General features: G+C 49.4%; 2 protein-coding genes and 1 pseudogene across 4 annotated transcripts; 2 read left to right on the top strand and 1 right to left on the bottom strand.

Moving 5' to 3' along the window:
• The first annotated feature begins 19,884 nt into the window (after positions 1-19,884).
• Positions 19,885-23,366, top strand: LOC125537417 (putative receptor-like protein kinase At1g30570). Its single transcript, XM_048700731.2, has 2 exons — positions 19,885-20,278; positions 20,434-23,366. The coding sequence occupies exon 2, from the start codon at positions 20,538-20,540 to the stop codon at positions 23,079-23,081; it is 2,544 nt and encodes an 847-aa protein (XP_048556688.1). The 5' UTR covers positions 19,885-20,278; positions 20,434-20,537; the 3' UTR covers positions 23,082-23,366.
• A 245-nt stretch (positions 23,367-23,611) lies between these two features.
• Positions 23,612-28,682, bottom strand: LOC125537419 (photosystem II 10 kDa polypeptide, chloroplastic-like). 3 transcript variants are annotated; one of them, XM_087543939.1, is made up of 7 exons: positions 28,547-28,635; positions 27,324-27,335; positions 24,620-24,666; positions 24,403-24,461; positions 24,183-24,238; positions 23,887-23,939; positions 23,612-23,784 (listed from the first exon to the last, which is right to left on the bottom strand). In XM_087543939.1, exons 1-7 carry the CDS (start codon positions 28,624-28,626, stop codon positions 23,690-23,692), a joined length of 402 nt encoding a protein of 133 aa, XP_087400065.1. In that variant the 5' UTR covers positions 28,627-28,635; the 3' UTR covers positions 23,612-23,689. The 3 variants fall into 3 exon arrangements, with proteins under 3 accessions (XP_087400065.1, XP_087400064.1, XP_048556690.2); XM_087543938.1 differs by having other exon boundaries at positions 27,321-27,335; XM_048700733.2 differs by lacking the exon at positions 27,324-27,335 and having other exon boundaries at positions 24,620-24,685; positions 28,542-28,682.
• A 31,106-nt stretch (positions 28,683-59,788) lies between these two features.
• On the top strand, positions 59,789-60,850 carry LOC147985200 (uncharacterized; annotated as a pseudogene).
• The last annotated feature ends 8,487 nt before the right edge of the window (positions 60,851-69,337 follow it).

A 69,337-nucleotide genomic window follows, 5' to 3' on the forward strand; every position in this document is an offset into this window, starting at 1 on the left:
GGAGTTCAACCAGTCGATCAATTCGGAGTCGTCCTCAAACCCCAAAGTACTGACGGAAGTTCATCAACCCAGGCGCCTGCTGCATGCTTGAGATCACGCATCAGTTGGGGTTTCAATCCTTTGAGGATCAACCCGTTTGCTCTTTCATCTTGTCCATTCGACTAGGGATGAGTGACTGAAGCATAGTCGACTCGAGTGCCTTGGGAAGCATAGAAGGCTCTGAACTCATCCGAATCGAAGTTCGAGCCATTGTCAGTGATGATGTTGTGCGGAACACCATATCTGAATGTTAACTCTCTGATGAAACTGACCGCGGTACTGGCTTCCAGACTTTGATAGGCTTGGCTTCAATCTATTTGGTGAATTTGTCGACTGCCACGAGTACATGAGTGAAGCCACTCCTACCCGTTCTCAGAGGTCCAACCATGTCCAAACCCCAAACAGCGAAGGGCCAGACGAGTGGGATGGTCTTTAGGGCTGACGTAGGCTTGTGAGACATGTTGGAGTAAAATTGGCAGCCTTCACATTTGTCGACTATTTCTTGTGCCATCTCATTTGCCCATGGCCAATAAAATCCTACCCAGTATGCTTTGGCCACAATGGTCCGCGAGGACGCATGGTGACCACAGGTCCCCGAGTGGATGTCGTTGAGGATCACTCGACCTTCCTCTAGTGTTATGCATTTCTGGCAGACTCCAGTTACACTTTCTTTGAACAGCTGCCCTCTTATCACAGTAAAAGCTTTCAATCGGCGGACGATCTATCGGGCCTCTTCTTCGTCCTCTGGGAGTTCCTTCCTGAGGATGTACGCAATGTATGGCACTGTCCAGTCGAGAGTGATGACCAAAACCTCCATGATCAAGTCGACCACGGCCGGGACTTTGACTTCAGTCGGATCAGTGGTGCTCTTTGGTTGCGGGGGTTCTTCAGTGAAAGGATCTTCCTGGACTGAAGGTGTATGAATGTGCTCCAAAAACACATTACTGGGAATGGCTTTCCTCTTAGAACCTATCTTCGCCAAATCATCCGCTGCTTGATTTTTCAGTCGGGGTATATGATGGAGTTCTAAACCCTCAAACTTCTTCTCTAACTTTCTCACCGCATTGCAGTATCCAGTCATAGCTGGGCTTCTGACATCCCACTCCTTCATCACTTGATTCACCACCAAATCTGAGTCGCCGTAGACCATGAGGCGACGGACGCCGAGTGAAATGGCCATACGCAACCCGTACAAAAGTGCCTCATATTCAGCTTCGTTGTTGGAGGAATCGAAATGAATTTGGAGAACATAGCGGAGCTTGTCGCCTCGGGAGGATACCAATACCACCCCAACACCAGAACCATTCAGCATCTTGGATCCATCAAAGAACATGGTCCAGTGGTCCGAGTGCATCTGAGTCGGCAGTTGCTGTTCGATCCACTCGGCGAGGAAATCCGCTATTGTCTGGGACTTGATAGCTTTCTTTGCCTCAAACTTGATATCTAAGGGAAGGAGTTCAATCGCCCATTTTTCCACTTGACCAGTTGCATCTCTGTTGTTCAGAATTTCTGACAATGGTGTGTCACTAACGACTGTAATGGAGTGATCAGAGAAATAATGAGCAACCTTCTTCGTGGTCATGTAAACCCCATAAACAAGCTTCTGATAATGTGGATATCTTTGCTTGGATGGAGCTAAAACTTCAGAAACATAGTATACTGGGCGCTGAACTTTATAAGCTTTTCCTTCTTCTTCCCGCTTGATCGTGAGTACTGTACTGACAACTTGTCCAGTGGCTGCAATGTAAAGCAGTAAAGGCTCTTTGCTGATTGGGGCAGCAAGCACCGGCTGGGTGGAAAGCAGGGCTTTGAGATCTACAAACGTTGCATCTGCTTCAAGAGTCCACTCGAACTTGTCAGATTTCTTCATCAGTCGGTAAAGAGGCAATGCCTTTTCATTGAGGCAAGAAATGAATCGACTCAAGGCGGCCAAACAACCAGTAAGCTTCTAGACATCATGCACGCGCACAGGGCGCTTCATCCGGTGTATGGCACCAACTTTCTCTGGGTTCGCGTCGATCCCTCGTTCGGAAATGAGGAAGCCGAGTAACTTTCCGCCAAGAACTCCGAAAGTACACCTTGATGGGTTAAGCTTGATATCGTACCTTCTCAGGTTGGCAAAGGTTTCAGCGAGGTTATTCAGCAGGTTGGAACCTTTACGCGACTTGACCACAATGTCATCCATGTACGCTTCCACATTCCGACTGATTTGAGTGAGCAGACACTTCTGAATCATTCTCATGAATGTGGCCCCAACGTTCTTGAGACCGAATGGCATGGTGACATAACAAAAGCACCCGAATGGAGTGATGAAAGTTGTTTTTATCTCATCGGGTCCATACAGTCGGATCTGATGGTACCCGAAATAGGCGTCTAGGAAAGACAAACACTCACACCCTGCAGTCGAATCGACAATTTGGTCGATGCGAGGGAGATGAAAATGATCTTTCGGGCAGGCCCGATTGATATGCTTGAAGTCAATGCACATGTGAAGTGAGTCGTCCTTCTTGGGGACCATAACAACATTGGCGAGCCACTCGGAGTGGTACATCTCGCGGATGAAGAGCTGAGCCACTTCCTCGCCAATTGATTTTCTCTTCTGTATGGCGGACCATCGAAGATGTTCTTTGGCTAGTTTACTTTCGGGTCGACTCGCAAACGATGCTCAGCCAGTCCCCTGGGTACACCCGGCATGTCAGAAGGTTTCCATGCAAAGATGTCCCAGTTCTCACGGAGGAACTGGATGAGCGCTTCTTCCTATTTGTTGTCGAGTGAAGTTGAAATATGAGTAGGAGCAGCATTAGGATCGGTCGGGTGAATATGAATCGGCTTGGTTTCACTGGACGACTAAAATGCAGAATCAGTGACAGGCTTCTTGGAGCGCAGCAAATCACTCGGATCTACATTCTTCTGGTATTCTTGCATTTCGACTGCCGCCATTTGTTCATCGGCAATTTTTTAGCCCTTCTGGAAGCACTCTTCTGCTTTCTGCCGATTGCCAGTGATAGTGATCACTCCTCTGGGACCAGGCCTTTTTAATTATAGGTACACGTAACATGGTCGAGCCATGAAACGTGCATAGGCAGGCCTACCCAGAATGGCATGATAAGCACTCTTGAAATCAACTACTTCAAATGTCAACTTTTCTTTGCGGTAATTGTTGGAATCACCAAAAACCACATCAAGGGCGATCTGGCCGAGTGATTCAGCCTTCTTGCCGGGTATAACGCCATGGAAACTTATATTACTTTCGCTGAGCTTGGACATTGGAATCCCCATTCCCTTCAAGGTTTCAGCATAAAGGATATTCAGGCCGCTACCACCATCCATCAGCACTTTAGTCAGTCGAGTGCCTTCAACAACTGGGTTGACCACCAACGCTTGCCTCCTAGGGGTGGCTATACATGCTGGATGGTCGGACTGGTCGAAAGTGATGGCATTCTGGGACCACTTCAAATAACTCGGTGTTGCCGGAGCAACCATGTTCACTTCTCTCTTGATAACTTTCAATCGACTTTTGCTCTCAACATCAGCAAAAATCATCAGAGTGGAGTTGACATTGGGAAAACCTTCATCACCCACTTCCTTGTCCTTATCCTTGTCTGAATCCTTTTCCTTCTCCTTGGGTTGCTTCTCTCGAAATTGTTGGATCAGGAGTCGACACTGCCGAGTGGTGTGCTTGGGATAAATCAAATTACCCTCTTCATCTTTCTTGGTGTGAATGTGACATGGCAAATCCAACACATCATTTCCGTCTTGATCTTTCACTTTCTTGGGATTCCAGGGCCCCTTGGGCTTCCCCTTGAACTTTCCTTGAGCCACAACTAAGGCCTCACCAGGAGCAACTGGCTCGGCCTTACGCTTTTGTTTCCGATTGGAAGTACCTTTACCGGTGTCCTGGGCGACTGTTTTGTGCTTGCCACTCCGGAGTCAGTCTTCCTCTTCGTCGTTAGCGTATTTGGTGGCGATCTCCATCATCCGAGTTAGAGTCATATCTCCTGTCCGATCGAATTTCAGATTCAACTCCCGATACTTAACGCCTTCCTTGAAGGCACAGATTGCTTGGTGATCTGATACATTCTCCACTGTATGGTGTAACTTGATCCATCTCTGGATATAGTCTCTCAAGGTTTCATTCGGTTTCTGTACACAACACTACAATTCTGTCAACCCTGCTAGTCGCTTGCAAGTACCCTCAAAAGTTCTAACAAACACTCTGGCGAGTTCCTCCCAACTGTATATGCTACCAGGCGCCAACTGGTTCAGCCACGCCCTGGCCGAGCCTTCCAACATGAGAGGGAGCTGCTTCATTGCCACTTCATCATTGCCACCACCAATTTGCACAGCCACTCGGTAATCTTCAAGCCAAGTGTCAGGCTTAGACTCATTGGTGAACTTGCTGACTCCAGTCACCAACCTGAAGTTGGGAGGAATCACTGCGGCCCTGATAGCTCTGCTGAAACACTCGGGACCCGAGACGTGCCCTCTGCTACCAGTCGGATAATCTCTGTCATGACCTTCTCTATGCGCTCTGTTCCTGTCGACTAGACCTTGAACGAGAATAGATCTCGGATCAAAGCCTGGCTCCCTTGGGTCGAGTGGTACTCTTCGCTCGCCGCTGTGGGGGCGCCTGTCATCCTGCCGCCGAGGCACGTATGAACCACTCCTCGGAGGAGGCGTGGGCACTCGATGACGGCCATCGTGGTCGAGTCGGTGATCATACTGCTTGCGGTTTCTGTACTGATCCTGCTGGTGCCCACGTCCTTCACGCTGCGGAGGCAATCTTGGGCTGTGAGCCGACTGGACTATGTCCGCCACCACAGACCTGCTATGAATCCTATTCCGCGACTGAGATACTGTTGTATTCTGTTCTCCAGTTGCTCGAAGCAAGGCCCGGATCTGCATCAAGCCCCTGCCTGCCTCCGACTGGGAAGGCTGGATTGACTCTGCTATTCGGGATGCGTCTGTGAGATTTTGGATCGGAGTGAGGTATACCTGAGTTTGAGACAGAAAAAACTGTCGTCGATTGGATTCAGGGATCCGCTGCCGAGCGCGCTCGTCGAGTGCATGCTGCTAGTTCTCCAGTCGAGTGCGCTCAGCCAAGTTGGCCAGTCGCGCTTCCTCCAAGGCCCGGGCTTCGGGGGTTTCTCCAACGATAGGAGTGTGAAGTGCATCCATGTTGCGGCGGTGAAGCTCTTCCCTCCGCTGCGAAGAAAGGGGCTCGGGGCGGTACTCCTCATGGACGCGCGACGGATCGCTGCCACCATCGCCACCGTCGTTGCGGGGGAAGCCAGGAGAACTGGGTGGTCTGTCGACCATCAAGACTTCTGCCGCGGGATCGCTGCTGTCGCATTCGGATGCGGTCTCGACGGAGCGAGTCGAACAGGCCGTAGAGAGTTTTGTCGGGCTCGATTACCGCGACGTGTGAGGTGGCCAACTGGTGGGACACCGCGTGCCTCACCCACCGCTGGAGCCGTGACCGATCGGAACGCTTGTGTCGGCGAGTGGCGGGGGATGAGGACACCATAGGAACCGACCGATACTGAGTCGACGGTTGCCGGAGAAGGACGCCGCGGACGCACATGCGAAAGTGCGTCGCCCGCGGACGGGGAGCGCATCGACGTCGAGTGGAGATTCTAGGAGCCAGGCGGAATCGTCGGCGATGGACACAAGCGCGCCGAGATGGATCTCGCGGCCCTCAACCAGTCCTCCGGTGGAAGCCATGATGATGTGAATCGGAAAACTTGCAACTCCACCAGAAAGTCGCTAAGACACCTGCCCCGCGGTGGGCGCCAACTGTCATGGATCTAAGACTGATAGTAGAATGGAGGTAGGTATGAGGAGGCAAGATCCTAGCTATGGCGAAGTTGTACACACGAGTTTTACGAGTTCAGGCCCTTCGCAGAGGAAGTAACAGCCCTATGTCTCGGTGCCCTGAGGTGGTCGACTGGATTATGTATGTGTGTGTTTACAGGGGGTGCGAACCCTTGTGCCAGTGGAGGGGGTGGCTTATATAGAGTGCGCCAGGACCCCAGCCAGCCCACGTTACAAAGGGTTTAAAGTACATTAAGAAGGGGGCGTTATTGGTAGCGCTAGTAATTAAGTGACATAAATGCCTATTAAGTCTATGAAGTAAATGTCCGACCGTTATCGTGCAGAGTGACTTTAGGTCTTCTGTTCGTCGAGTGATAATTGTTGCGGTCGAGTGACCTTGAATATTCCGAGTGGAACAACTTGTAGTCGAGTGGATGATGCTATCCCTTGAATGCTTCTGGTTTTAAGATGGCGTCCTAGGGGAGGGTGTCTAGGTCAGGCCTATGACCCTACCCTAGGTACATAGCTTCATCAGCGGCCGGATCGCACGGTGGGCCTCGTCGTGCCCGCGCGCCCTCGGGCGCATCAGGAAGTTTCGTCGGTGCCGGACACCCAACCACACCTGTGCCTACCCCGATGGGCACAGGCATAAGCATTGCCACCCACGGCCCCGGCAGGATGCTGCCCTACCATCCTCAGAGCGGCGTGCCGGGCGACGTGGAGCGCGGGGCACTTCAGCGAGGTTTCCGGAGCGCCGGAGGCCTATGTGCCCCGCATGATGGACCAGGAGTACACGCCGGAAGATGACCCCGACTCGTTCCTCGAGCTGGGATGGGAAGAGGAGACGCTGGAAGTTGAGGCCTTCCAAGAGCCACCCAGGAGCCTCGCCGACCACGCCGGTGACAACAGCTACAGGGTACCACTAATCTCTCAGGAGCAGGCTTACGCTAACCATGGGTCGCAAGTGAATCAGGTCACAGCGGTGGACGACGGCCCCAGCATGGCAGCCCCCCTTCCACCAGGGGAAGCACACTGGGGGCTGTGTGGTAGGAGCCGGGAGCAAGGCCCCTCCCCGCATCGCATGGAGAAAGGCGTCGCCCGGAGGTAGGTCCTCTGCCAGGGAGGCACTGGAGAGCCTTCCACCCGGCAGAGGGCCCGTGGTCGCTGAGGGCGCCGCTAGCGTCCCCTTTGCCCCTTGGCATCGTCCTGGTTTCCGGACGCCTCAACGGTGGTCGAGAGCGGCACAAGGCGGGGCCCTTGCCTGGCGATATGAAGCAAGGCTCACGCTTGTGAAGGTCTCCGCTCGTGACACTCTCACGTAATAATGAGTGGGGATGTACACGCCACGGAGTCTCCGGAGTGCCGCCCTCGGGCCTTGGGGGCTCCCGCCCACGTCCTAGTGGAAGAACCATGCTCCGCGTTGGCCGTCGACACTGTCCCCCAATGACTATGCTCACAGCCAGTGAAAGCACTTAGCTCCGCGCTGGTGGGAAGACAAGAAGACTAGCTAGGTGCCGGACGTGGCCATTTGCTTTTGACCTCTTTTCTGTAGCTCAGACTTGCAGCTTTTGATCTTGAATTTGAAGTTGCATTTCCATTGGCAATCGTGGGGTGCATCTTTTCTTGTTTGCATTAATTTTGTGAGTTTCTGGATTCGTGTTTTGTTTGAGATTTGCGTCCGCTATCTCCCCCCCCCCTTCCGAAAACCTTGCGAGTGGGGGCTGGCAGCGGCGTACACGCACTGCGCGTGCACCTTGCCATTGCTGGCACTTGCTTCTCGCGAGACCCTCTCGGGTGGACCGGCAGACCCCTCAGGAAACCAAAACCTCGCGAGCTCGTGAGGGGCTCCTCTCAGAAGGAATGCACATCCGCAGCTGCCAAATCAGTTTGAAGCCCGACTAAACCAAAGTAAGTTATGGCAGCAAGCCCGCAATGGGTGTCGCGAGCACCCAAAAGCACGCTTTAAGCCTAGCCTAAGGAATAAAGTGGTAGTCTATTTACATGAGGGGCTTCCCCTCCCCAAAATGCTCTTACATTGTGAGGGGTCGTACCCAAGCTTTTGCGTGCAGGTTCAAAATAAAGGAGCGCTGGCTCAGCCGGACATATCGCTCGCCTCATCTCCCAAATTGCTTCCGGACAGGTTGCTGGCGCTGTCGCTGTCGTTGTCTTCACCACCATCAACCACACCGCCATCAACCACGTCGCTCTCATCCGCCTTGACCACCACCGCATCGTCATCAGAACCAAAGGCCCTAACTAGAGCATCCACATTGTCGTCCACCCAGTGTGCTAGGTTGTCCCGGATGACCTCAGGTACTGGGGCAATGGTGGCGTCAAAGTCAAAGTCAGGATTGGTGTTCAGGAGATGGCTGAAGATGCGGGAGAATGCGCGCCCGAGGAGGCCCCGGCTCTTTTCGTCCACAAACTCGCGAGCCCTCTTAGCTTGGCTTTCTAGGCGCGTCACGATGTCGTCGAAGAAGCAAAGATGGCTGGCGTAGTCCTTGTCATGTGGATCGGGAGTGTGCTCATCACAGCTCGGGACGGGCAGAGGCCAGCTCAGCCTGCACCGAAATCAGGGCTCCCTAGTCCTGAGGTCCCGAAGCATGGGAACATGCTCGCGTAGTAGCGTCTGTCGGCGAAGCGCCTCCTCCCTGCTCTGCTATGTGAAGGACTCGGCGCTGGCAACCCGCTGCTGGAGAAAGAGTAGCTAGGCACGGGAGGAGGCCAGCTCAACCTGCACCGAAATCAGGGCGGCTGCGGCGGCTTTCTCGCGCTGTTCCGCCTCAGCCAGCCCTAACCCGAGGGTAGCAGTCCTGCCCACAGCTTCGGCTTGCATGAGCTTCAGCTTCAGATTGTACCTTCCAGCAAGATCCGCGCGATCCTCGGCCACCCTGCGGTCGACCTCCTCCTGGGCCCTGGCCTCATGCGCGCTGACAACATCCTCTGCTTGGGCAACTTGGCATTCCTTGTCTCCAACCGCTCAAGCTCAAAGTTGCGCTCCGTGGCCTCCAGCAACAGTGCTTCCTCGCGCCTCGAGATCTCCTCCTCGTCGGACGGTGCGCCCTTCATCGACGCCAAGGCAACTCTGCGCGCCTCCACCTGCTGCTCCAGGGAGGCGTTCAAGGCCTGGAGCTCCCGCATGCGCTCCTCGGCGGCCGCGCGGTGATTGCCCGCCTCCCTGGCCTCCTCCAAGGCCCGGGCGCTGGCCTCCCACGAGGTTGCCAGGGATGCCTCGGCCTTCGCATTGGCGTGCTCGCGCTGGAGGCGCCCGAGGTTGATAGCCACATTCAGTTGATGCCACTCCTCCACCAGCCGGAGACCCTCGGCTTCAAGGCAAGCATCAACATCCACGAGTTCCCCGCCGAGTCGGCTCAGCGCGCCCATTGCCTCCTGAAAGAGCTCGTGGCGGACGACACCCCGCTCATGCGCAAACTTGAGCGCATGACCAGGTCCATCCCCCGTAGCAGGGGCTGCCAAAGGAATCCAAAGCGGCTCGCTCCCTCCCAGCAGGGGGCTGGAAGCTGGCGCTTCCCTAGTCGCCGTCTGGGCCTCGGCGGGGGCCCGGATGGGTGAGGGGCCGTTGCTTGAAGAAGAAGCCAGGATCGAGGTCATCCAGCCGCCGTCCACGACCAGGGGTGGAGCCCTTGGCACAACCCCCGCACCCCGAACCGGGCCGCAAAGGAAGGGCAGCAGGAGCACAGGATCAAGGCACCAGGCCGGCACGCCCATCTCCCCCACCGATCTTGCGCCGGGCACGGCGGGCTGGCGTGAGACACTCAGAGTCAACGGAGGGCCCGAGGTAGGAGGTTGCTCTTCTGGAGATTTCGTCACCCTAGAGAAAGGGGGCCTGAGAAACCACGATCAGAAGAGAAGATGGCACCTAAGAAATTACAAGGGTAAGGTACTCACTCGTCCATGGCAATATACTTCCTCTGCTTCAATGGCCAGAAGGCATCACCGCTGCAGCTTGGAGACCCCTTCCTCTTGCGGAGCGCATTAAAGTCCAGTCAGAGCCGGCCGAAGCCCTGGATGCGGCCACCAACGCTGGGTGCGGTTGGTGAGGCTCCTGAGGGGACGACCTCGTGAGCGCTAGGCTGAGGGAAGCCCTCGGGCCCTGCCTCAGGGTGGCCCGTCGGGCCTTCGTGGGCTTTGGCCTCAGGAGCAGTGGATCGTGTCGCCCCCTCAACCGTCACCTCAGAGCGAAGGTCATGAGCCCCGGGAGATAGCGCTTCGGGAGCCTCGAGCAGGGCCGGCACCGTAACAGTCGCATCTCCAGCCCTCGGCAGTGCTTCCCCCCTCCCCGCGCCCACTCTCGGGGCGAGCTCGGCACTGGCGGCAAGGAGGGGAAACACGCAGACAGGGTTCTCGCGAGGCCCTTCAAGGCCGACTGGACGCAGCCCCCACTCGTCGAAAGGGGGCATCTGCCTCACGAACTCCACCCTGTTCGAGCAGCAGTACAAAAGACAGCCCTCCTACGGCATGTCGGTTGGCGAAGGGTCGCCCGTCAGGACCTCGAGCACCATTCGTCGCGCCTCAGGCGGAAGCCCGGACTCGTGGAGCCTCATACGATCATTGCTGCTGGACAAGGCCCACATCGGTCGAGAATGGCGCTGGAGTGGAGCAACACGGCGTCGGAGGAACTCCTTCATCACCATGGGCACGGTCACGCCAAGATCTTTCAGCCTCTTCAACCAGAGCCGGATGAAGGTAAGGCGGGTCAGCGAGCCTCTCGTGGCCCCAGCAGGAGCTGGGGACGGCGGGCGCCGACGGAGGCGAGAGTAGGGGGCTGAGCACGCCGATATCCACAAACATCCACCGTGTCCAAAACCCGCTTGCAGTTGGTGGGAGCTCAAAGTCAATCCCCGAGCCGGTCGTCGCAGCCACGGCCTGGAAGCTCAGGCATCCCGAGAATTGCCGAGGATCATTCAGGTGCAGCGAGAAGAAATGGCGCAGTAGGGCCACGGAAGGAGCAATGCCCACCATGGCCTCACAGACGAAGGCAAAAACGGCAAGAAGGGAGACGGATTGGGGATCTAGGTGCAGCATATGGATCTGATAGTGGGAAAGCACGGCGTTGAAGAAGGTGGAAAAGGGAGGAACCAAGCCAGCCCACAGGGCGTCAATGAAGAATTGGACTTCGGTTGTTGTCCTATCAACAGAGGCGCGAGATGCAGGCCAGGCCACCATCTTCCCCCATTCGTTGAAGCCAGTGGGAAGCACTGGGCGGACCTTGTCCATGGCTTCCTGGTTGAGCACCAATGACCGACCAACGACGGGTTCAATGCCCGGAGGTGGCTCGGCTGAAGACTGGGACTTCTTCTTCCCCTTCTCTGTTCGGCTCGGTGCCATGGCGATGGGGAGGGCTGAGCTCAGATCAAGTTGGGAGAGGAGGTTGTTGTTTTGGAAGGCGGAAGAATTGGAGAAGTGCGTCGCCAGCAACGAGGGAATAACTGTATAGGTCACTGTGGCCTCCTAGCCAGGCGGATATCAAGGCAGCATGGGGAAGCGGAGATGCCCACGTCCCATCAATCGCCACGCGTCAGCCGAGGCCGCAGGCTGTTAGGGCCCGCGGCGCTCCGCACTTCCCCCTTGGCTTCGCCTCCATGCCAAGTCCAAGCGCGCCTTGGGCCCGGGGGCTATTGTTGGCGTCCTAGGAATGGGGGTCCCCAGACTTGCCTGCCTGCGGCCCACGGCCTGGCTCCACCAGCAGCCCTATACGGCCCATCCTCATCAGCGAACACTCAAGACCCTCGCGAGGGGCCATGCCTCACGAGACGGATGACACAAGACCTCCTCGGGGCGGTCTCACCAGGCTGGCTCGCGAGGGGCGGAGAGATCAAGGCGAGGGGCACCTCGCGAGGTCCCTGTGACGCAAGCCATGGCGACCAAGGCCAGGTGGGCGCCAGGTGGGCGCCAACGCGCGCAGTGTACTCGTTTCCTCTTTGGTGCTAAGGAGGCAAGCGCAGGCAAGGAGTCCCGAGGCATCACGCAAAGGTTTCCATATCGGTGCAACAAGACCAAGACCAGCAGGACGGCAGGATAAAGGTCACCATGGACCCCAGGACGGCGTCACCACCGGAGCCTTTGGCAGGCGAAGACCACCTTTTGTCAGGATAACTTGTACTAGTTGTATCCCTTCAAATTTGGTCGTTGTTGGATCCCTTCCCGCCTACATTTGGGAAGAGTACCAGGGCCTCTATAAATAGGACTAGCCACCACCGTGGGACAGATGGATGGAGGGAGAGAGAGAGACCATTCAGATCATCTTCGACCACACAAGCTCTCCGAGCTCAAGGACGCCTCTCCTCAGGAGGCTGTTCTGCCCTTGTACTTGTTCATCCTCAGCCCAAGAGGCAATCCACCACACCACACTGGAGTAGGGTATTACACCACATCGATGGCCCGAACCAGTATAAACCCTGTGTCCTTTGTTCTGCGAGTTCGACGTGCTGAGCTTTGAGATTGCGGTGATAGCGTGAGCTAGGGGGAGGAAAGATCTTCATGCGCACCCCAGAGTTCGAACCTCAAGGGTTTTGCCAGAACCCGAAATCCGATAGCATAGACTATGAGGACACCTTTAGCCCGGTTGTAAAAGCTGCTATCATCCGTCTTGTTTTGTCTATTGCTGTTTCAAGGGGATGGAGTCTTAGACAACTAGACGTGCAAAACGGGTTTCTTCATGATGTTTTGGAAGAGGAAGTATACATGAAACAACCTCTTAGGTTTGAGAACAAACATGCACTCTCTTATGTATCCAGTCTTGATAAAGCACTATATGGATTGAAGCAAGCTCCAAGGGCATGGTATTCCCGTCTTAGTAGAAAGATGCAAACACTTGCCTTTGTTCCTTTAAAATCTGACACCTCATTGTCCATTTACAATAAGTCCAACACATCCATATTTTTTCTCATATATGTTGATGATATTATTGTCACAAGTTCTTCTGATGAGGCAATAGCAGGACTTTTGAAGGATTTAAGTGCTGAATTTGCTCTTAAGGATCTTGGAGATTTGCATTATTTCCTAGGGACTGAAGTAAAAAGGCACAAGGATGGACTTCATCTCTCCCAAGAAAAATATGCAACTGATTTGGTAAGAAAGGCTGACTTGCAAGGTTGTAAACCCACATCTACTCCTTTGTCTAGTACAGAGAAGTTGTCTCTCACAGAAGGAACACTCTTAAGTCCCGAGGACAGTACCAAATACAGAAGTCTAGTAGGTGCACTCCAGTACTCGACACTTACATGACCTGATATTTCATTTGCTGTCAACAAAGTGTGTCAATTCCTTCATGCACCAACCTCAGTTCATTTGACTGGTGCCAAACGTATAGTTAGATATGTGAAGAATACTTTGAGCATTGGTCTTAACTTTGGCAGGTCATCTTCCACTCTTGTTAGTGCCTTTTCTGATTTAGATTGGGTACGTTGTTTGGATGATAAATGCTCAACTGGGGGCTTTGCAGTGTTTTTTGGACCCAATCTCATATCATGGTGTGCTAGAAAACAAGCTATAGTTTCCAAGTCTAGTATAGAGGCAGAATACAAGGCACTGGCCAATGCCACGGCAGAAATCATATGTGTACAGTCTATTCTTAAGGAACTTGGTGTGAAAAGTTTGTGTGGTGTGATAATTTGAGAGCCACTTATCTCTCAGCAAATCCAGTCTTTCATGCAAGAACAAAACATATTGAAATAGATTTTCATTTTTCAGAGAAAGCGTTGCTAATAAACTCTTAGACATTCGATTCATACACTCCAAGGATCAAGTTGTAGATAGCTTTACAAAAGTCTTGCCCATACGAAGTTTTGAAGACTTCAAGCACAATCTCAACTTGATGAAGTTGTGATTAAGGGAGGATGTCAAACACCCATAACCGTACAGGAGGTTGTCGTGATATATTTGCTAGGAGGTTTAGCTGTTAGATAGAAGATATCTTATCTCATGTAATTCTATCTCTATCTCTACCTAATTTCCTCTCCAAGTTGTAATCTCCTGTAATAAACTTGTATGCGATATCAGGGAGGTGCGTCCCTATTCTATAAACACGTACGACGTCCCCTCGAGAAGAGGTATGATGCTTTTCGCCTCCGCACATGTGACTGCACATACGTTCTAATTTAATGGGCCGCAGAGTTATTTGGAAAGTTCTTTTGGACGGCTTAAAAAAAGCTGCCATTCCGGTTTAAAAATAAGCAGCTCCCAAAATTTGTTGAGGCTACTAAATTAGTAATCCCATAACTAGTTCAGAAGTCCCGACGGATGAGGAAGGCGGCTTATTAAAAAAGCTGGAGAGGAGGCGGCTTATTTTTAAGCCGCCAAAAGAATTGGCTAACTAAAAACAGAAAAGAGAACCCTTAAAAAACAGGGGGGTGTAAAACATAATGTGTTGGGAACTGCTCGACACCCTAAACGGGGTGTGGATCTCTCATTATATAGAGGTACCCACGGGGTATAATACAATGTTACAATATATGTGTACAGAGGCTACGTATATACAGTCTAACACCCTCCCTCAATCTTAACTGTGGCCTGAAGTACAAAGCAAGTTAAGATTGTGCCTACAGCCTACAAACTATGGTTGTGGAAGAGGCTTCGTGAAGATGCCAGCAAGTTGATCCATTGATGAGATGAACTTGATACAAAGTAGCTTCTGTGCAACACATTCCCGAACAAAATGACAGTCAACCTCAATGTGTTTTGTTCGAGCATGAAACACCGGGTTAGATGACAGATAAGTAGCACCAATGTTGTCACATCACAAAACTGGAGGCTGAGCCAGAGAGACACGCAACTCTATCAATAGCTACTGTACCCATATGATCTTAGCAGTTGCATCAGCAACAGCTTTATACTCAGCTTCAGTACTACTGCGAGAGACTGTGGCCTGCTTATGAGCATTCCAGGCGATCAAGTTAGAACCAAGGAATACCGCATATCCCCCCGTGGATCGCCTGTCATCAGGACTACCAGCCCAGTCTGCATCAGAGAAAGCTGAGAGCTCACACGACGGTGCAGGCTGAAGAAGCAAACCATAGGAGGTAGTAAGACAGACATAACGCAAAATACGCTTCACAGCTGACCAATGAGATGTCCTGGGGGCATGTAGAAACTGACACACACGGTTGACTGCATAAGATATATCGGGCCTGGTAATAGTAAGGTATTGCATACCACCAACAAGACTGCGATACTCAGTAGCATCATCAGACGAGAGAGAGTCTCCATCAAGGGCAGACAACCGATCAGTGGCAGACATCAGAGTGACATCATGTTTGCACTGGAGCATTCCAGCATGCCGCAACAAGTCCAAGGAGTACTTTTTCCGAGTAAGAGTCAGCCCAGCAGAAGATCGGGAAACCTCCAGGCCAAGGAAGAAATTCAGAGCACCTAAATCCTTGACAGCAAAGTTATCACTGAGAGCAGTCACAAGGCGATCAGCAGCAACATCAAAGGAACTGATGAGAATGATGTCATCAACATAAACCAGGAGATACATCGTAACCTCAGGACGCTGTAGGAGAAACAATGACGTGTCGGCAGTGGAGGGAGTAAACCCAAGAGCCCGAAGAACAGATCCAAGGAGAGAATGCCATGCTCGAGGGGCCTGCTTGAGTCCATATAGCGCCTTAACCAGTCGACGGAGATGATGAGGACGTGTCGGATCAACGAAACCAGGCGGCTGATGCATATAAACCTCCTCCTCTAGAATGCCATGGAGAAAAGCGTTCTGCACATCAAGCTGACGAAGGAACCATCCACGAGTAACAGCAAGAGACAGTAATAATTGAATGGTAGTAGGCTTGATGACTGGACTGAGCGTGTCTTCATAATCAAGACCATACCTCTGTTTGAAACCCTTGGCGACTAGCCGTGCCTTGTATCGTTCGATGGAACCATTAGCATGTCTCTTGACTTTAAACACCCACTTAGAATCAATGACATTGACACCAGGTACTGGAGGAACAAGATGCTAGGTGTCATTCTTGTGCAGAGCCTGAACTTCCTGTTCCATGGAAGCACGCCAGTGAGGGATACTCAGTGCAGCCTGAAAGTGATGAGGCTCTGCAGTGGGATCGACAGTAGTATGGGCCATGCACGCAGCAAGCCATGCAACCGTACCATTTGTGCGTTCCTTCGGACGAAAAATGTCGTGCTGGCTTCGTGTTCGAGGACGAAGAGCGACCGCAGTCTGCGGCGACGAGGCCGGCATGGAACCAGGCGAGTCCGGCTCAGAGGAGGTCGAGACAGAGCTTGTCGGCGAACTGGAGACCGAAGCAGGGCTGGTCAGGGCAGGGGATAGCACTGCCGGGCCAGTCGAGGCAGCCGGTCCAGGCGACAGGCCCGTCAGGGCGGGCAAGGCTGACACCGGTCCAGGTGAGGCGGCGGCCGGCGAGCCCAGCACCAACCCAGGCGAGACAGAGGCCCTTGAGTCAGGCGAGGCCAGCGCCGGCCCAGGCAAGATGGCGACCCGCGAGCCAGGCGAGGCAGACACACATGGGTCGGGCGAGGCCAGCGCCGGCCCAGGCGAGTCGGCGACCCGCGAGCCAGGCGAGACGGGCGCACGTGTGTCGGGCGAGCCGGGCACCCGCGAGGCAGCCTCCACAGGTGAGGTGGTGGCGGGTTGGCGGGCTCCACCCGGCATGCATGGCGCATGCACGTCCGGATCGCGAGTCACGTCCATGACCTGTTCATCAAGAAGCTCGAGACGGGTGCCGCCTCCAATACCTGCAGCATGATTAGGAAGCAACGCAAGGGCATATGCAACATCCACAAATTGATCAGGCGAAGGTATAGACACAGGCACTGATGATATAGGAGTGGTAGAGTGAGTCGGAAGTGCACAAAAGGGGAACACATTTTCATCAAAAACAACGTCACGAGAGATGTAGACGTGATTTGTGGGAACATGTAGGCACTTGTACCCTTTGTGGAGGGAACTATACCCAAGAAAAACACACTTCTTAGACCGAAACTCTAGCTTACGCTTGTTATATGGACGTAGGTGAGGCCAACATGCACACCCAAACACTTTGAAGAACGTGTAGTCTGGAATTTCATTGAGCAAGAGTTCAAGCGGGGTTTGCATTTTCAGAAGTCGTGAGGGAAGCCTATTAATAAGATAACAGGCTGTGGAGAAAGCATCACTCCAGAACCGAAATGGAACGGATGCATGAGCTAGTAAGGTTAGGCCAGTTTCAACAAGGTGACGATGCTTACGTTCGGCAGTTCCATTCTGCTAATGTGTATGAGGACATGACACGCGATGCGAAATCCCGAGTTTGTTAAAAAACAAGTTGAGGTTGTAGTATTCACCACCTCAGTCGGATTGAACATGGATGATTTTCTGTTTAAGGAGACGCTCAACGTGTGCTTGAAACTAAATAAAAACATCGAACACATCAGACTTGCGCTTAATAAGTATAGCCAAGTAAACCGACTATAAGCATCAGTAAAACTGACATAATAATTGTGGCCACTAACGGAACACAAGCTCAAGAGGTTGTTTCACAACACGACTAGACTCTAAAAACGGAAGTTGGTACTCTTGCCCTGCTGACAGGCATCACAGATAGTTTCAGTAGTTTTATTGGAAACAACTGGTAGCTCATAATGATGCAACACATGATGAACTACGGGAGCTGCAGGATGACCAAGGCACCCATGCCAGTGAGTGGGCGACACACGAACACCACTAAACGCCTGAGGAGAAGACTGCATGGAGGGTGTGCGTGGCGCATCAAGTGCGTACAAGCCATGGCGAAGACGACCGCTAAGCAGAACGGCCCTCGTGTCCCGATCCTTGATAAAGAAACAAAAAGGGTGAAACTCAGCAAGGACATTATTATCACGTGTAAGTTGAGGAATAGACAACAAACTACGCGTAGCAGAGGGAACACGAAGGACATTGGAAAGATGTAGTTTGCAAAAATTTTGTGCAAGGAGAGAAGCCTGACCAACATGAGAGATGCGCATACCTGCTCCACTGGCGGTGTGCACCTGATCATGACCACGATATGGCTCCTGAGTAGAGAGCTTGCCCATCTCGCCGGTGAGGTGGTTGGTAGCTCCGGTGTCCATATACCATGTAGGATCAATGGAGTAGGACGGAGTGCGACCATGATCATGACTCGTCACGGCGGCGGCGGCCTGCTTGTCATTCCCTTTACCATCCTTGCCGAGGCCCAGAAAATCTTGTTTGTAGCGACGATGACAGCGAGAGGCGATGTGGCGCTCAAGGCCACACAACTGGCAGGCCTGCGGGGCACCGCAGGAGGAGCAGCAAGCAACCGGTCGGTTGCCACCCGTGATGGATGGCTCATTGCCACGTGAGGCCGGCTGTGAGGACGAGGCCGGCTTGCCACCTGAAGATGATGACCGCTGAGGTTTGCCACGAGTCGCGGCATTGGCGGAGGCGAAGCCCGGGGAGACATGGCGCGCCTTGATGCGCTGTTCACGGCCAAGGAGTCGGGCATAAAGCTCGCGAGGTGGAAGTGGATCATCACGGCCATGAACGTTCTCCACGAGATTGTCATAATCATCATCAAGCCTGTTAAGCACGAAGGTGGTGAACTCCTCGTCCTGCAGAGACTGGCCAATCGAGGCCAGTGTGTCGGCGAGACCCCTCATCTTGTTGAAGTAGTCCGTCATGCTGAGGTCACCAAGCTTGGTCTCACCTAGCTCGATGCGGATAGAGTGGGCACGTGCCTGAGACTGAGAGGCGAAGCTAGTGTGAAGAGCCGCCCACGCCTCCCGAGACGTAGCGGCGAAGATGACCAGTGACGAGACGCTCGGAGCGAGCGAGGACTGGATGGCGGAGAGGATGGCTTGATCCTGGGCCACCCATGCATGATACGCCGGGTGCTGAGGGGGCGGACACGGGATGGATCCGTCGACGTAGCCCTCCAGGTAGCGACTCCGCAGAAGAGGCAACACCTGGGCACGCTAGGACAAGTAGTTGTCTGGCGTGAGTTTCACCGGCAGCAGGTGTGAGAAGTAAAACAGCGACGGCACCGCGGCCTGATCACCGTGAGCATGTGACGGTGCATAGAAGCCCATTGACGGATGTGCAACCGGTCCCGAGTAGGACGGATAGGACCCGACAGAACCCTCCGCCGGGGCGCCGTAGGACGCCGCAGATGGCGCCCCATACTGTAGGGCAACCGCAGCCACATGGGACGGCTGCGACGGAGCAGGTAGGGTTGGGGCGGCGCAGGGTAGAGGTGCGTCGGGGGCACCGAGTAGGACTGCACAGCCGTAGCCCCATGAGACGACGGCGACGGCACCAGGTAGGTTTGGTGTGACGCCGGATAGGGTTGGTGTGGTGGCGCACCATAGTGATGGGACGATGAGATGCCGTAGTGGTGCGGGGCAGGAGGCACACCGGAAGGCGGCGCCATCCAGGACGGCGACGGCGGCCCACCATGAGCCGTTGCAGGGGCGCCGCACGGGAACAGATCGCCAGCCGCGACGTTCGGCGAGGCGACAGGATCGCCAGGGAGGCCCGATCCGATCAGGGGCCCGGGCGATGGAGGAGCGCCATGGGCCATCGCAAGGGGGCGCGAGGCCAGGAACGGCGACCCAAGGGCCGGCGCAACGACGGCGGAGGCGGCGACGGAGGTCGGCACAACGACGGCGGCGGCGGCGGCAGTAGAGGCAGCGGAAGCCATCTTAACATAAACCGATACCATGTAAAACATAATATGTTGGGAACTGCTCGACACCCTACACGGGGTATGGCTCTCTCATTATATAGAGGTACCCACGGGGTACAATACAATGTTACAATATATGTGTACAAAGGCTACATATATACAGTCTAACAGGGAAAACAGTTTGTAGTCTAACAGGGAAAGCAGTTTGTTTGTGCAAAGTAGAGAGCAAAAAGGTGATCAACAGCCAAGAGACGGTGCAGAATGGCAGTGCCCAGTGGTACTGGTATGGGTCCCAGCTAGCCAGTGCACTGCATCATCCAGCTAATAAATAACATCAGCTTTGTTTTGGTGAGCTCAGTTTCAAAAATAGCCCCACAGGTCATGTGGGAGCTAGCCGAATCCACACAAGAATCGCAATCCCCACCTCCTCCTGAGAGCAGATAGATACCTCTCCCTGTCCGTGTCTCCTCTCCAGGTCCAGGACAGGATTAATCAATGAATCAATCAGCTGCAGGCCTGCGCCTGATTTCCCAATTATACTACTAGTTCTATTAGCGGCAACCGTTTGGTTTGGTTTGGGGCCTCTTCCCTCCCTCCCAAGCTAGCTTAGCTTAAACAGAAGAGGACGGCTTGCCATTTGTTGCTCTCTGTCTGTCTCTCTCGGCTTGGAGCTTTCTTTCTTCTTCCGGCGCTAGCTGCTCTTGATTTGCTTTGCTGGGGGAGAGAGAGAGAGCGCTCTCCAGATCGAGCAACAACCCACGACTCCTCAGGTCAGTGGAACCTTTCTTTCTTTCTCGCCTTCCGGTTCCTGAGTCGCGTTCTTGTTCTTGTTCTTGTTCTCTTACGCTTAATCTCTGGCCATCCGTAGCCTTATCATCACTCTAGGTTAATTACTTACCAATGCGGTTCTGCTTGGCTCTCGCAGGTTGCAATTTCTCGACGGACGAGCAAAAAAATAAAATAAAAAACTGGTGACCCGAGTAGCGAGTAGGGTTTATCCGCTCCAAATTGCGGCGGCGGAGGGTCGTGATGAATTCCTCCGCCAATTTCCTGTCGATCCTGGTGCTGCTGGTGTTCTTGGCCGCGGGGAATGCGCGAGCGCAGCCCCAGCCGATCCTCATCAACTGCGCCTCGGATTCCACCACCAGCGTCGACGCCAGGACATGGATTGGGGATTCTTCCCCTTCCAACAACTTCACGCTCAGCTTCCCCGGAGCCATCGCCTCGGCGGCTCCGGCTCCGGCTCCGGCTCCGGGAGTTGATGGAGAACAAGACCCGTACGGAGATTTGTACAAGACCGCCCGTGTCTTCAACGCCTCCTCCAGCTACAGGCTCGCCGTCGCCCCCGGGAGCTACTTCCTCCGCCTCCATTTCAGCCAGCAGTTCGCCAATCTCGGCGCCCAGGAGCCCATCTTCAGTGTCGCGGCAAATGGCCTGAGGCTGCTCTCCAAGTTCAGTGTCCACGGGGAGATTTCTTGGAGGGATTCCCAGATCAACTCAACCAGCAGCGTCATCGTCAAGGAGTACCTTCTCAATGTCACTTCTGGTAAACTGGGCATTGAGTTCACCCCCGATGAAGGGTCCTTCGCCTTCATCAATGCCATGGAGGTTCTCCCTGTGTCTGGCACCTCAATTTTTGATTCAGTCAACAAGGTGGATGCTCATGGGTTGAAAGGCCCTTTTAGCCTCGACGGCGGCGGGATCGAGACCATGTACAGGCTGTGTGTGGGATGCAGAGATGTACTGACGAGGAAAGAGGATCCAGGATTGTGGAGGAGGTGGGATAAAGATGACCATTTCATATTCTCTCTGAACGCCGCGAATTCCATCTTCAACTCTTCCAACATAAGTTATGTGTCTGCTGATGATCCCACGGTAGCCCCTTTGAGGCTCTATCAGAGTGCAAGGGTGCCAACAGAGAGTTCGGTCTTGGGAAAGAAGTTCAATGTCTCATGGAGCTTTAACATCGACCCTGGCTTTGATTACTTGGTCCGGCTGCATTTCTGCGAGCTGCAGTATGACAAGGCCGAGCAACGCAAGTTCAAGATTTACATAAACAACAAGACCGCTGCAGAGGGCTATGATGTGCTTGCCAGAGCTGGGGGCAAGAACAAGGCCTTTTATGAAGACTTCCTTGATGCTGCCTCACCGCAGATGGACACTCTTTGGGTTCAGCTGGGGTCTGAGTCTTCAGCAGGTTCCGCGGCTGCTGATGCTCTTCTCAATGGCATGGAGATCTTTAAGGTCAGCCGGGAAGGAAATCTTGCCCATCCAACCGTCAGGATTGGAGGCTTCAGTGGTGGCGCAAGCAAACCAAAACGGAGCCCCAAGTGGGTGCTAATTGGTGCTGCTTCCGGTCTGATAATTTTTATCGCAATTGCTGCTGCTCTTTATTTATGTTTCAATCTGCGACGGAAGAAAAATAGTTCAGCCAGCAAAGCCAAGGACAATCCCCATGGTGCTGCACATACCCGTTCTCCAACTCTTCTCACGGCTGGGGCATTTGGGAGCAAAAGGATGGGCAGGCGGTTCACCATTGCAGAAATCAGAACAGCCACCGTGAACTTTGATGAGTCCTTGGTGATTGGGGTTGGAGGCTTTGGCAAGGTCTACAGGGGTATAATGGAGGATGGCACTCGGGTGGCAATTAAGAGGGGTTACACAGATTCTCACCAGGGTCAGGGTGTGAAGGAATTCGAAACTGAGATCGAGATGCTCTCAAGGTTGCGGCACCGGCACCTTGTGCCCTTGATTGGCTATTGTGATGAGCAAAACGAGATGGTCTTAGTTTATGAGCACATGGCAAATGGCACATTAAGGAGCCATCTTTATGGAAGTGACCTTCCTGCTCTTACATGGAAGCAAAGGCTCGAAATATGTATCGGCGCAGCACGAGGGCTTCACTACCTTCACACTGGGCTTGACAGAGGTATAATCCACAGGGACGTCAAGACTACCAACATTTTGTTAGACAACAACCTTGTTGCCAAGATGGCAGATTTTGGCATCTCAAAAGATGGTCCAGCTTTAGATCATACTCATGTTAGTACTGCTGTCAAAGGGAGTTTTGGTTACCTCGATCCAGAGTACTATAGGAGACAGCAGTTAACGCCAAGTTCAGATGTGTACTCTTTTGGTGTCGTGCTGTTTGAAGTGCTGTGTGCTCGACCAGTCATAAATCCAACCCTGCCAAGAGACCAGATAAACCTTGCTGACTGGGCTCTCAACAGGCAAAGGCACAAGTTACTTGAGACCATAATCGACCTTCGATTGGATGGAAATTACACACTGGAGTCCATCAGAACATTCAGCGAGATAGCAGAAAAATGCCTTGCAGATGAGGGGGTGAACCGGCCTTCGATGGGCGAAGTCCTCTGGCACCTAGAGAGTGCTTTGCAGTTGGAACAAGGTCATCTGCAAAGCACAAATGGTGATGGTTGTTCAGACCCTCAACTGAAGCCTTCTGATGTACCTACCCATGTGGCGTGCATCAAAGAAGTTGAGCAATCCACTCGTCCAGGCTCCCACGATTCAGATGGGCAAGTTGTCGATGTCAAGATTGAGGTGCCATGATACAGAAGGGCTTTTGAAGTTTCAAGCAAAATGAATAGGGTGGGTGTCCAGCTAACAACATGCTTAGGTGCATGTCACTTGTAGTACTGTAACGCCATATGTCGAGGTCCCTACAATATAATGAAATTCTTTTGGTACAGTAGAGCAAAAATATTTCTGTTTTGCTAGTGCAAAAAATGGTTTATGATGTTGATTTGATTGATTCTTGTAACACGCTGGAACCAAATGCTATGCAGAGCATTAGCGGGTACGTGCTAAGAGAAAACAAATTGAACAATTTCCTTATGAGCTGTCCCATATTTCAGTTGTGTCATGTTCAGCTATTTTGTTCAAGTCAGACTCTGTGCACTCATATCCACTGCCTTGTTAGCTGAAGGCATAGCATTTTGCTGATTATTTAGTCTTGATTACATCAATTGCACAACATATAAGACCATTATTTGCATATTGGAAACTTATCGCTTTTGGTAATTAAGTATAGTATAAGGAGATCCTTGCATGGTCCATAATCCTTGCATGGTACACAATTGCACAACATATAGTCCGAATATCTACCTAGATGATGTAAATCCTTGCATGGTACATAATCTGGTTTGCTATACCAGGCTTCAAGAAGCCAAATCACTAGTATTGTAAACAAGCAGAGCACCACCCAGCAGAATTCCAGCAAGAGTAACCACCCAGAGCAACAACCCTGTCTTTCCTGCATAAACCAAGGCATGAATGTTATTTCTTTCCCAAAGAAAAGAGTCAACTGAAGCGAGAGCTTTAAGATCATTGTTTCCGGATACTTGTGTGTGCTTACCTCCCGCATAGTAGTCACCACTTGGAGACCATTCTTCTGGGTTATATATTGGGCTACAATAAAGACATCACAAATATCATATATGCAATGAAAACTGAGGGCAGTAGATGAATTCTGAATGCTATTATTTTCACTGTTTCATCCTGCCAGTGCTGTAGCTGGGCATTTTCTTGAAAATTTTATCATCTACTCCGTCCGTCCCATAATGTAAGACGTTTTTATGGGACGGAGGGAGTAATTTCTAAACAGTAAAGCCTGCTTTTATATTTATTTTTATATTGGGGTGAATGTTCTACCTGTACCCATCAACATTTGCTCCATACTTGCTGGCAAACTGGTAGACGCCCTTCCCCTGATAAAAATGTGCAATATTAAGTGATGAATAATGATACTTATTACTACCTCCGATCCATAATAAGTGTCGCGGTTTTGAACTAACCCCAGTTCAAAACTGCGACCCTTATTTTGGATCGGAGGGAGTAGAAAGAAAACACATTCTTCGGCCTGAAAACTAACCTTGGCTGGCCTTCCAGATGCATCAACACCATCTTTCAATTCCAATCCTCCCCCGGGCCCTAGATGTTAAGAAAGCACAATTTAATAGCTTTTGTAGGATATACTCAGCTATATTGATAAACAAAAAATATGCTATCCAATAGGTTAGTAATAGTTCCTTTTTATTCCTTGAAGAAATTCAGTATGACAGAAGGTGAATTTTATAGCATGTACTGACCGAAAGGCTGAGAACTCTGAACTTTCTTTGCCTTTTTGGACATTACTCTGAAAGATGATGATCGTGCTTGTTGGAAGGGAGAGAGGGATTGGTGAAATAATTCGATGTATTGCTTGAGCCTCATGGGCATATATATAGGAGTACATGATCATCTTGGAGTACAAGGCAAGATAGAATAATATCCTACGCTATCCTAGCTTTCCTAATAATCACGATACTCAACATCCCCCCACAGTCACAACGGTAGCGACGCAGACGGTGAGACTGGAGAAGAATCCGAAGGCAAGCCGACGGACACCCCCCCACAGTCGTAACGGCCGACGCATCGCGGAGTCATGGCTGGAGTGGAAACCAACGAGGTTGCTCAAGCAGGCGGTAGCCCTTTGTGCCGTTTGTCGATGTAGCCGAGAGCCGAGGGTGGTGTAGCCGTGGTCGAGGTAGCCGCGCGTAGAATGTCGTGGTCGATGTCGAGTCGGGGAGCCGGTGTCGAGGATGTCACCGTGGAGCCGCGGGCGCAAGAGCGCGCCGAGTTAGCATGGGCGCAGTGGTGTCGAAGTAGTGGTGCACCGGGAAGAAGACGTTATTGACGACGCGTCGCGGCGGGTTTGCCAAGCCCGGGGACACATCGTAGACGAAGGCATGCACCGGTGTTGCCAGCACCGGGCATGCATAGACGGACGAAGACGAAGTTGATGAAGCGCCACACCAGGCTTGCCAGGCCCGGGGAAACATCATGGACGAAGGCACGCATCGGTGTTGCCAGCACTGGGCATGCATAGACGAGGACCTACACAAGTTGTACGCCATGTCGGAGGAGTCGGAGAGGCCAGCAAAGAAGGACTCGACGACGGTTGCGGCGTCAATCAGCGCGGAGCCGATGTCGCCTGCGGTTGTCGGAGTAGACGAAGTGGTCGGGGTAGATGACGGCGACGCTGGCGACGGGCCGGTGCTGGACGAAGACGAAGGAGGTGGACGGGCGGCGGCGGCTACATGGGTAGCGGCGGAGGCCAAAGAAGAGCGGCGGCGGCGGCCTGATGGCGGCGGCGGCCTGATGGCGGCGGCGGCTAGGTTAGGAGCGCGGTGGCGATGCTCGAATTAGGCGAAGAACCCGACAGCATGACGAAGCCGGCGCGGACAGTGGAGTTCCCGCGCCAAGGGAAGTGGCGCGACGCATACCACAGGAAGTCAACGCGCGTGGACGACGAAGTGGACCGTGGGCCGCCGCGCTACGGCCCGAAGGGGCGACGCAGCGGCGGCGGGCAGGTCGGGGTGACGGTGGGAAGACCTCGGGGCGGCGGCAGGGACCGCGGGCCGCGGCACGACAGCCCGAAGGGGCGGCGCGGCGGAGGAGCGCGGGTCGGTGCAACCGCGGGGACAGCCTCTAGACGGCGGCGTGGACCGCGTGCCACGCTCGCTAGGGCCCGACGGGGCGACGCAGTGGCGGCGCGAGGATCGGTGCCGCCACGGGGACGACCTGGAGCGGACGGCCTCTGGCCTCGCGGAGTACAAGGCAAGGTAGAATAATATCCTACGCTATCCTAGCTTTCCTAATAATCACGATACTCAACATACCCCCCCCCCCCCCCGCAGTCACAACGGTAGCGACGCAGACGGTGAGACTGGAGAAGAATCCGAAGGCAAGCCGACGGACACCCTCCCACGGTCGTAACGGTCGACGCATCACGAAGTCGTGGCTGGAGTGGAAACCAACGAGGTTGCTCAAGCAGGCGGTAGCCCTTTGTACCGTTTGTCGATGTAGCCGAGAGCCGAGGGTGGTGTAGCCGTGGTCGAGGTAGCCGCGCGTAGAATGTCGTGGTCGATGTCGAGTCGGGGAGCCAGTGTCGAGGATGTCACCGTGGATCCGCGGGCGCAAGAGCGCGCCGAGTTAGCGTGGGCGCAGTGGTGTCGAAGTAGTGGTGCGCCGGGAAGAAGACGTTGTTGACGACGCGTCGCGGCGGGTTTGCCAAGCCCGGGGACACATCGTAGACGAAGGCACGCACCGGTGTTGCCAGCACCGGGATGCGTAGACGGACGAAGACGAAGTTGACGAAGCGCCACACCAGGCTTGCCAGGCCCGGGGAAACATCATGGACGAAGGCACGCATCGGTGTTGCCAGCACCGGGCATGCATAGACGAGGACCTGCACAAGTTGTACGCCATGTCGGAGGAGTCGGAGAGGCCAGCAAAGAAGGACTCGGACGACGGTTGCAGCGTCAATCAGCGCGGAGCCGATGTCGCCCGCGGTTGTCGAAGTAGACGAAGTGGTCAGGGTAGATGACGACGACGTTGGCGACGGGCCGGTGTTGGACAAAGACGAAGGAGGTGGACGAGCGGCGGCGGCTACGTTGGTAGCGGCGGTGGCCAGAAGAGCGGCGGCGGCGGCCTAATGGCGGCGGCGGCTAGGTTAGGAGCGCGGCGGCGGTGCTCGAAGTAGGCGAAGAACCCGACATCATGACGAAGACCGGCGCGGACGGTGGCGTTCCCGCGCCAAGGGAGGTGGCGCCACACATACCACAGGAAGTCAACGCGCGTGGACGACAAAATGGACCGTGGGCCGCCGCGCTACGGCCCGAAGGGGCGACGCAGTGGCGGCGGGCAGGTCGGGGTGACGGCGGGAAGACCTCGGGGCGGCGGCAGGGACCGCGGGCCGCGGCGCGACAGCCCGAAGGGGCGGCGCGGCGGAGGAGCGCGGGTCGGTGCAACCGCAGGGACGGCCTCTAGACGGCGGCGTGGACCGCGTGCCACACTCGCTACGGCCCGACGGGGCGACACAGTGGCGGCGCGAGGATCGGTGCCGCCACGGGGACGACCTGGAGCGGACAGCCTCTGGGCTGCGGTGGACCGCGGGCCGCGGTACTACGGCCCGAAGGGGCGACGCAGCGGTGACGCGGGTCGGGACAGCCGGGAAAAGAACCACGAGGCGGCGGCGCTGCGGCCCGACGGGGCGACGCGGCGGCAGCCCGATACTCGATCGGTGGAGAGGCGCGCTGAACTCGGAGACGATCTTCACGGGACCTGCAGAGGTGCGCGTAACTGACGGGCCAGGTCGGTCGCGCAGCGTAGATGAGGCGGATCGCGGCGGCGAGCGGGTGATCAGGCCGATCGCGTGCGAGGTCGGGGACGCCGCTCGGTGGAGGCGCGGTGGCGGCGGAGTCCGAGATGAAGCCGGCGGCGGCGAGCGGCAGGGCGGCTATGATTGGCCGCGGCATGGCGCGAGGCCGCCGGGTCGGGGTTATGCAGGAGTCCCGGTCGGAGCAGGGCGGTGACGGCCCGCGTAGATCGATGGGCGGGCCGTCGCGCGAATGGCGGCGGTGAAGGGCCGCCGCATGACGCGAGGCCGCCGGGTCGGGGCGACCGGCGAGCCGACGCGCAACAACGCGCGAGGCCGCCGAGTCGGGGCGACCGACGGGCCGACGCACGGACGACGCGCGAGGCCGCCGGGTCGGTGAAGAAGCCGGCCAATCGTGCCGGTGTTGGAGTAGAGGCGCGCGGGGTCGACGGCGGCGGTGGGCGACGCAAACCGGATCACATAGACCGGAAAACCAAAAAGTAGACGCCGATCAAAGCGACCGGCGAGAGAGAGAAAAACCGGATCAAAGGATCACGAAAAAGACTCTCTAGGGAAGTCGGCCAACATGGCCGGCGGACGAACCCTAGGTACGGGCGGCGCGGCCCCCGGCGGCGGTCATGGAGGTTGACCGCCCCGGAGGCAGCGCGCAGGTGCGGAAGCGGCGGCGGCTAGATTTTAGGATCGACTTGCGATAGATACCTTGTTGGAAGGAAGAGAGGGATTGATGAAATAATTTGATGTATTGCTTGAGTCTCATGAGCATATATATAGGAGTACATAATCATTTTGGAGTACAAGGCAAGGTAGAATAATATCCTACACTATCCTAGCTTTCCTAATAATCATGATACTCAACAGTGTTGAAGGCTGGATGCGCTGGAGCTGTGACTGCCCAGAAAATGGCGATGGAGATGATTTCAGAGCCATAGAAGCCATGATCGAGGTTGCCAGGTGAATGACAGTAAGCTCTCGCTCTTCCTTTTTTTTCTTGAATATGCACGAGTGTGCATATCATATATTATAGAAGAAAAAGGCTAAGTATGCCTCCATCATAATTTACAAGGTTTTGTTTTTACAAGCTAATCCTCATCACTCACCCACCTCTCTACCCTAGCAAAGAAAGGCATTACATCTCCTCGTAGTAACCCAGCGGTTGACCAAGAGGAACCCTCCGCGCACATGCTTCTTAGTAACTGCTCAACCGAAGGACGCGCGCCCTCGAAGACAATGGCATTCCTATGCTTCCACAACTCCCACCAAGTAAGCGCAAAGATGGTGCGAAGGTCCTTCGTGCTGACGTTGTTTGAACCACGCTTGTCAACGACCCACTCCACCAGCGTTTCTTGGGCAGTAGGAATCCAACTTGGTGTCCCCAACGCGACGAAGATCGATGCCCACACTGTGCGAGCAAAAACACATGCGAGTAGAACATGGTCGATCGTTTCCTCCTCTTGATCACAGAAAGGGCATGCGTCCTGATGGGGTAGGCCTCTGCGTGCTAGTCGATCCAAGGTCCAACATCGATTCTTCATGGCTAGCCATGTGAAAAACCTGCATTTCATAGGAGCACGTGATTTCCATGTCAGATCCGCTGTTTGGGCCACCTCCCGGCCCCAGAAAGCTGTCGCATAAGCCCATTTGTCTCCCACGACCATGTTATCTCATCCGGCTCGTCATCAAAAAGCTCCCAACCATTGAGCAGTTGCCATAGCGCTAGAAACTGGTGTAAGGTTTCCGGTTCAAGGTTGGGGCTGATGTCCATCGCCCAAGAGCCGTCCTGCATGGCCGTACTGACCATCCTCAGGTTGCGAGTGGGGGGTGCACCAATTCATAGACTCGCGGCGCCAACTCCTGTATTCTTTGTCCATGAAGCCATCGGTCCTGCCAAAAGCGTGTTGTTCGTCCAGACCGCACAGTGCTCCTCATGGCTGCTTGACATAGCATCTGTGCTTCTTCCGGGACTTTGACTATGAATTCCTTCCATGGTCTTGACTCATCCGTCCTCATGAGCCACGGCCAGCGGGCTTGCATGGCAATATTCATCCATCTGAGGTTTGGCAGCCCCAATCCACCTGCCCACTTTGGCGTACAAACCATATCCCATGCAACAGCACAGTGACCACCGTTTGCCTCAGCTCTTCGGCACCATAAGAAACCTCGGCAAATCTTGTTCATTGTCGATATAGTTTTTGCAGGTAGGTCCAAAGCCATCATAGCATGGATCGGCATTGCACACAAGACAGACTGCACAAGAGTTAGTCGCCCGCTCTTGGGCATCAAAGCTGCTCTCCATTTCGGTAGCTGATTTGCCATATGATCCACCAAAAATTTTAACTGTGTTGCGGTTTGCTTCCTTAGCGATAGGGGTAGCCCAAGATACTTGATCGGGAACGATCCCAAGGGGCATTGCAACTCATTGCATGCCATTGCAATCTCCTCCTCAGAGCACCTGATAGGTAGGGCCGCGGATTTGCTCATGTTGATTCTCAGCCCTGATGCCTCCCCAAAGATCTCAAACAGGGACTTGCATACCTCAAGGTCCATTGGATTTGGCTTGATAAATAGCACCACGTCATCAGCGAAGATAGAGAGACGTTTCCTCATGCCAACACGCGCCAGGGGTGACACCAGACCTCTAGCCATAGCCACCTCGAACAACCTTTGAAGGGGCTCCATCGTTAGAATGAAAAGCATTGGAGAGATCGGGGCCCCCTGCCTCAGCCCTTTACAATTGTATATCGTGTCTCCCGGCTCACCATTCACCATGATCTTGGTGGTCGATGTTGCAAGTATCCCGCATATCCAAGACCTCCACCTTGGTCCGAAGCCCATTTGATTCAACACCTCAATAAGAAAAGGCCATTGAACGGAGTCAAAAGCTTTAGATATATCTAGCTTTAGCAGCACACATGAACTCCTCAAAGCATGCAAGCATCGTGCCATGCTCTGCACAAGCATGAAGTTGTCATGCAGCGATCTGCCCTTAACGAATGCACTTTGGTGGTTCCCAACCAACTTGGGGAGATCCTCCACCAACCGACTGGCAAAAACCTTTTCAAAGATCTTGATGGCCCCATGGACAAGGTTTATAGGCCGGAAGTCCCTCACCTCCAAAGCCCCCTCCTTCTTTGGCAAAAGTGAGACAAGGGACTTATTGATTGCGGCCAAACCTCTCATGTCCCCCTTGTAGAAACTGTTCATCGCTCTCATGAAATCCACCTTGATTATGTCCCAGCAAGTTGCATAAAAATGACCAGTGAACCCATCCGGCCCCGGAGCTTTGTCCATGGGCATGCTCTTGATTACTTTCTCCACTTCCTCATCCGTGAACGGGCTCTCCAAGTGCTGTAAGTCCAGGTGCGGCAAGCCCAACATGTCAAGGTTGAGGGCATGTGACCTCTCCTCCGCATCGCCAAAAGCTGCACCGAAGTATGTGTCCACCGCCGATGCCACCTCGTCCTGCCCAGAGTACAGGTTGTCGTTGTGCTTCACAACTCTTATGATATTCTTTCTTTGCCTATGACTGGCTTGCTGATGGAAAAGCCTAGTATTTCTGTCACCCTCACGTAGTTGCAACAGCCTTGATCTTTGCCTTACTATCGTCCTCTCTAGAGAGCTCAAACCCAACAGCTTCTTCTTTAGACACTTCCTCAGTGCCCTCTCAGCATCAGATAGCGTCCTTGTCTCCATGGCCACGTCAAGCTGTTTGATAACTTCAAGTGCAACCAAAATTTGCAATTTCACATTGCCGATCCAACGGTCACTCCACCTTTGGAGGCTCACAGCAGTTGCCCTTAACTTGTTATGCAGCGTGAGGTAGTCATTGTTGGCTACAGGTGTGGTGGACCAAGCCAGCTTTACTACATCCATGAAACCCGGGGCTCGAATCCAGAACGACTCAAACTTGAAACGGCTCTTCATATTAATGCTCACATTCATATCCAGCATCAGTGGGCAATGATCAGACACAGCCGTGCCCAACGCGGAAAGGAAACTTGTTGGATAGGCCTCGTCCCAGTCATTCGAAGCAAAGACATGATCGATCTTCTCCAAGGTAGCCACTCTTCGTTCGTTTGACCAGGTGTATCTTCTGTCGTTCAAGTATATCTCTTTTAGTTCCAAAGCATTGATCTTAGCCCGAAACCTCCCCATCATTCTTCGGTTGATCAAGGCATTGTTCTTATCCTCCTCGCAAGTGATGAGATTAAAGTCCCCGGCCACGAGCCAAGGCCCAGCGTGCAGGTCACGAATATCCACTAAATCCTGAAGGAACTCTACCTTATCCTCCTCCTCTTGTGGCCCATAAACACATGTGAGCCACCAAGGCAGGTCGTCCTCAGGGCATTTAACAAGCACAGTTAATGTGTGGTTGGTATAGTGTGGGTTAGATAGTTGAGTCATCGTGGCATCCCAGGCCACCAAGATCCCACCACGCGTGCCGGACGCAGGCAAATAGAAAAACTTCTCAAACTTAGCACCGAGGCATTGTCGTACAATGTTTAGTGACACAACATGCAACTTAGTTTCTTGGAGACACACAATGGCAGGACAAGCCTGATTGACCACCTGGAAGACCGCATTCCGACGAGCAGGTGCATTTAGCCCTCGGACATTCCACACCATGATCCTCAAAGGTTGCTCATTCATTTCAATCACCAACCGAGCCACCAGCGCGTGCATTAGCACACCTCCACCCCATCCAGAGGCTCAACCGGCGATTCCCACCCGAACAAGGCGAGTACAGCGGCAATGTGCACGTCCGAAAGCGGACGAGAAAATAGGTTGACGTACATCCTGAGCGCTTCTTCCGAAATTGTCTCCCCTTCATGCGCCAGGCAGAGCTTTCTAATGAGCACTTTCTGTTGCTTGGAGGCCCCTTGCTTCGCCAGTCTTGCACTCCTTCTTGGCGTTACGTCCAGTCTTCTTTTCTTCCTTGGGTTGCGTGTTTTCCCCGCCGGCGCGTGGGTGGTTGGGAGCGGCAGGAGAGGGGTTAGGGTTCTGCACATCTCCACGCGCATGGTCTCCAAGTCATCTTGCAATAGCAAGCCGCTACCATCCCTCAGTGGAGTGGTCTGCACCGGCGCGTCCTTATCAGCATGTACTACTACATGATCTGGTGTGCCCTGGAACTGCCCATCTTCAGGCTCATCAACAGTAAATAATGCATGCACTGGCAGACTCCCCACATCCACGCTACGTACCATGCATGTTGCATGGGTGCAACTTGCGTCCGATAGGCACACTTGGAAGGTCTCCATGGCTTCCACTTGGTTGTTTTGTCCACAATCGCACATGTCGCTGTCCAGCAGGTGGGACCGTGAGTGCAGGGCCCAGGAGTCTGTGGAAAAGCTGCACCTGTCCTCATCCAGCTGGTCCGCCAGGGGGATACGACAAGAACCAACCAGCACCGAGTCGCTGTCACGCAGATCCCCAGCAGGCACCAGATCCCCAGACCTATCCACCTCGGGCGCGGCCAATCCTGTCTGCCCTCACCCATCTCGACAACTGGACCGAGGCAGGGGAGACAGGCTGATCAACAACGGGACCCACAGGCGCCACGGGCCGAGCCCCAACTGGCTGGTCGCACTCCACATCAGCCGCCTGCCCAAAAGCCTGCTGCGGACGCAGCCCAATGACCTCGCCAACACAGATGTTGTTGACCAAAGACTGGACCTGATCGAAAGCAGTTTGAACCTGACGCCCCGCCGGCGGTGGCGCCACCGACGAGGATGAACCCACCGTGCTGGCCGAAGAACCGCCAGCAGCCGAGCCCCTCCAGGGCCTATGGAGGCCAGAACCCGGTACATCCTCATCGTTGCCGGAGGATGGCGACGGTGGCGCCGGAGGAGGCGGAGTCGCCGGCCGTCGTCGTCTCCGTCGTCCACCAGCACCGGCTCCGCAAGCACGGTGATATCAATCGGATACCAGAGGGTCTTGGCTCGCCGTCCCACAGCCACCCGGTGACCGATCCCCTCTGCCCAGACGTTCCGCCTTGGCTCGTCGATGAAGAGCAGCCGGCATCGAGGGATCCGCCGTGGGCGGTCTATACGAAGCCAAACCCGGAAATCAGCCATGTCAAGGCGCCGAGCCGTACTTTCATCCACACCAACCACATATCCCAGACCCCACAAGATCACACTAGCCATCCTCTGGCTCCAAGCATGCGCAGGCACACCGCGTAGAGCGATCGGGACAAGGAAAGGCAGCGAAGCCGCCGTCGCCTGCGCCTGCCTATTCCATGGCCGGAGGTTGAGCTCGAACCATGAGGAGCGCGTGTGCCCTGCACGTACCATCCTATCCCGGACCGCCCCATCTTGGCACAACACGAGGAAATCATCCAGGAAAAACGGCCGAATTGACATGTCCGTCAGGCCGATATCGAACTCAGCGTGCAAGGTCTCTGCCGCCGACGCCAGATCCACCGTAGGCCTGTTGCCAGTCACCGTGACCAGAACGCCCCGAGCAAGCTCCGCCTCCATTTGCCGAACATCGTCAGACGCCTCCATGAAGCAGGCCTCCACAGGTTCCTCCGGTTCCACCAACTCCACTTGGGCGGGCACAGCCGCCGGCCGCGCCGGCTCGCGTTGCGCGAAGGGCACCGAGAACTCCGGCCCGGCAGCCATCCTGGCAGCCTGCGGCGAGCCCCGGGCAGGCTCCTGCACAACATCACTCCAGAGCCGGACAGCACCCGGAGGCGGAGGGCCGGGAGGCGGCGGAGGAAGCGACTGCGAAGAGGTAGAGCGCCGGGGCGACGGGGGGGGGAGACCTCAACCCGACGGCGCAGGGCCGGAGGCTGCACCGGCTGATCCACCGGAGAAGGACTCCGAGTCTGGTACATCCGCGCGAGATGTGGCCAACACCACGACAACGCACGCAGAAAGGCGGGTTCGAGCAGTCCGCCGAGAAGTGGCCGTCGCTACCGCAGTTGTAGCAGCAGCCATACAACTCCACCGGGAAGCGCGAAGCAGGCGGCGGACGCAGGCCGGCATCGCGCAGGGCCGACCAGGCGGAAGGCGGCGCCTTGGGCGCCGGTCCCTGCGAGGCGGATCCCGCGGGCGGCGACGCACCTTGGTTTGCCAAGCCTCCTCCGCCCGCCGCGGAGCAGAGACGCGCGGCGGATCACCCGCCCTCCCCCCCCCCCCCCTGGACAATCGGGCCAAAGGCCGTGCCCAGGACAGGCGGCACGATGATGGAACGTAGCAGGGGACGCAGCCGCACCGACGGGGACGGAGCAGGAGCTGGACGGGAAGCTGGCACCGGGGAGGACGAGGGCGCCAGATTCGTCCGGGGCACCGAGGACTCACCAGATCCGGACGAGAGCGAGCTCTTCCTTTTTGCTGCTAGTCTAATTTGATTTGCTAAATCATGTGCAATACTTGCCTTAAATACAAGAAAACAGGTTGGATGTTGCAGCAAGTGATTAAGCTTAGTTTGACAAGTGTCAGTTGTTGTGTGGTGCCAATAGGCTAATGGATTACTACCATGTGACCAGTCGTTGTTCTTCACATGACCTACTGAAGATGATAGAATTTGAAGGAAACATCTAGGTCGTGACCGTATAGTCCTGAGAGTTCTGCTTCCATCTTCCCTGACAGAGATATGCATTTTGTTTGTTTGTGAATAATTTCATGGCAGTTCGAGTTTCAGATAACCTTGCTGCAACTGAGACATCATAATCCAAATATTTCTCTTACTATATAGAAGAAGATTATCCGTTGCATCTTTTACGGTTCTCTCGGGCTAGACTGTTCCATCAGAATGAGGCCTTTATGATGCAACGTCGTGAATTCATGATGACATTTTATTTTCCCCATAGTTTTGTTCGAGTATTCCTACATGTTGTATGGACAGACAACACTTATTCTATTTTATAACATATATAAATAGAAAGAGTAGTATACACGAGGGTGGGAAACTTTCTACTCCTGGTTGGTAACATTCTTTTTCGAAAAGGGGTTAAACCCGGCCTTTGCATCATTGTGATGCACACAGCCATCCTAGTAAGTAACATAAGAAATGGAAAGTATCTTAGTCTTTTGATCTTGCAACAAAACGGCAAAACTCTGTGGTTATGAATTTATGATGATGGATAACTGATACTCAAGGAGTAGCATCCTGGCTTCTGCATAATCAAGATTATTAAAACAAGAGACAAATAAGTCACCGCGTTTATCCACATAGACTAAAATTAAAACAATATTCGAGGAGAAGCATCTTGGACGGCATTTGTAAATTAAAACAATACTCGAGGAGAATCATCTTGGACAGCATTTGTAAAACAATGTCTTTCTTAGAATTATTTCGTGAAACCCTATCTTTCTTAGTATTGCTTTTAATAAAGGATGCTTTTATTAACTTAAAATGTAGCATCAAGTGGATACAAAGCATTAGGAGCCACACCCGGCTTCTGCATAACCAAGATGTACACAGCTAAAATTCTATAATCTGACAAAAGAAGATAAAATGAAAAACTGACATAAGGCCACAATAGAGTCATGTAAGACCGACACTATGCCTGTGTCGAAGGAGGTGATGGAACAATCCGGAGATTATGCTGCCGCCCATTTGGGTACAAACCTAGCCGCCAGGGGCCACAGATCCCCTCCCCCTCCTCCCCTCGGGCGGCGCCAGGGGCCCCAGATCCCTAGCCGCCAATCTCTCCCCGCTGCTCCAACCCCAGCCATCGCTACCGCCGGCAAGGGCCGCGGTGGCGGCGGGCCCTGCACCGCAGATCCAGGGCGGGTGGTCGTCGCGGCGGACCCTATGAGGCGGTGGCGACGTCTCATGCGGGGAGGCCGGGGGTGGCAGTCAGGGCGGCGCCCCTGCTGCGCGGCGGCGATGGGAGCCTTCATGGCCGGCGGCGTGGCGGCTGCATGCGCATGGGTGGCTCCGATGGCTGCGGATCTGGCGTCCTGTCTAGATCCGTCTTGGTACGGCCTTGGTCGGCCGATGGCGCGAGGAGGACCGGTGAGGGGCGGCTGGAGGCTCCCTGCCGGCGTGCCGACGGCGGCCCTCGTCTCCATGGTGAGGCTCCGTTCGGTTCCAACCAGCTGCGAGGTTGGTGGGACGCAACTTCCGGTGAAAATCACGCCGACTTCGGTCATGGCGGACGATGGCGGCGTCTATGACGTCGTTCCCTTCTCGAGGCATCATTGTTGCAGGTCGTGGCACCCCACTCGTGATGCTCCGGGAGAAACCCTAGGTCTGGATCTACCGGATCGGACGATGATGGTACCTTTGATGTCGTTGTCCCTCTTGAGGGCATCGTTTTGGAGCAAGTGCTGGTTGGATGGGACAAGCGGAAGAGTGGTGTCTCATCCACCACAAGGCCGACGGCGGATCCCGGTGGCATGGCGCTGCGGAGGTTCGACGACGGCTGCGTGTGGACGGATACATGCGCAAGGTGGAGTTGTCTGGCGTCGTGGTGGCGTCGACGGCAAACCAGGCAAGGTCGATGGGCCAGTTACTGCTCTGGAGATGGACCGGTGGAAGATGGTCGCGGCAGCCTCTGAGAGTGCGTCTGTCCTGTATGGGACCCAGTCCCGATGTGTGGCTGGGGTGGGGCACATGAAGGAAATATGCCCTAGAGGCAATAATAGAGTTATTATTTATTTCCTTATATCATGATAAATGTTTATTATTCATGCTAGAATTGTATTAACCAGAAACATAATACATGTGTGAATACATAGACAAACAGAGTGTCACTAGTATGCCTCTACTTGACTAGCTCGTTAATCAAAGATGGTTATGTTTCCTAACCATGAACAAAGAGTTGTTATTTGATTAACGGGATCACATCATTAGGTGAATGATCTGATTGACATGACCCATTCCATTAGCTTAGCACCCGATCGTTTAGTATGTTGCTATTGCTTTCTTCATGACTTATGCATGTTCCTATGACTATGAGATTATGCAACTCCCGTTTGCCGGAGGAACACTTTGTGTGCTACCAAACATCACAACGTAAATGGGTGATTATAAAGGTGCTCTACAGGTGTCTCCAAAGGTACATGTTGGGTTGGCGTATTTCGAGATTAGGATTTGTCACTCCGATTGTCGAAGAGGTATCTCTGGGCCCTCTCGGTAATGCACATCACATAAGCCTTGCAAGCATTGCAACTAATGAGTTAGTTGCGAGATGATGTATTACGGAACGAGTAAAGAGACTTGCCAGTAACGAGATTGAACTAGGTATTGAGATACCGACGATCGAATCTCGGGCAAGTAACATACCGATGACAAAGGGAACAACGTATGTTGTTATGCGGTCTGACCGATAAAGATCTTCGTAGAATATGTAGGATCCAATATGAGCATCCAGGTTCCGCTATTGGTTATTGACCGGAGACGTGTCTCGGTCATGTCTACATTGTTCTCGAACCCGTAGGGTCCGCACGCTTAAGGTTTCGATGACAGTTATATTATGAGTTTATGAGTTTTGATGTACCGAAGTTAGTTCGGAGTTCCGGATGTGATCACGGACATGACGAGGAGTCTCGAAATGGTCGAGACATAAAGATTGATATATTGGACGGTTATATTCGGACACCGGAAGTGTTCCGGGTGATTTCGGAGAAAACCGGAGAGCCGGAGGGTTACCGGAACCCCCCCGGGAGGAGTAATGGGCCATATGGGCCTTAGTGGAGAGAGGGGGGGCAGCCAAAGGTGGGCTGCGCGCCTCCTCCCCCTGGTCCGAATTGGACTAGGAGAGGGGGGGCGGCGCCCCCCTTTCCTTCTCCCTCCCCACTTCTTTCCCCCTCCTAGTAGGAGTCCTACTCCTACTAGGAGGAGGACTCCTCCTTGGCGGACCATAGGGGCCGGCCGGCCTCCTCCCCTTGATCCTTTATATACGGGGGCAGGGGGCACCCCTAGACACACAAGTTGATCCACGTGATCATATTCTTAGCCGTGTGCGGTGCCCCCTTCCACCATAGTCCTCGATAATATTGTAGCGGTGCTTAGGCGAAGCCCTGCGACGGTAGTACATCAAGATCGTCACCACGCCGTCGTGCTGACGGAACTCTTCCCCGACACTTTGCTGGATCGGAGTCCGGGGATCGTCATCGAGCTGAACGTGTGCTAAAACTCGGAGGTGCCGTAGTTTCGGTGCTTGATCGGTCGGGCCGTGAAGACGTACGACTACATCAACCGCGTTGTGCTAACGCTTCCGCTGTCGGTCTACAAGGGTACGTAGATCACACTCTCCCCTCTCGTTGCTATGCATCACCATGATCTTGCGTGTGCGTAGGAATTTTTTTGAAATTACTACGTTCCCCAACAGTGGCATCCGAGCCTAGGTTTGATATGTTGATGTTATATGCACGAGTAGAACACAAGTGAGTTGTGGACGATATAAGTCATACTGCTTACCAGCATGTCATGGTTCGGTGGTATTGTTGGACGAAGCGGCCCAGACCGACATTACGCGTACGCTTACGCGAGACCAGTTCTCCCGACGTGCTTTGCACATAGGTGGCTTGCGGGTGACAGTTTCTCCAACTTTAGTTGAACCGAGTGTGGCTACGCCCGGTCCTTGTGAAGGTTAAAACAGCACCAACTTGACAAACTATCGTTGTGGTTTTGATGCGTAGGTAAGATTGGTTCTTGCTTAAGCCCGTAGCAGCCACGTAAAACATGCAACAACAAAGTAGAGGACGTCTAACTTGTTTTTGCAGGGCATGTTGTGATGTGATATGGTCAAGACATGATGCTAAATTTTATTGTATGAGATGATCATGTTTTGTAACCGAGTTATCGGCAACTGGCAGGAGCCATATGGTTGTCGCTTTATTGTATGCAATGCAATCGCGCTGTAATGCTTTACTTTATCACTAAGCAGTAGCGATAGTCGTGGAAGCATAAGATTGGCGAGACGACAACGATGCTACGATGGAGATCAAGGTGTCGCGCCGGTGACGATGGTGATCACGATGGTGCTTCAAAGATGGAGATCACAAGCATAAGATGATGATGGCCATATCATATCACTTATATTGATTGCATGTGATGTTTATCTTTTATGCATCTTATCTTGCTTTGATTGACAGTAGCATTATAAGATGATCTCTCACTAATTATCAAGAAGTGTTCTCCCTGAGTATGCACCGTTGCGAAAGTTCTTCGTGCTGAGACACCACGTGATGATCGGGTGTGATAGGCTCTACGTTCAAATACAGCGGGTGCAAAACAGTTGCACACGCGGAATACTCAGGTTATACTTGACGAGCCAAGCATATACAGATATGGCCTCGGAACACGGAGACCGAAAGGTCGAGCGTGAATCATATAGTAGATATGATCAACATAGTGATGTTCACCAATGAAACTACTCCATCTCACGTGATGATCGGACATGGTTTAGTTGATTTGGATCACGTGATCACTTAGAGGATTAGAGGGATGTCTATCTAAGTGGGAGTTCTTTAGTAATATGATTAATTGAACTTAAATTTATCATGAACTTAGTACCTGATAGTATCTTGATTGTTTATGTTTGATTGTAAATAGATGGCCCGTGTTGTTGTTCCATTGAATTTTAATGCGTTCCTTGAGAAAGCAAAGTTGAAAGATGATGGTAGCAATTACACGGACTGGGTCCGTAACTTGAGGATTATCCTCATTGCTGCACAGAAGAATTACGCCCTGGAAGCACCGCTGGGTGCCAGGCCTGCTGCTGGAGCAACACCAGATGTTATGAACGTCTGACAGAGCAAAGCTGATGACTACTCGATAGTTCAGTGTGCCATGCTTTACAGCTTAGAATCGGGACTTCAACGATGTTTTGAACGTCATGGAGCATATGAGATGTTCCAGGAGTTGAAGTTAATATTTCAAGCAAATGTCCGGATTGAGAGATATGAAGTCTCCAATAAGTTCTATAGCTGCAAGATGAAGGAGAACAGTTCTGTCAGTGAGCATATACTCAAAATGTCTGGGTATAATAATCACTTGATTCAATTGGGAGTCAATCTTCCAAATGATTGCGTCATTGACAGAATTCTCCAATCACTTCCACCTAGCTACAAGAGCTTCGTGATGAATTATAATATGCAAGGGATGAATAAGACAATTCCCGAGCTCTTCGCAATGTTGAAAGCTGCGGAGGTAGAAATCAAAAAGGAGCATCAAGTGTTGATGGTCAACAAGACCACTAGTTTCAAGAAAAAGGGCAAAGGGAAGAAGAAGGGGAACTTCAAAAAGGACAGCAAGAAAGTTGCTACTCAAGAGAAGAAACCCAAACCTGGACCTAAGCCTGAAACTGAGTGCTTCTACTGCAAGCAGACTGGTCACTGGAAGCGGAACTGCCCCAAGTATTTGGCGGATAAGAAGGATGGCAAGGTGAACAAAGGTATATGTGATATACATGTTATTGATGTGTACCTTACTAATGCTCGCAGCAGCACCTGGGTATTTGATACTGGTTCTGTTGCTAATATTTGCAACTCGAAACAGGGACTACGGATTAAGCGAAGATTGGCTAAGGACGAGGTGATGATGCGCGTGGCAAACGGTTCCAAAGTCGATATGATCGCAGTCGGCACGCTACCTCTACATCTACCTTCGGAATTAATATTAGACCTAAATAATTGTTATTTGGTGCCAGCGTTAAGCATGAACATTATATCTGGATCTTGTTTGATGCGAGATGGTTATTTATTTAAATCTGAGAATAATGGTTGTTCTATTTGTATGAGTAATATCTTTTATGGTCATGCACCCTTAAAGAGTGGTCTATTTTTATTGAATCTCGATAGTAGTGACACACATATTCATAGTGTTGAAGCCAAAAGATGCAGAGTTGATAATGATAGTGCAACTTATTTGTGGCACTGCCGTTTGGGTCATATCGGTATAAAGCGCATGAAGAAACTCCATACTGATGGGCTTTTGGAACCACTTGATTATGAATCACTTGGTACTTGCAAACCGTGCCTTATGGGTAAGATGACAAAAACACCGTTCTCCGGTACTATGGAGAGAGCAACAGATTTGTTGGAAATCATACATACAGATGTATGTGGTCCGATGAACGTTGAGGCTCGTGGCGGATATCGTTATTTTCTCACCTTCACAGATGACTTAAGCAGATATGGGTATATCTACTTAATGAAACACAAGTCTGAAACATTTGAAAAGTTTAAAGAATTTCAGAGTGAAGTTGAAAATCATCGTAATAAGAAAATAAAACTCCTACGATCTGATCGTGGAGGAGAATATTTGAGTTACGAGTTTGGTGTACATTTGAAAAATTATGGAATAGTTTCGCAACTCACGCCACCCGGAACACCACAGCGTAATGGTGTGTCCGAACGTCGTAATCATACTTTACTAGATATGGTGCGATCTATGATGTCTCTTACTGATTTACCGCTATCGTTTTGGGGATACGCTCTAGAGACGGCCGCATTCACGTTAAATAGGGCACCATCAAAATCCGTTGAGACGACGCCTTATGAACTGTGGTTTGGTAAGAAACCAAAGTTGTCGTTTCTGAAAGTTTGGGGCTGCGATACTTATGTGAAAAAGCTTCAACCTGATAAGCTCGAACCCAAATCGGAGAAATGTGTCTTCATAGGATATCCAAAGGAAACTATTGGATACACCTTCTACCACAGATCCGAAGGCAAGACTTTTGTTGCTAAATTCGGAAACTTTCTGGAGAAGGAGTTTCTCTCGAAAGAAGTGAGTGGGAGGAAAGTAGAACTTGACGAGGTAACTGTACCTACTCCCTTATTGGAAAGTAGTACATCACAAAAACCTGTTTCTGTGACACCTACACCAGTTAGTGAGGAAGCTAATGATGATGATCATGAAACTTCAGAACAAGATACTACTGAACCTCGTAGATCAACCAGAGTGAGATCCGCGCCAGAGTGGTACGGTAATCCTGTTCTGAAAGTCATACTACTAGATCATGATGAACCTATGAACTATGAAGAAGCGATGGTGAGCCCAGATTCCGCAAAATGGCTTGAAGCCATGAAATCTGAGATGGGATCCATGTATGAGAACAAAGTATGGACTTTGGTTGACTTGCCCGATGATCGGCAAGCAATTGAGAATAAATGGATCTTCAAGAAGAAGACTGACGCTGACGGTAATATTACTGTCTACAAAGCTCGACTTGTCGCAAAAGGTTTTCGGCAAGTTCAAGGGATTGACTGCGATGAGACCTTCTCACCCGTAGCGATGCTTAAGTCTGTCCGAATCATGTTAGCAATTGCCGCATTTTATGATTATGAAATTTGGCAGATGGATGTCAAAATTGCATTCCTGAATGGATTTCTGGAAGAAGAGTTGTATATGATGCAACCAGAAGGTTTTGTCGATCCAAAGGGAGCTAACAAAGTGTGCAAGCTCCGGCGATCCATTTATGGACTGGTGCAAGCCTCTCGGAGTTGGAATAAACGCTTTGATAGTGTGATCAAAGCATTTGGTTTTATACAGACTTTTGGAGAAGCCTGTATTTACAAGAAAGTGAGTGGGAGCTCTGTAGCATTTCTGATATTATATGTGGATGACATATTACTAATTGGAAATGATATAGAATTTCTGGATAGCATAAAGGGATACTTGAATAAGAGTTTTTCAATGAAAGACCTCGGTGAAGCTGCTTACATATTAGGCATTAAGATCTATAGAGATAGATCAAGATGCTTAATTGGACTTTCACAAAGCACATACCTTGACAAAGTTTTGAAGAAGTTCAAAATGGATCAAGCAAAGAAAGGGTTCTTGCCTGTGTTACAAGGTGTGAAATTGAGTAAGACTCAATGCCCGACCACTGCAGAAGATAGAGAGAAAATGAAAGATGTTCCCTATGCTTCAGCCATAGGCTCTATCATGTATGCAATGCTGTGTACCAGACCTGATGTGTGCCTTGCTATAAGTCTATCAGGGAGGTACCAAAGTGATCCAGGAGTGGATCACTGGACAGCGGTCAAGAACATCCTGAAATACCTGAAAAGGACTAAGGATATGTTTCTCATATATGGAGGTGACAAAGAGCTCATCGTAAAAGGTTACGTTGATGCAAGCTTTGACATTGATCCGGACGATTCTAAATCGCAAACCGGATACGTGTTTACATTAAACGGTGGAGCTGTCAGTTGGTGCAGTTCTAAACAAAGCGTTGTGGCGGGATCTACATGTGAAGCGGAGTACATAGCTGCTTCGGAAGCAGCAAATGAAGGAGTCTGGATGAAGGAGTTCATATCCGATCTAGGTGTCATACCTAGTGCATCGGGTCCAATGAAAATCTTTTGTGACAATACTGGTGCAATTGCCTTGGCAAAGGAATCCAGATTTCACAAGAGAACCAAGCACATCAAGAGACGCTTCAATTCCATTCGGGATCTAGTCCAGGTGGGAGACATAGAGATTTGGAAGATACATACGGATCTGAATGTTGCAGACCCATTGACTAAGCCTCTTCCACGAGCAAAACATGATCAACACCAAGGCTCCATGGGTGTTAGAATCATTACTGTGTAATCTAGATTATTGACTCTAGTGCAAGTGGGAGACTGAAGGAAATATGACCTAGAGGCAATAATAAAGTTATTATTTATTTCCTTATATCATGATAAATGTTTATTATTCATGCTAGAATTGTATTAACCGGAAACATAATACATGTGTGAATACATAGACAAACAGAGTGTCACTAGTATGCCTCTACTTGACTAGCTCGTTAATCAAAGATGGTTATGTTTCCTAACCATGAACAAAGAGTTGTTATTTGATTAACGGGATCACATCATTAGGTGAATGATCTGATTGACATGACCCATTCCATTAGCTTAGCACCCGATCGTTTAGTATGTTGCTATTGCTTTCTTCATGACTTATACATGTTCCTATGACTATGAGATTATGCAACTCCCGTTTGTCGGAGGAACACTTTGTGTGCTACCAAACGTCACAACGTAAATGGGTGATTATAAAGGTACTCTACAGGTGTCTCCAAAGGTACATGTTGGGTTAGCGTATTTCGAGATTAGGATTTGTCACTCCGATTGTCGAAGAGGTATCTCTGGGCCCTCTCGGTAATGCACATCACATAAGCCTTGCAAGCATTGCAACTAATGAGTTAGTTGCGAGATGATGTATTACGGAACGAGTAAAGAGACTTGCCAGTAACGAGATTGAACTAGGTATTGAGATACCGACGATCGAATCTCGGGCAAGTAACATACCGATGACAAAGGGAACAACGTATGTTGTTATGCGGTCTGACCGATAAAGATCTTCGTAGAATATGTAGGAGCCAATATGAGCATCCAGGTTCCGCTATTGGTTATTGACCGGAGACGTGTCTCGGTCATGTCTACATTGTTCTCGAACCCGTAGGGTCCGCACGCTTAAGGTTTCGATGACAGTTATATTATGAGTTTATGAGTTTTGATGTACCGAAGTTAGTTCGGAGTTCCGGATGTGATCACGGACATGACGAGGAGTCTCGAAATGGTCGAGACATAAAGATTGATATATTGGACGGCTATATTCGGACACCGGAAGTGTTCCGGGTGATTTCGGAGAAAACCGGAGAGCCGGAGGGTTACCGGAATCCCCCCCCCCCCCCGGGAGGAGTAATGGGCCATATGGGCCTTAGTGGAGAGAGGGGGGGCAGCCAAAGGTGGGCTGCGCGCCTCCTCCCCCTGGTCCGAATTGGACTAGGAGAGGGGGGGCGGCGCCCCCCTTTCCTTCTCCCTCCCCACTTCTTTCCCCCTCCTAGTAGGAGTCCTACTCCTACTAGGAGGAGGACTCCTCCTTGGCGGACCATAGGGGCCGGCCGGCCTCCTCCCCTTGATCCTTTATATACGGGGGCAGGGGGCACCCCTAGACACACAAGTTGATCCACGTGATCATATTCTTAGCCGTGTGCGGTGCCCCCTTCCACCATAGTCCTCGATAATATTGTAGCGGTGCTTAGGCGAAGCCCTGCGACGGTAGTACATCAAGATCGTCACCACGCCGTCGTGCTGACGGAACTCTTCCCCGACACTTTGCTGGATCGGAGTCCGGGGATCGTCATCGAGCTGAACGTGTGCTAAAACTCGGAGGTGCCGTAGTTTCGGTGCTTGATCGGTCGGGCCGTGAAGACGTACGACTACATCAACCGCGTTGTGCTAACGCTTCCGCTGTCGGTCTACAAGGGTACGTAGATCACACTCTCCCCTCTCGTTGCTATGCATCACCATGATCTTGCGTGTGCGTAGGAAATTTTTTGAAATTACTACGTTCCCCAACAGCATCCTGCTTTGGATGTCAGGGTTTGGTGCGATGTGCGTTTGGTATTAGGTCCGGATATTCGAGACACCTTCATCAATGGGATAAGAGTAGCAATAGGTGTTGCCTAGATGGTGGCTTCAGGCTGACTGATGTATTACTTTGTATGGTGTCTGTGAATAATTAATAAAATGGTCGCATGCATCGTCCAGATGCAGAGGCCGGGGGTCTATCCTCCTTTTCAAAAAATGGGTACAAACCTCCTTGGCCACCTGCTCCAACTGTGTACACACCGTCTTGAACAACGGTTGGTGCTTCATACGATGTAGCGTAGACCACGTACGAAGTGAATGCGTACAATGAAAAATAACCTGCAAAGGAGGAGAATTTATGCCATTAAAAACCAAATTATTTCTATATAGGCAAAGTGACCATAATAAGGCATACGCTTCCACCCTTAGTAGCGTTTTGAATCTATTTGGGATACCATCCAACCAATGATCAAAAGTATTGGCCACGGTTGTGGGCAGATATAGATTGGACGCTATTTGGATGACTGACCATGTAGAGTGTGCAAACTTGTACTAGAAAAATAGGTGTTCAATTGTCTCATCATGAGCACAAAAGCTACACTTCTTACTTCCTAGCCGGTTACACGCAAGGTTGTCTTTGGTTAGCACAACACCCCTCTAAAGATACCACATGAAAAATTGAACTTTTGTTAGGATCTTTGACTTCCAATTTTTCTTGTTATTCTCCATAGAGACCTCGGAATGTGTGAGAGCATGGTACATAGAGTCTATGGTGAAGTACTCAGATGTAGTGAGGTTCCAGCGAAACACATCTCGTCCTTGTGTCATGTTAATCAATTCTAATCGGGGTAGGAGATTTTGCATTGCATGAGACGAGGGCCAATCAAATCCCGCCGGAAGGTAATATTCGGCGGGGATGAACTAAGCACATGTGCCAGCGTATCATTCTCAGTAGGGTACAAGGCTGAATATTGTTCTGGGAGACTAGCGTTGCCTAGCCAGTTATCCTTCCAGAAACGAATCTCTGACCTGTCCTTTATCACGAAGGTTTCACAGCGGATGCACTGTAAATCCTTTTTCTTAATGTTTTAGTGTTGGTAAGGCTATAACTTTTAGTTGCAGAAATAATGTCATAAATATTGCATGGATCTCTTTTTTTTCTATTGAGGTGCGGAGGGCATGTATTTTCTTGATGTGCACAATGCTTTATGACCATATATAGTTTAAAATAGCAGGCTATGTCAAATAGTGAAACCCTGCTCAAACAGCTACAGTATAGCTATAGTCAGCTATTTAAAACTTTGTTTATGATACTTGTTGAGTGCTTTGTAATATCCATCAAGTATATGCAATATATGGTACCAGGGGTTCTTTATCTTCATCTTTACTTGCAGCATTAAAGTCTGTTCAAGTCTATGATGATTCAAGTGCCATTGTAGAACTTGATATCATTTGTGTGAGAGCTTGGCACTGAAAACTTAATCACGCTTGCACCATGCTGCTTAGACTAGCTATAATGGATAGTAATATAGAGTAGTAACATGCTCATGTTACTACTCTATGTTACTATCTCTATAGTGGGGAGTAATATATGTGTGGTGACATGCAATACTTCATTTATTAGGCTATAGACTTATCTTGGCTTAATATGTGTGATATTACTCATACTAGTAGTAACTAGCTATGTTACTACATGTCTCTCTTTCTTCATTTATTGCTTGCCACATCATCTATTTTATCTAGATACATGTGATGTTACTACCTATATTACTTTCACTATGGGTAGTCTTAGAACATTAATAATTAATTATGGGTATTTACTGATTTGCGGGTAGTGATATTTGTGTCCATTACACTATATATACACACATTGTTTGGTGCACGGCTTGGTTTGCTGCACGTAGGCTTCGGGAAGCCAAGGCACTAATATTATACTCCCTTCGTAAACTAATATAAAAGTGTTTAGATCACTACTTTAATGATGTAAATGCTCTTATATTAGTTTACAGAGTGAGTAGACAAGAAGAGCACCGCCAGCAGAATTCCAGCAAGAGTCACTGCCCAGAGAAACAGCCCTGTCTTTCCTGTATGTATAAAATCAAGAAAGTAAGCAAAAGGTCAAATATAATGAATTTGGGATACAGTAGACATTTTACGATGCGCTTAAAAGAAACGCCACACAATGTAAACTTATTTGTTTGGAGATGCCAATCTACGCGTACCTCCGACATAAACGTCACCGCTTGGAGACCATTCTTCTGGTGTATATATAGGGCTGCAACGCAGTAAGAACCACATAAGATGTTTTTATTTTTTGAAAGAGATGTCTGAATTATGTTTTTACTGATAAAAACTGTAGGTTTGGGTTTGCGTGTTTTTACCTGTACCCATCAACATTTGCTCCATACTTGTCGGCGAACTGGTAAACACCCTTCTCCTGGTTAAATCGGGAAATTATTTAGGGATGCACAGCACTGATAATTTTGTCAGGTCTACTTTCTTGAGCTTATGACTGACCTTGGCTACCCTTCCAGACGCATCGAAGCTAGTTCTCAACTCTGAATATTACAGCACTACTTCTACTTCGGTACACCCTTCTGAACACATCGACGGCTGAGATTACTCCATACCCCTTCATAATAAAGGACGTGATGGTTTTTTCTTTGAAGTTTCTTTTAGAAGTCTTTTCTTCAAAATGCGTTGTCCACTGAAAGGAGAGCGGCGGGAATCGAACCTGCATCTATGAGTCTATGTGGACGCCAAGCTAACCACTGTGACAACCAATCTGCTACGTTATAGTTTCAGCGCGAATCATTAAGAAGCTAAAGATCGCGGCAAAATTTTAAACAAGAGTTCACAAAATTAAGATAAACCAAATTGTGCAATAGGGATCAAACCAGGGGCATCGCACCAGTCAACCATGACAGTAGCCACTATACCAACTGAGATTTCGTGTCCAAAATGGTAACCCAGTCTATATAAACCAAAAGCCACGACAATTTTTTTTTAAATCAGACCTCATTTTCTAATTGGGAAAGGTAAATATTTTTAGAAACACGGCCATTTAAAAATTTGTGATATTTTAAAAAGAACTAGAACATTTTGCGAAAAGGTGAACACCTTTTGGGAATCATAAAAGGAACAAAACTAAAAATGATAACATTTTTTAGAATTGCAAACATTTTTTTGGGTGATTCGAACACAAATTTGTGTTTTAAAAAAACCTAAAACATTTTGTGAAAACGCGAGTTTTGGGACTCTCAAACATTTGATTTACAAAGGAAAAAAGCAATGAAAAGGAGAACATTTTTTGAAACACAGGAACTAAACTGAAAATACGAACATTTTTCAAAATTACAAACAATTGTTTCAAAGTGTGAACAATTTTATTGAAATTCCAAACATTTATTGAATTTGCTAACAACTGTGGAAATCAAGAATTTTTTTGGAATTTGGGAACAAATTTTGTAACCTCATCGTTCTGAACTCCTGATTACCGAAAAAGGCTTTCGCCCCGCTTTATATATAAAGCACCGACCATAAGACAACCGGACCAAGTGATACAAACGCACGCCAACACCACACTTCATGCACACACACCTAAGGCAAGATGCAAAGGTGCCGAGCACCGCAACACCACCCCAACGACCCCAAGCAAACTACAGATACACAAGATGAACCGCTTGGAGTCGACGGAGACCAACACCAGGAGCTAGCCACCGTGTAGAGGTGTGTCGGCCACGAACGAAACATGGGTTCCAAGACGGTGCCTCTAAGAAGGGGACGACGCCGGAGTGTCGCCACCATCCGATCATGAAAATCAAGTTTTCACCTGGAGTCCGAGAGAAATGGGAGCACCGCGACGGAGCCTTCAAGAAGAGGAACGGCATCCGTAGATGCCGCCACCGATGGTCGGTAAAACCAGACAAGTTATGTACCTCGGCGCTCACACCCTTCCGGCATACCCATGCTACATCGAACACCAACATCCATGCCACCCGCATGGCCATGGCTGCCCGCTCGCATCTGAGACGCACGTTCCGTGCATGAACACCGCGACTCCCGCCGCCCTTCATCCAGACAGCCCTAAGACTGAAAAGGCATCGTCCTGATTACACTACTTGCCATCCGACTATGCTGCCGGTCGTGATATTTAAAAGCAGAAAAGATATAAGGGTCAACTACTGTATCGATGGAAGAAAACCTGCACTCGTTTACCATGCCTACATGTATATGCATGCACACACGCCTGTTATCAAGAAACATGGTTTCTCAAACATGATAAAAATAAACTAATTTTCTAAATCTTTTTCAACGAGAACTTTATTCACTTTGTGAACAAATTTTGTGAAAAAAAATAAAAATTGTGAAAAAGAGAAAAAGGAGAAATAATAAATAAAAATATAAATGACAACAAATTTTGCTAGCAGTTGGGCATGCCCAATGTTGTCCCCCATGCAAGCTTTGAACGAATTTGGTCTTGTGTTTTCGGGTTTTTTCACTAATTTAAAAAAACATAAAATGTCAGAAACCAACATGCATGCTGGCTATGGTGATGCCAGGGTGTGGAAAAAATTGAGTGAGTCGGAGGTGAAAAAAGTGGTTCGAAACAATTGTACACCGTGTGTCTGCTTGCAAGCATAAAACCACCGAAAAAAGTTCCATGTGCTCATGATATTTTTAAAAATCTCACAAATTTGAAATAAAACTGCATACTCAAAAAAGTTCATGAATTTGAAATAAAATCTCAGACTAAAAAAACCATGAATTTGAAAAAAGGTCATGAGTTCGTAAATAGTTCATTTTTTTAATAATCATAAATTTGAAAAAGTTAACGAATTTTAAAAGTTCTATGAATTAAGTATAGAAAGAAAAATGTTAAGAAATAAGGAAAAAAACAAAGAAAACGGCCAAACTGAAAAAATAATCAGATGGGAAATGCATGTTTTTTTATTAGCATTATACTTCAATAAGTAGGAGGAAAGAAGTTTTATGGCACAACAATTGAAGTATCGTAGTGGTTAGCTGCTTCACTATTAGAGGTGGTTGGTTTGGGTTCGAATCCCACATAGCTCAGCATGCACTGTTTGAAGTTTAATAAAATGGAGTGAAGTTTAATAAAATGAAGGAAAGAAATGACACTGTATTGACGCCTAGGCAGACATGTTGTTTGTGCAACACTCGCTCACTCACTCTCTTTGAGTTTAACTTGGTTTCTCCCACGGCTAATGCATGGTTTAAATACAGGAGAGCTGAGAGTGGCGGACAGTGAGTGACAGGGATTCGACGGCCTATTTTCAGATTGGACGGTGGCTATAATGGTGTGTCATGGGTCCATAATCACGTGAACAACCCTTTTCTGTTGCTTGGCTGATTAGAAAGGGCGCACTTAATGCACAACTTCATCAACCGCGCTCGCCATGCTCATCGCCATGTTCCCCAGGCTCTCGCATCGCTAGGGCGATTGGCGGTTTCCTAGGGTTGATCGTAGTCTGGATCCGCAATTCTGATTGCCGATCCAATCCTCTCCACCCCCAATCCTGCTAATCCCCCGCCTCATCGGGCACTCAGGGGCGTTCCTGGCAACGCTACCCACCCTTGGCAGCGGCGCGATTGGGGACTGCCGGCGCTCGCATGGAGGGGGTAAGTGCGGGGCTGGAGCACGATGCCCTTGGGGCTGATTTCTCTGCGTCGGGCGGAGGCTGCAACTCCCCTGTCCGGGCGCTACCGAGCGATGGGAAGGCGGCGGCGGTTGCTGTTCCAACACCATCGACGGGTGGTTCGTGCTCTGCGGATCGCGTGAAAACTATGATGGAGCGTCTGCGTCTCACTGCGGTGGAGGCGCTCCCGGTGGTTCTGGATGACGAGGATGACGCCGATTTGGTGCACCCAGATTGCGTGATAGAGGCAAAGGTGTCCCGATGTTTCGATGAGATGGTGGCTATCGTTTCCTGTGGGAGTCGACCTTGACGATCCGACTACGAACGTGCGAGACGTCGCGCCTTAGCAATCGCTAAACCAACTTCCGAGGGGTTATTGACCACGCCGGAGCACGATCAACCTGACCACGAGGGCCTGTTTCCTGCGAGCAAACGAAGAACAAGCAAGAAACTGAGATTGCAATCTGGATATTGCGAATATAAGATGAAAGCTTTATTGATCAAGGTGGGGTTCTATGACGTCTTGGTCTGGTCGTTGGACACAAACGAAGTACGAGAAGTTGCAGCTATGGCGAACTTTTAATCTAAACAAAACCCAAAGTCTAAACGACGCCCTAAGGGCTGTATATATGGAGGAAGAGAGGGGAATTTCGTGGCCCTTGAGGGTGGGGTCCGAAACCAACCCTAACTCTTGTTTCCCCACACATACGGACTCTAAAAATAGCCTATACTTAAGTATTTCGAAATTACATGGGCCTGGCCCATTAATAAGGTGACGCAGCACCTAGAATAGCCTATGGACGAATATTATGAAGTGGCATCTTGTATATTTCGTCCATGGCTTCATGCACTCCTTATGGCGGCTTCAAAATCCTGAAATCATCACTTGTAACTCCGTTCTTGATCCCCTTGCGCATGCCATCAACTCCATGCGTGTTCTTGCTCCAATGTTCATCCTTCTCCAAGCTAGGCCCTTCATTTGAAAGCAAAACAAATGTATCTAATTTAGGCAGCATCATAATCTCATGAACATTAAAATCATTACCAAGAAACGAAAGTACCTGGTAATTTAATTGGCGTGCGCGAGCTCTAGTAATTGGTCCAGTATATGTAAGAGTAGGGGCTGTGGGTGTAACAATGGTATTGATGTCCTCATCATCCTCCCCTTCTTGAAATGAAGTCGTCCTCGACGGAAGCTCATCTTCCTCACCCAAATAAGGCTTCAAATCTGCAATGTTAAAAGTGGGACTAACCCCAAAATCTGCAGGTAGCTCAAGTTTATATGCATTATCATTTATTTTCTCTAAAACCTTAAAAGGATCATCAGCACGTGGCATTAGCTTTGATTTGCGCAGATTAGGAAATCTATCTTTACGCAAATGTAACCAAACAAGATCTCCAGGTGCAAACACAACATGTTTTCTACCCTTATCTCCAGCAAGTTTATATTTAGCATTCATACGCTCAATGTTTTCCTTAGTTAACTCATGCATTTTTAAAATCAATTCAGAACGTTCTTTAGCATCAAAATTAACCTTCTCCGAAGATGGAAGAGGCAACAAATCAATAGGTGCACGAGGTAGGAAACCATACACAATTTCAAAAGGGCACATCTTAGTAGTAGAATGCAATGAACGATTATAAGCAAATTCAATATGAGGCAAGCATTCTTCCCACATTTTCTTGTTATTCTTCAAAACAGCCCTAAGCATAGTAGACAATGTTCTATTGACTACTTCAGTTTGTCCATCAGTTTGGGGGTGACAAGTAGTACTAAAAAGCAGCTTAGTCCCCAACTTAGCCCATAAACATCTCCAAAAGTGGCTAAGAAATTTAGTATCACGATCTGAAACAATAGTATTTGGCACACCATGTAAGCGAATAATTTCACGAAAGAACAAATCAGCAACATTAACAGCATCATCGCTTTTATGACATGGTATAAAGTGTGCCATTTTCGAGAACCTATCCACGACAACAAATATGATATCCCTCCCCTTCTTTGTTCTAGGTAAACCTAAAACAAAGTCCATAGATATATCCTCCCAAGGAACACTAGGTACAGGCAAAGGCATATATAAACCATGAGGATTGAGTCGTGACTTAGCTCTTTGACATGTAGTGCAGCGAGCAACAAAACGCTCAACATCCCGTCTCATCTTTGGCCAAAAGAAATGTGTAGCAAGTATATCCTCCGTCTTCTTGACGCCAAAGTGTCCCATTAATCCTCCTCCATGCGCCTCCTGCAACAACAAAAGACGAACGGAGCTAGCTGGAATGCATAGCTTGTTAGCACGAAACACAAATCCATCGTTAAGAACGAACTTGTTCCAAGTTCTCCCTTCCCTACAATTCTGCAATACATCTTTAAATTCAGCATCATTAACATATTGATCCTTGATGGTCTCCAAACCAAATATTTTAAAGTCAAGTTGTGAAAGCATAGTATAACGATGAGACAAGGCATCAGCAATAACATTTTCTTTACCCTTCTTGTGTTTAATCACATAAGGGAAAGTCTCAATGAATTCAACCCATTTAGCATGTCGACGGTTCAGTTTTGCTTGACTTTTAATGTGTTTCAAAGATTCATGATCAGAATGTATAACAAATTCCTTGGGCCATAAATAATGTTGCCATGTTTCTAAGGTCCGAACAAGAGCATATAATTCTTTATCATAAGTAGAATAGTTCAGACTAGGCCCACTCAATTTTTCAGAAAAGTATGCAACAGGTTTTCCATCTTGTAATAACACACCTCCTAATCCAATTCCACTAGCATCACATTCAAGCTCAAAAGTCTTATTCAAATTAGGAAGTTGGAGTAAAGGAGCATGTGTCAACTTATCTTTCAATACCGTGAAGGCTTCTTCCTGTGCGGTACCCCAAACAAAAGGTACATCCTTCTTTGTAAGCTCGTTGAGAGGTGCAGCAATGGTGCTGAAATCTCTCACAAAACGCCTATAGAAACCAGCGAGGCCAAGGAAACTCCTCACTTGTGTGACCGTTTTGGGCTGCGGCCAACTCTCAATAGCTTCAATCTTGGCTTTATCAACTTCAATTCCCTGTGGAGTAACAACATAGCCAAGAAAAGATACTCGGTCGGTGCAAAATGTGCACTTTCCAAGGTTACCAAACAAACGTGCATCACGTAGAGCAATAAAAACAGCACGTAAATGTTCCAAATGTTCCTCCAAAGATTTGCTATAAATCAATATGTCATCAAAGTAAACTACCACAAATCGTCCAATGAAAGCACGTAAAACTTCGTTCATTAACCTCATGAAAGTACTAGGTGCATTAGTTAACCCAAAAGGCATGACTAACCACTCATATAATCCAAACTTAGTTTTAAATGCTGTTTTCCATTCATCTCCCAATTTCATACGAATTTGATGGTAACCACTACGCAAATCAACTTTGGAGAATATTGTAGAGCCACCCAATTCATCAAGCATATCATCTAGCCTAGGAATAGGATGACGATAACGAATAGTAATATTATTAATGCCTCTACAATCAACGCACATACGCGACGTACCATCCTTTTTTGGCACTAAAATGATAGGAACAGCACAAGGACTAAGGGATTCGCGTATATAACCTTTGTCGAGCAGTTCTTGTACTTGACGCATAATCTCCTTCGTCTCCTCTGGATTGGTACGGTATGGTGCACGGTTGGGTAATGATGCACCGGGAATTAAGTCAATTTGATGCCCAATCCCGCGAATAGGTGGTAATCCCGGTGGCACGTCTTGTGGAAAGACGTCGGCGAACTCCTGCAAAATGTTAGTGACAGCAGGAGGCAAAGAGGAAGGCACGTCCTCGCATGAAAATAATGCCTCTTTGCACACAAAAGCATAGCAAACAGATTTGCTAAAATCTAGATCATCAATATCAGATTTGGTGGCAAGTAAACATGCACTTTTCAATTTAATTTCAGAAGCAACACTAGATTGTTTATTATTATTAGGCTGCATTTGTTGCTCAAATTCTTTTGCCACAATCTGATTTTCACTCTTAGTTTTCTCCTGTTTTGCTTTATTAGCTCTATTAATATCATCTTTCAAAATGGAATCAGGAGTCATAGGAAGCAAAGTAATATTTTTATCCTTATGAACAAGAGTATACTGATTGTTTCTACCATGGTGAATAGAATTTTTATCAAATTGCCATGGTCTACCAAGTAATAAGGAACATGCTTGCATAGGTACCACATCACAATCAACATAATCAGCATATGTAGAGATACTAAAATGCACACGAACAGTACGTGTTACCTTAACCTTGCCGCTGTTGTTGAACCATTGGATGTAGTAAGGATGTGGATGTGGTCTTGTGGTGAGAGATAGCTTCTCCACCATCTCGATGCTAGCCAAGTTGTTGCAACTCCCTCCATCTATGATCACGCGAACAGAACGTTCCTTCACAACTCCCTTTGTATGGAACAAATTATGCCTCTGATTTTGCTCAGCTTGTGTAACCTGCACACTCAAAACACGTTGAGCAACTAAACATTCATACCTGTCAGCATCTTCAGGAGCCATGTATTGCGTCTCATGATCAGAATCGTCTCCACCGTGTTCGTCACGTGTAATAAGAGCCAAAGTCTCCTCATCATAGTCACTAGCGGACTCATACCCACCATCCTCAGTAACAATCATCACACGCTTAGATGGGCATTCTCTCGCATAGTGACCTCCACCCTTGCAACGTCGACAAATAATATCATGTGTTTGCCCTGTTGATGCCATGGATGAAGAAGAGCTCTTTGCAGGCCCAGAAGGTGTGCTCTTGGCAGATAGTGGTGATTGTGCCTGCTTGATTGTATCACGCTTGGAGGTGGCAGCCGACGGAGGCGCCGGTGTAGCAGAAACGTGTGGAAGTAGATGATGCACGTGGTGTCCATGAAGAAGGTCGACCTGCAGAAAAGTTAGTCCGCGCCAATGCCTGTCGATCCTGCACTTCACGTTCAGCTTTACAGGCAAGATGGAATAAACGAGTGATATTAGTATACTCCTTATACTCTAGAATCGTCTGAATCTCTCTATTTAATCCACCCATAAAACGTGCAAGCATAGCTTCATTCTCCTCAACAATACCACATCTAATCATGCCAGTTTGTAATTCCTGATAATATTCTTCTACAGAATATTTTCCCTGTCTTAAGCGCTGCAATTTTTGAAGTAATTCACGTTGATAATATGGTGGAACCCAACGAGTACGCATAGCAGTTTTCAAAGCAGCCCAAGTAGCAGGAATGGGATATAATCTACAATGCTCAAACCACCAAACACATGCAAAACTAGTGAATGCACAAACAGCAGCAGGAACACGTCTCTCCTCGGGATATTGTAAACATGTAAATCGTTGTTCAGTTTCTAACTCCCAAGTAAGATATATATCAGGAACATATCTACCCTCAAATGGTGGAATATTCAATTTTAGTTTAGGGAGATGGTCATGATCTCGTACCTGAGGGTGAGCCCTACCATTGCCATTATTTGCATGTGGACGACCTGATGGTTGCTGTGCTGGTGGTGGCACATAGTTCTGATTTTGATCAACCTCATCCTCGTAATCGCCAGCAAAATCATCCTCCTCCGCATCAGCAGCAGGAGCCACAGAAGTAGCAACAGCAGCACCAACAGTTTGGCCAGGTGCAAGAGGGAGACGGCTCGCTCGGCGGAGGGCTGTTTCACGATGTGTAGGTAGTCGTCGTTGTTGTTGTAGAGGTGCGTTAGGTGCAGCCGGTGGTGGTGGTGGAAGACGCGCGAGCAATTCATTAAACCTGTTATCGAGCTTTGTTTCGAACGTCTTCTCCATGTCATCTATCTTCTCCATGGCCTCTTCAAATCTGTTTAGCACATCCTGCACCTGTCCATTCATCATTTGCTGAAATTTATCATGCAACTCCTGATTCGTCATGTTCTCCCAGTCAGTCTCGTCGGCTTGTGATCCTGCCATGGTTAGCAACAATAGAAAACACACAAGAATATGATCCTACAGAATACTAACAAGAGGTGGTGGTGGCGGGTGTCACAAATCCGTCAAGCAAATCTCAAATTCTTACCAGTTCTTACCCAGCAGCAGGCGGTGATCGGCAACCGTTGTAGTCAAAACTCTCAAAAGCTTGGATAGAGCGATTGCCAGGGAGAGTCAAACGCACGACGTAGAGGTATGTGGAGCTGGGAAGGCTTATAGTATGGTAGCAAACAGGGTCAGCAATAATCAATTCAGAGATGCAAAGTTGAATAAACGCTCAACGACGGTACTGTGCTGGTCCTAGGCTAGACCGTGCTAGAGACGCGAGCCTAGAACACTAACAAAATCACGGCGCTGCACATAAATAAGGGAAAAGCACACTCTGGAACTTTTTTTTCGCTTTTTTTTTGCGCTCCTCTTTTTTTTTGCGCTCCTCTTTTTTTTGCGAAAAATTACTATAATGGCGAGTGTCTCAAAACTCTTCCCTCGTCAAACTGATAGGATGGGCACGAAAATTTTTATTTCACTTTTTTTTCGGAAATCAGGGCAGCGACGACGAAAAAGTGCGACAAAAAATCACTATGATGGCACGTGGCTCAAAAGACTCAGAAAAACCTAAAAATAGGATAGGAAAAAAATATTTTTGCCCGTGAAAATTTTGGCCTAACAACTGCCCGGGGGTCTCTAGACTTTTTTTTTTCCGAGACCTACGCAGGCAAGGAAACACGAATCGGAATTGAGATTGATCTCAAGAACAAACCTAATATGAGAAGAACTCGGATTGGTGGTGGATATATGGTTACAGATTGGTGGTGGTATATGGATACAGATTGGTGGTGGTATATGGCTACGGATTGGTGGTGGTATATGGATACGGATTCAGAACGGTGGCGGATAAGCAATGGTGGTAGATGGGCGATGATGATGGTGCGGCGGCAGCGTGACAACTTATGACCAGAACTCGAAACTCTAAAAGACTAGACTCTAAGACCAGCAACTTGACACGACGATGCAACCGCAAATTCAACAAAGCAAAACCCTAAAAAGATTATGCAAAGGCTCAGATTGGTTCGGATATGATGAACTAACCCTAATTTTTTTTGTGGCTTTTTCGTGGACTGTAGGTATGAAGAACAGACTCGATCTAATCTACGAAAAACTGTAAAAATCTCACCGAGCAACCTGGAAATCTGATACCACTTGATAGAGGCAAAGGTGTCCCGATGTTTCGATGAGATGGTGGCTATCGTTTCCTGTGGGAGTCAACCTTGACGATCCGACTACGAACGTGCGAGACGTCGCGCCTTAGCAATCGCTAAACCAACTTCCGAGGGGTTATTGACCACGCCGGAGCACGATCAACCTGACCACGAGGGCCTGTTTCCTGTGAGCAAACGAAGAACAAGCAAGAAACTGAGATTGCAATCTGGATATTGCGAATATAAGATGAAAGCTTTATTGATCAAGGTGGGGTTCTGTGACGTCTTGGTCTGGTCGTTGGACACAAACGAAGTACGAGAAGTTGCAGCTATGGCGAACTTTTAATCTAAACAAAACCCAAAGTCTAAACGACGCCCTAAGGGCTGTATATATGGAGGAAGAGAGGGGAATTTCGTGGCCCTTGAGGGTGGGGTCCGAAACCAACCCTAACTCTTGTTTCCCCACACATACGGACTCTAAAAATAGCCTATACTTAAGTATTTCGAAATTACATAGGCCTGGCCCATTAATAAGGTGACGCGGCACCTAGAATAGCCTATGGACGAATATTATGAAGTGGCATCTTGTATATTTCGTCCATGGCTTCATGCACTCCTTATGGCGGCTTCAAAGTCCTGAAATCATCACTTGTAACTCCGTTCTTGATCCCCTTGCGCATGCCATCAACTCCATGCGTGTTCTTGCTCCAATGTTCATCCTTCTCCAAGCTAGGCCCTTCATTTGAAAGCAAAACAAATGTATCTAATTTAGGCAGCATCATAATCTCATGAACATTAGAATCATTACCAAGAAACGAAAGTACCTGGTAATTTAATTGGCGTGCGCGAGCTCTAGTAATTGGTCCAGTATATGTAAGAGTAGGGGCTGTGGGTGTAACAATGGTATTGATGTCCTCATCATTGCACGCTGGTGGGGAAGGTGCTTTCCCCCAACACTCTTCATATTCAGACGATCTCATCAGCGATGAGGCCGGCGTGGGGCAACCCGAAAGGTTTGCTGTTCCACCCTTCCGGGGACAATGTGTTTGTTGCTGAATTTGGCACCCAGGCAGATAGAGCTCGGGTGATCGAGGGCTCGCCGTGGATGGTGGGCAAACATGCTGTTCTTCTCAAAGTGTTTGATCAGAACACCCCACCCCTTCAGGTTCAGTTTGACAGCCTTGCCATCTGGGCTCGGATCATGAATTTGCCGCCAAGGTTGATGAAATCAAAGCTGGGAATGGAGTTTGCCAAGACAATTGGCCATGTCTCCAAAGTGGAGGCTGATTCTGATGGCCGGTGCTGGGGAGGCTATATGAGGGTCAGAGTGGAGATTGCGGTACAAGAACCGATTGTTCGGTATGTGACTGTGACCTCGGCCAGGCTCAAATCCACAGATACCTACTCGGTGATGTACGAGCGTCTTCCTTTTTACTGCTTCTCATGTGGGCGCCTGGGGCACTCTTCAATCTTATGTCCAAGTCCTGGCATCAGAGATGACAATGGGGAGCTCCCTTATGCTGCTAAGAAACTGTGTGTGGCCGATGTCACCTCCAGGAAATCGGGTGGATCATGATCTAGTAGTTCATCAACGTCAGCTGGGGGTGATGGCAGGGCAGGTGGTGCAAGGTTGTCTTCATCGAGCCGTGCCAATCCTAAAGGCCAAGCTAACGTTGCAGAAGTGGATGGTGAGGTTTCCTCCCCTCCTAAGCGAGGGTCCAGGGGCCGTGGCCGTGGTCCTTCCTCCCGTGGTCGCGGGAGGGGAAGAGGTTCTGTTGATAAGGAGCTGTTTCCGGAATCAAATGAGAAAATGACAACTACGGGTCAGAAGAGGAAATCTGCCAAAGCACTTCCTTCATCCTCGACATCTGAGCCGAAGCAGGCGGATGCTAATGTGTTGGCCCTGGTAGTGGCTCCGGTGTCCAACGTGGCTTGTACTTCCGAAGTTCAGGTCACCGATGTGGAATCTAACAAGAAACAGCGTGTCTCAATCTCTCGATCGGCGGATCCGACGGAGGCTGCAGGGCAGCCCCGCCAGACGCAATGAGTATTATTTGCTGGAACTGTCGAGGCTTGGGGTCGGACTCGACAGTTGGTGAGCTTCGGTGGCTTGTGAAGCTTTACCGCCCCTCCCTCCTCTTTCTTTCGGAGACGAAGATGAGGGACTCTCGTGTGAGGAATTTTATGTGGTCTTTGGGGTTTACGGGCTGCTTTGCCGTGGGCAGTGAGGGTCTCAGCGGGGGCCTTGTGCTTTTCTGGTCGTCAACTACTACTGTTGATGTGAAAGTGGCCAACAAACGGTGTATTGATGTTTGTGTGAGATTGGAGGATGGTGTACCCTGACGGGCATCTTTCATCTATGGGAAACCAAGACGGCAGGACAGACACCAGTTCTGGGAGCTCCTAAGACGCTTGAAACCGGCCTGGGAGGGCCCATGGATTTGTTGCGGAGATTTCAACGAGGTCCTCTCTCAGGACGAACATTGTGGTCCTAGGGACCGTTCTGATTCTCAGATCGCTGCTTTTAGAGATTGCTTGATGGATTGTGGGCTTGCGGATCTGGGCTTCTTGGGACCCAAGTTTACATGGTCGAACAAGCTGGATCCCGACAGCCATGTCAAGTGCCGTCTCGATAGGGCAGTGGCGAATGGAGCCTTCTCCGGATTATTTGAAGACTACAGTATGGAAAATGTAATCGCTACAACTTCGGATCATTACCCCATCCTGATTAGGCTGGACCGTCCTTCTCTACAGCGGCAGACCTCTCCAGTTCAGCATGGTTTCAGGTTTGAGGAGATGTGGCTTCGTGCGGCTGATTACAAGGAAACTCTAGAGAATGCCTGGTTTGCTGGTAGGAATGGCAGCTTGTCGTTGCAATCAACATGGGATACTCTGAAGCACGTTGCAGGCTCTCTTCGTTCTTGGAGCAAGGAGGCTTTTGGTTGTATCCGCAAAAATATTGGGAGGTTGGAACGTCGGCTGGCCACCATTAGGGCTGCGCCTCCTTCTCCTTCCTCTCTCTCTCCGAGGAACGTTCTATTGAGGAACGGCTGTGTGAGCTGTTCGAAAGGGAGGAGATCATGGAGCGCCAACGCTCTAGGGTTGACTAGCTTAAGGCGGGTGATAGGAACACTGAGTTCTTCGACGCTCGGGCGATGGCAAGAAGGAGGACAAACAGAATTCACTCACTGACCCGCGAAGATGGTTCTGTGTGCAACACCCAAGGGGAGATCAAGGGAATGGTCCAGGTGTTTTATGACAAGCTCTTCACATCAGAACAGTGCCCTGCTGAGGACGAGGTTATTCAGGCTATCACTAACAAAGTCACTAACGAGATGAATGAGGAGCTGTGCAGGCCATATTCAAATGATGAAATCCGTGCTGCTTTGTTCCAAATGGGGCCCACTAAGGCCCCGGGCCCTGATGGTTTTCCTGCTCTCTTTTACCAAACCCGTTGGAATTTCCTTGGCGAGGATATTTGTCAGGCTGTTCGTGGCTTTTTGGAAGGGCGGCCCATTCCTGAAGGCTTCTGTGATTCGGTTATTGTGCTGATTCCGAAGACGACACGACCGAAGCACCTGAAGAATTTCCGTCCTATTAGCCTGTGCAACATGCTCTATAAGATCGCCTCCAAGGTTTTGGCAAATCGTCTGAAAGGGATCCTGCCCATGGTGGTTTCAGATTGTCAGAGTGCTTTCGTTCCTGGGAGATTGATGTTGGGGAACGTAGCATAAATTCAAAATTTTCCTACGTGTCACCAAGATCTATCTATGGAGAGACCAGCAATGAGGGGAAGGAGAGTGCATCTACATACCCTTGTAGATCGCTAAGCGGAAGCGTTCAAGTGAACAGGGTTGATGGAGTCGTACTCGTCGTGATTCAAATCACCGATGACCAAGTGCCGAACGCACGGCACCTCCGCGTTCAACACACGTACAGCCCGGTGACGTCTCCCACGCCTTGATCCAGCAAGGAGAGAGGGAGAGGTTGAGGAAGACTCCATCCAGCAGCAGCACAACGGCGTGGTGGTGGTGGAGGAGCGTGGCTATCCTGCAGGGCTTCGCCAAGCACCACAGAAGAGGAGGGAGAGAGAGATGCAGGGCTGCACCAACAAGAGATCGAATCGCGTGTGTTATGGGCAGCCCCATGCCTCACTATATATAGGGGAGAGGGAGGAGGGTGCGCCCCCTCTAGGGTTCCCACCCCTAGGGGGGCGGCAGCCCTAGATGGCAAAGGGGGTGGCGGCCAAGAGGGGAGAGGGGAGGGAGGCGCAGCTAGATGGGCCCTAAGGCCCATCCCCTTTAGGGTTTGCCCCCTTCCCACCTCTTAGGCGCCATGGGCCCTTGTGGGAGGCGCACCAGCCCACTAAGGGGCTGGTCCCTCACCACTCTTGGCCCATGCAAGCCTCCGGGGTTGGTGGCCCCACTTGGTGGACCCCCGGGACCCTCCCGGTGGTCCCGGTACGTTACCGATAAACCCCGAAACTCTTCCGGTGACCAAAACAGGACTTCCCATATATAAATCTTTACCTCCGGACCATTCCGGAACTCCTTGTGACGTCCGGGATCTCATCCGGGACTCCGAACAACATTCGGTTACCACATACTAGCTTCCTTTATAACCCTAGCATCATCGAACCTTAAGTGTGTAGACCCTATGGGTTCGGGAGACATGCAGACATGACCGAGACGTTCTCCGATCAATAACCAACAGCGGGATCTGGATACCCATGTTGGCTCCCACATGTTCCACGATGATCTCATTGGATGAACCACGATGTCAAGGACTTAATCAATCCCGTATACAATTCCCTTTGTCTATCGGTACGATACTTGCCCGAGATTCGATCGTCGGTATCCCAATACCTTGTTCAATCTCGTTACCGGCAAGTCTCTTTACTCGTTCCGTAACACATCATCCCGTGATCAAATCCTTGATCACATTGTGCACATTATGATGATGTCCTACCGAGTGGGCCCAGAGATACCTCTTCGTTTACACAGAGTGACAAATCCCAGTCTCGATTCGTGCCAACCCAACAGACATTTTCGGAGATAGCTGTAGTGCACCTTTATAGTCACCCAGTTACGTTGTGACGTTTGATACACCCAAAGCACTCCTACGGTATCCGGGAGTTGCACAATCTCATGGTCTAAGGAAATGATACTTGACATTAGAAAAGCTTTAGCATACGAACTACACGATCCAGTGCTATGCTTAGGATTGGGTCTTGTCCATCACATCATTCTCCTAATGATGTGATCCCGTTATCAACGACATCCAATGTCCATGGTTAGGAAACCATAACCATCTATTGATCAACGAGCTAGTCAACTAGAGGCTTACTAGGGACATGGTGTTGTCTATGTATCCACACATGTATCTGAGTTTCCTATCAATACAATTATAGCATGGATAATAAACGATTATCATGAACAAGGAAATATAATAATAATCAATTTATTATTGCCTCTAGGGCATATTTCCAACAGTCTCCCACTTGCACTAGAGTCAATAATCTAGTTCACATCGCCATGTGATTAACACTCACAGGTCACATCGCCATGTAACCAACATCCAAAGAGTTTACTAGAGTCAATAATCTAGTTCACATCACTATGTGATTAGCACTCAATGAGTTCTGGGTTTGATCATGTTGCTTGTGAGAGAGGTTTTAGTCAACGGGTCTGAACCTTTCAGATCCGTGTGTGCTTTACAAATCTCTATGTCATCTCCTAGATGTAGCTATCACGTTCTATTTGGAGCTATTCCAAATAACTGTTCTACTATACGAATCCAGTTTACTACTCAGAATAATCTGGATTAGTGTCAAAGTTTGCATCGGCGTAACCCTTTACGACGAACTCTTTTACCACCTCCACAATCAAGAAAATTCCTTAGTCCACTAGTTACTAAGGATAACTTTGACCGCTGTCTTGTGATCCATTCTTGGATCACTCTTGTACCCCTTGACCGACTCATGGCAAGGCACACTTCAGGTGCGGTACACAGCATAGCATACTGTAGAGCCTACGTCTTAAGCATAGGGGACGACCTTCGTCCTTTCTCTCTATTCTGCCATGGTCGAGCTTTAAGTCTTAACTTCATACCTTACAATTCAGGCAAGAACTCCTTCTTTGACTGATCCATCTTGAACAACTTCAAGATCATGTCAAGGTATGTGCTCATTTGAAAGTACCATTAAGCGTTTTGATCTATCCTTATAGATCTTTATGCTCAATGCTCAAGTAGCTTAATCCAGGTTTTCCATTGAAAACACTTTCAAATAACCCTATATGCTTTCCAGAAATTCTACGTCATTTCTGATCAACAATATGTCAATATATACTTATCAGAAATTCTATAGTGCTCCCACTCACTTCTTTGGAAATACAAGTTTCTCATAAACTTTGTATAAACCCAAAATCTTTGATCATCTCATCAAAGTGTACATTCCAACTCCGAGATGCTCACTCCAGTCCTCAGAAGGATTGCTGGAGCTTTGCATCCTTATTAGCATCTTTTCAGGATTGACAAAACCTTTCGGTTGTATCACATACAACCTTTCCTCAAGAAAATCGTCGAGGAAACAATGTTTTGACATCCTATCTGCAAGATTTCATAAATAATGCAGTGACTGCTAATATAATTCCAACAGACTCTTAGCATCGCTACGAGTGAGAAAATCTCACCGTAGTCAACTCCTTGAACTTGTCAGAAAACATCTTAACGACAAGTCGAGCTTTCTTAATGGTGACATTTACCATCATTGTCCGTCTTCCTTTTAAAATCCATCTACACTCAACAGCCTTACGTCCATCGAGTTGTTCTGCCAAAGTCTACACTTTGTTTTCATACATGGATCCTTTCTCGGATTTTATGGCCTCGAGCCATTTATCAGAATCCGGGCCCACCATCACTTCTCCATAGCTTGTAGGTTCATTGTTGTCTAGCAACATGACTTCCAAGACAGGATTATGTACCACTCCGAAGTAGTACGCATCCTTGTCATCCCACGAGGTTTGGTAGTGACTTGATCCGAAGTTTCATGATCACTATCATAAGCTTCCACTTCAATTGGTGTAGGTGCCACAGGAACAACTTCCTGTGCCCTGCCACACACTAGTTGAAGAGACGGTTCAATAACCTCATCAAGTCTCCACCACCCTCCCACTCAATTCTTTCGAGAGAAACTTTTCCTCAAGAAAGGACCCGATTGTAGAAACAATCCCTTATTGCTTTTGGATCTGAGACAGGAGGTATACCCAACTGTTTTTGGGTTGTCCTATGAAGATGCATTTATCCGCTTTGGGTTCGAGCTTATCGGCCTGAAACTTTTCCACATAAGCGTCGCAGCCCCAAACTTTTAAGAAATGACAGCTTAGGTTTCTCTAAACCATAGTTCATACGGTGTCATCTCATCGGAATTACGTGGTGCCCTATTTAAAGTGAATGTGGTTGTCTCTAATGCTTAACCCATAAACTATCGTGGTAATTCGATAAGAAACATCATGGTATGCATCATATCCAATAGGGTGCAGTTATGATGTTCGGACACACCATCACACTATGGTGTTCCAGGCTGTATTAGTTGTGAAACAATTTCCACAATGTCTTAATTCCGTGCCAAACTCGCAATTCAGATATTCAACTCTATGATCATATCATAGATCTTTTATCCTCTTGTCACGACGATCTTTCAACTTCACCCTGAACTTACTAGAACCTTTCAATAATTCAGACTCGTGATTCATCAAGTAAATATACTCAACATCTACTCAAATCATCTGTGAAGTAAGAACATAATGATATCCACTACACGCCTCAGCACTCATTGGATTGCACATATCAAAATGTATTACTTCCAACAAGTTGCTTTCTAGTTCCATTTTACTGGAAACGAGGCTTTCAGTCATCTTGCCCATGTGGCATGATTTGCATGTCTCAAGTGATTCAAAATCAAGTGAGTCCAAATGGTCCATTTGCATGGAGTTTCTTCATGCATATACACCAATAGACATGGTTCGCATGTCTCAAACCTTTCAAAAACGAGTGAGCCCAAAGATCCATCAACATGGAGCTTCTTCATGCGTTTTATACCGATATGACTTACGTGGCAGTGCCACAAGTAGGTGGTACTATCATTACTATCTTTTGGCATGAACATGTGTATCACTACGATCGAGATTCAATAAACCATTCATTTTAGGTGTAAGACCATTGAAGGTATTATTCAAATAAACAGAGTAACCATTATTCTCCTTAAATGAATAACCGTATTGCGATAGACATAATCCAATCATGTCTATGCTCAACACAAACACCATTCTCGATGGTAGAAGGAGCGTACGATATTTGATTATATCAACATTGGAAACACTTCCAACACATATCGTCAGCTCACCTTTAGCTAGTCTCCGTCTATTCCGTAGCTTTTATTTCGAGTTACTAACACTTAGCAACCGAACCGGTATCTAATACCCTGGTGCTACTAGGAGTACTAGTAAAGTACACATTAACATAATGTATATCCAATATACTTCTATCGACAGCCTTCTTATCTACCAAGTATCTAGGGTAATTCTGCTCCAGTGGCTGTTCCTCTTATTACAGAAGCACTTAGTCTCGGGTTTGGGTTCAACCTTGGGTTTCTTCACTAGAGCAGCAGCTGATTTGCCGTTTCATGAAGTATCCCTGCTTGCCCTTGCCCTTCTTGAAACTAGTGGTTTCCCCAACCATCAACAATTGACGCTCCTTCTTGATTTCTACTTTCGCGGTGTCAAACATCGCGAATATCTCAAGGATCATCATATATGTCCCTGATATATCATAGTTCATCACGAAGCTCTAGCAGCTTGGTGGTAATGACTTCGGAGAAACATCACTATCTCATCTGGAAGATCAACTCCCACTCGATTCAAATGATTGTTGTACTCAGACAATCTGAGCACAAGCTCAACAATTGAGCTTTTCTCCTTAGTTTGCAGGCTAAGAAAATCGTCGGAGGTCTTATACCTCTTGACGTGGGCACGAGCCTGAAATCCCAATTTCAGCCCTCAAAACATCTCATATGTTTCGCGACGTTTCAAAACGTCTTCGGTGCCTCAATTCTAAACCGTTTAACTGAACTATCACGTAGTTATCAAAATGTGTATGTCAGATGTTCGCAACATCCACAAACAACGTTCGAGGTTCAGCACACTGAGCGGTGCATTAAGGACATAAGCCTTCTATGAAGCAATGAGGACAATCCTCAGTTTACGGACCTAGTCCGCATAATTGCTACTATCAACTTTCAACTAATTTTTCTCTAGGAACATAACTAAACAGTAGAACTGAAGTGCGAGCTACGACATAATTTGCGAAGATCTTTTGACTATGTTCAGGATAATTAAGTTCATCTTATGAACTCCCACTCAGATAGACATCCCTCTAGTCATCTAAGTGATTACATGATCCGAGTCAACTAGGCCGTGTCCGATCATCACGTGAGACGGACTAGTCAACGTCGGTGAACATCTTCATGTTGATCGTATCTTCTATACGACTCATGCTCGACCTTTCGGTCTTCTGTGTTCCGAGGCCATGTCTGTACATGCTAGGCTCGTCAAGTTAACCCTAAGTGTTTTGCATGTGTAAAACTGTCTTACACCCGTTGTATGTGAACGTAAGGGTCTATCACACCCGATCATCACGGCGTGCTTCGAAACGACGAACTGTAGCAACGGTGCACAGTTAGGGGAGAACACTTCTTGAAATTTTAATGAGGGATCATCTTATTTACTACCGTCGTTCTAAGCAAATAAGATGTATAAACATGATAAACATCACATGCAATCAAATAGTGACATGATATGGCCAATATCATATAGCTCCTTTGATCTCCATCTTGGGGCTCCATGATCATCTTGTCACCGGCATGACACCATGATCTCCATCATCATGATCTCCATCATCGTGTCTTCATGAAGTTGTCTCGTCAACTATTACTTCTACTACTATAGCTAACGGTTAGATATAAAGTAAAGTAGTTACATGACGTTTATGTTGACACGCAGGTCATAAATAAATTAAGACAACTCCTATGGCTCCTGCCGGTTGTCATACTCATCGACATGCAAGTCGTGATTCCTATTAGAAGAACATGATCAATCTCATACATCACATATATCATTCATCACATCCTTTTGGCTATATCACATCACATAGCATACCCTGCAAAAACAAGTTAGACGTCCTCTAATTGTTGTTTGCATGTTTTACGTGGCTGCTATGGGTTTCTAGCAAGAACGTTTCTTACCTACGCAAAGACCACAACGTGATATGCCAATTTCTATTTACCCTTCATAAGGACCCTGTTCATCGAATCCGATCCGACTAAAGTAGGAGAGACAGACACCCGCTAGCCACCTTATGCAACTAGTGCATGTCAGTCGGTGGAACCTGTCTCACGTAAGAGTACGTGTAAGGTCGGTCCGGGCCGCTTCATCCCACGATGCCGACGAATCAAGATAAGACTAGTAACGGCAAGCAT

This window comes from Triticum urartu, chromosome 2A (assembly GCF_056163025.1).
Source record: "Triticum urartu cultivar PI428250 chromosome 2A, HENAU_Tu73, whole genome shotgun sequence".
Classification (NCBI taxonomy): domain Eukaryota; kingdom Viridiplantae; phylum Streptophyta; class Magnoliopsida; order Poales; family Poaceae; genus Triticum; species Triticum urartu.

Coding starts and splice junctions, on each gene's coding strand:
- LOC125537419 (XM_048700733.2), bottom strand. CDS start 28,626: ATGGCTTCTATGGCTCTGAAATCATCTCCATCGCCATTTTCTGGGCAG. Junction 24,462..24,619: donor TCAGAGTTCTCAGCCTTTCG/GTCAGTACATGC, acceptor CTTAACATCTAG/GGCCCGGGGGAGGATTGGAA. Junction 24,239..24,402: donor CATCTGGAAGGCCAGCCAAG/GTTAGTTTTCAG, acceptor CATTTTTATCAG/GGGAAGGGCGTCTACCAGTT.
- LOC125537417 (XM_048700731.2), top strand. CDS start 20,538: ATGAATTCCTCCGCCAATTTCCTGTCGATCCTGGTGCTGCTGGTGTTC.